The 71,684-nt window shown below is 46.1% G+C and overlaps 14 non-coding genes and 3 pseudogenes across 14 annotated transcripts; 3 read left to right on the forward strand and 14 right to left on the reverse strand.

The window, feature by feature from the left end:
• The first annotated feature begins 14,746 nt into the window (after positions 1-14,746).
• On the forward strand, positions 14,747-14,909 carry LOC135015557 (U1 spliceosomal RNA). The gene has a single exon (XR_010213784.1). It is a non-coding gene; the product is annotated as a U1 spliceosomal RNA (small nuclear RNA).
• Positions 14,910-15,579: 670 nt separating this feature from the next.
• Positions 15,580-15,743, forward strand: LOC135015539 (U1 spliceosomal RNA). The gene has a single exon (XR_010213766.1). It is a non-coding gene; the product is annotated as a U1 spliceosomal RNA (small nuclear RNA).
• Positions 15,744-15,895: 152 nt separating this feature from the next.
• LOC135015574 (U1 spliceosomal RNA) lies at positions 15,896-16,058 on the forward strand. Its single transcript, XR_010213796.1, has one exon. It is a non-coding gene; the product is annotated as a U1 spliceosomal RNA (small nuclear RNA).
• A 23,711-nt stretch (positions 16,059-39,769) lies between these two features.
• On the reverse strand, positions 39,770-39,932 carry LOC135015558 (U1 spliceosomal RNA). Its single transcript, XR_010213785.1, has one exon. It is a non-coding gene; the product is annotated as a U1 spliceosomal RNA (small nuclear RNA).
• A 152-nt stretch (positions 39,933-40,084) lies between these two features.
• Positions 40,085-40,248, reverse strand: LOC135015580 (U1 spliceosomal RNA). Its single transcript, XR_010213801.1, has one exon. It is a non-coding gene; the product is annotated as a U1 spliceosomal RNA (small nuclear RNA).
• A 692-nt stretch (positions 40,249-40,940) lies between these two features.
• On the reverse strand, positions 40,941-41,082 carry LOC135015572 (U1 spliceosomal RNA; annotated as a pseudogene).
• A 151-nt stretch (positions 41,083-41,233) lies between these two features.
• LOC135015595 (U1 spliceosomal RNA) lies at positions 41,234-41,397 on the reverse strand. Its single transcript, XR_010213815.1, has one exon. It is a non-coding gene; the product is annotated as a U1 spliceosomal RNA (small nuclear RNA).
• Positions 41,398-42,068: 671 nt separating this feature from the next.
• On the reverse strand, positions 42,069-42,231 carry LOC135015571 (U1 spliceosomal RNA). The gene has a single exon (XR_010213794.1). It is a non-coding gene; the product is annotated as a U1 spliceosomal RNA (small nuclear RNA).
• A 152-nt stretch (positions 42,232-42,383) lies between these two features.
• LOC135015582 (U1 spliceosomal RNA) lies at positions 42,384-42,547 on the reverse strand. The gene has a single exon (XR_010213802.1). It is a non-coding gene; the product is annotated as a U1 spliceosomal RNA (small nuclear RNA).
• Positions 42,548-43,218: 671 nt separating this feature from the next.
• On the reverse strand, positions 43,219-43,381 carry LOC135015554 (U1 spliceosomal RNA). Its single transcript, XR_010213781.1, has one exon. It is a non-coding gene; the product is annotated as a U1 spliceosomal RNA (small nuclear RNA).
• Positions 43,382-43,533: 152 nt separating this feature from the next.
• On the reverse strand, positions 43,534-43,697 carry LOC135015591 (U1 spliceosomal RNA). The gene has a single exon (XR_010213812.1). It is a non-coding gene; the product is annotated as a U1 spliceosomal RNA (small nuclear RNA).
• A 671-nt stretch (positions 43,698-44,368) lies between these two features.
• Positions 44,369-44,531, reverse strand: LOC135015577 (U1 spliceosomal RNA). Its single transcript, XR_010213798.1, has one exon. It is a non-coding gene; the product is annotated as a U1 spliceosomal RNA (small nuclear RNA).
• A 152-nt stretch (positions 44,532-44,683) lies between these two features.
• LOC135015589 (U1 spliceosomal RNA) lies at positions 44,684-44,847 on the reverse strand. The gene has a single exon (XR_010213810.1). It is a non-coding gene; the product is annotated as a U1 spliceosomal RNA (small nuclear RNA).
• Positions 44,848-45,528: 681 nt separating this feature from the next.
• On the reverse strand, positions 45,529-45,680 carry LOC135015565 (U1 spliceosomal RNA; annotated as a pseudogene).
• Positions 45,681-45,832: 152 nt separating this feature from the next.
• On the reverse strand, positions 45,833-45,996 carry LOC135015587 (U1 spliceosomal RNA). Its single transcript, XR_010213808.1, has one exon. It is a non-coding gene; the product is annotated as a U1 spliceosomal RNA (small nuclear RNA).
• Positions 45,997-46,689: 693 nt separating this feature from the next.
• On the reverse strand, positions 46,690-46,831 carry LOC135015576 (U1 spliceosomal RNA; annotated as a pseudogene).
• Positions 46,832-46,983: 152 nt separating this feature from the next.
• Positions 46,984-47,147, reverse strand: LOC135015596 (U1 spliceosomal RNA). The gene has a single exon (XR_010213816.1). It is a non-coding gene; the product is annotated as a U1 spliceosomal RNA (small nuclear RNA).
• Between the last annotated feature and the right edge of the window lie 24,537 nt (positions 47,148-71,684).

The following is a 71,684-nucleotide window of genomic DNA, read 5'->3' on the forward strand; positions in this document are numbered from 1 at the left end:
CCATTGAAAGAATGGTGGAGGATTATATGAGTGACCGCATCCAAGTAGGCACGTCAGACAGTCCGTACTTATACTGGCAGGAAAAAGAGGCAATTTGGAGGCCCTTGCACAAACTGGCTTTATTCTACCTAAGTTGCCCTCCCACAAGTGTGTACTCCGAAAGAGTGTTTAGTGCCGCCGCTCACCTTGTCAGCAATCGGCGTACGAGGTTACTTCCAGAAAATGTGGAGAAGATGATGTTCATTAAAATGAATTATAATCAATTCCTCCGTGGAGACATTGACCAGCAGCAATTGCCTCCACAAAGTACACAGGGAGCTGAGATGGTGGATTCCAGTGGGGACGAATTGATAATCTGTGAGGAGGGGGATGTACACGGTGATATATCGGAGGATGATGATGAGGTGGACATCTTGCCTCTGTAGAGCCAGTTTGTGCAAGGAGAGATTAATTGCTTCTTTTTTGGTGGGGGTCCAAACCAACCCGTCATTTCAGTCACAGTCGTGTGGCAGACCCTGTCACTGAAATGATGGGTTGGTTACAGTGTGCATGTCCTGTTTATACAACATAAGGGTGGGTGGGAGGGCCCCAAGGACAATTCCATCTTGCACCTCTTTTTTCTTTAATTTTTCTTTGCGTCATGTGCTGTTTGGGGAGTATTGTTTTGAAGGGCCATCCTGCGTGACACTGCAGTGCCACTCCTAGATGGGCCAGGTGTTTGTGTCGGCCACTAGGGTCGCTTAGCTTACTCACACAGCTACCTCATTGCGCCTCTTTTTTTTCTTATTTGCGTCATGTGCTGTTTGGGGAGTGTGTTTTGAAGGGCCATCCTGCGTGACACTGCAGTGCCACTCCTAGATGGGCCAGGTGTTTGTGTCGGCTACTAGGGTCGCTTAGCTTACTCACACAGCTACCTCATTGCGCCTCTTTTTTTCTTTGCGTCATGTGCTGTTTGGGGAGTAGTTTTTTTAAGGGCCAGCCTGCGTGACACTGCAGTGCCACTCCTAGATGGGCCAGGTGTTTGTGTCGGCCACTAGGGTCGCTTAGCTTACTCACACAGCTACTTCATTGCGCCTCTTTTTTTCTTTGCGTCATGTGCTGTTTGGGGGGTGTTTTTTGGAAGGGCCATCCTGCGTGACACTGCAGTGCCACTCCTAGATGGGCCAGGTGTTTGTGTCGGCCACTTGGGTCGTTGAGCTTAGTCACACAGCTACCTCATTGCGCCTCTTTTTTTCTTTGCATCATGTGCTGTTTGGGGAGTGTTTTTTAGAAGGGCCATCCTGCGTGACACTGCAGTGACACTCCTAGATGGGCCAGGTGTTTGTGTCGGCCACTTGGGTCGCTGAGTTTAGTCACACAGCTACCTCATTGCGCCTCTTTTTTTCTTTGCGTCATGTGCTGTTTGGGGAGTGTTTTTTGGAAGGGCCATCCTGCGTGACACTGCAGTGCCACTCCTAGATGGGCCAGGTGTTTGTGTCGGCCACTTGGGTCGCTGAGCTTAGTCACACAGCTACCTCATTGCGCCTCTTTTTTTCTTTGCGTCATGTGCTGTTTGGGGAGTGTTTTTTGGAAGGGCCATCCTGCGTGACACTGCAGTGCCACTCCTAGATGGGCCAGGTGTTTGTGTCGGCCACTTGGGTCGTTGAGCTTAGTCACACAGCTACCTCATTGCGTCTCTTTTTTTCTTTGCGTCATGTGCTGTTTGGGGAGTGTTTTTTGGAAGGGCCATCCTGCGTGACACTGCAGTGCCACTCCTAGATGGGCCAGGTGTTTGTGTCGGCTACTAGGGTCGCTTAGCTTACTCACACAGCTACCTCATTGCGCCTCTTTTTTTTCTTCTTTGCGTCATGTGCTGTTTGGGGAGTGTTTTTTGAAGGGCCATCCTGCGTGACACTGCAGTGCCACTCCTAGATGGGCCAGGTGTTTGTGTCGGCTACTAGGGTCGCTTAGCTTACTCACACAGCTACCTCATTGCGCCTCTTTTTTTCTTTGCGTCATGTGCTGTTTGGGGAGTGTTTTTTGGAAGGGCCATCCTGCGTGACACTGCAGTGACACTCCTAGATGGGCCAGGTGTTTGTGTCGGCCACTTGGGTCGCTTAGCTTTGTCATCCAGCGACCTCGGTGCAAATTTTAGGACTAAAAATAATATTGTGAGGTGTGAGGTGTTCAGAATAGACTGAAAATGAGTGGAAATTATGGTTTTTGAGGTTAATAATACTTTGGGATCAAAATGACCCCCAAATTCTATGATTTAAGCTGTTTTTTATGGTTTTTTGAAAAAAACACCGAATCCAAAACACACCCGAATCCGACAAAAAAAATTCGGTGAGGTTTTGCCAAAACGCGTTCGAACCCAAAACACGGCCGCGGAACCGAACCCAAAACCAAAACACAAAATCCGAAAAATTTCAAGTGCACATCCCTAGTGTAAACTCATTGCACAAAAGATTAGACAAGGCTGAAGCTTCGGGACAGTCAGGGTCTCAACCCATGCCTGATCCTATGTCGCAGGGACTGTCAGGGTCTCATAAGCGCCCACTATCCCAGATTGTTGACACAGATACTGACACGGATTCTGACTCCAGTGTCGATTACGATGATGCAAAGTTACAGCCAAAATTGGCAAAATCCATTCGATATATGATTATGGCAATAAAAGATTGTTTGCACATCACAGAGGAACCCCCTGTCCCTGACAAGAGGGTACATATGTACAAGGGAAAGAAGCCTGAGGTAACCATTCCCCCCTCACACGAGCTGAACGAGTTATGTGAAAAAGCTTGGGAATCTCCAGATAAAAGACTGCAGATTTCCGAAAGGATTCTTATGGCGTATCCTATCCCATCAATGGATAGGTTAAGATGGGAATCCTCCCCTAGGGTGGACAAAGCATTAACACGCTTATCCAAGAAGGTAGCCCTCCCGTCCCAGGATACGGCTACCCTCAAAGAGTCTGCTGACCGCAAACAGGAGATAACCCTGAAGTCCATTTATACACATTCGGGTACCTTACTCAGACCGGCAATTGCGTCGGCCTGGGTGTGTAGTGCTGTAGCAGCATGGACGGATACCTTATCTGAGGGGATTGATACCCTAGATAAGGATACTATTTTATTGACCCTGGGGCATATAAGAGATGCTGTCCTATATATGTGTGTATGCAAAGTACAGGTGGTGCTGCAGGGCTCACACCCTTTTACTTGTCTTGTAGAGCAACTCTGGAGCTGTTACTGGATCCATCTGCTGCAGGCCTTCCCCCAGGAATGCTTGCACTAGTTGTTGCATTTGGTTTGTTGTTTGGGGGTGCTTCAGTATTAGGCAGCCTTCTGCCCTCCCACATTCATCTGAAAATGTGTTCTCCCTGCAGTTGTTGTCCCCAGATGAGAGTTCAAGGGTGCTTCCTCAGTTGAATCTCCTTAACTTGACGGGGGTGTGCCCGAGCAGCCGCCCTCCACAGCCCTATCCCAACACATACTTATCTTGCATATGAGATCTCTTGATCATGAAGATAGTTCTCACAGGGTGAGGTTCATCCATTACATTTTCAAGTAGGAAGGTACAAATTACATTTTCGAATTACATATATGTGCTGGATTCAAATGTTTTCTCCCCTTCCTTTCTCAATTGTGCCCATCAGCATCTATTCTAATGTTGCTGCCAATGGTTGTGACACATTTTTTTCTTCTGTGGGGTACACTGGACTCCTCAAGGATTCACATTGGGGTGTAGAGTAGGATCTTGATCTGAGGCACCAACAAGCTCAAAGCTTTTGACTGTTCCCAAGATACTCAGCGCCCCCTCCTCTATAACCTCGCTTCCATGAACAGGGAGCTCAGTTTGTAGTTGGTGCCTTCAGTAGCAGGCCACTTAACAGGGGGCTGCCTCAGGCATCCTATTCTTAGCTATTAGTTTTGACAAGAAAATAAGAACTTTTTTAATAAGAATCTACAAGGGCTGCAGCAGGCTAGGTCTAATAGACATATTTACTGCAGCTCCATCACTCCCAGCGGCACAGTATACTCCCGTGCCCCGGTTGCTGGGTCACTGCAGCGGAGGCTCCGGTTTCTTCCTAAGGTCAGTCACACACACACCGCCCTCCGGGATCACGAGGCCGCTTATGAAAGGGTGGTAAGGGGCTTCTGTGCCCACACTATACCGTGATCCAGCGTGGCTGTAGGGGGTGGGCCGTGTGCGCACTGGCGTGGACACTGATTACTGGGCAGCTGCTCCACTAGCCACCAGGGACAGTTAAGGAGCACAGCTCTGGGGGGTTTTCTCCTATATTAACCCCATTTTGTACTACCCGCAGTGCGTTGTGATAGGTAATAGGACCTGATTCAGGTTGGATTGCAATCGCAATAAGCAATCCAACTGCAAAAATTGCTAAGAGCATACGCATCCGCTGCAGATAATGCGATCGCCTCTGCCTGTCAATCGGTGCAGGGGGGGGGGGCGAGGGGGGTCAACAACACTCCATTTCCAAGTCGGAGATGGAGCGGTGCGGGGGCAGGGTTTCAATATTGGGTCGGCAACGGAGAAACAGGAGGCGTGGTCAGAGCGGCTGCATGACATCACATGGGCCGGACTCCGCCAGTGGAGCCCCAGCGTCATGCAGTAGATTTTGTAGAGGCCGGGGAGGACTTCTGTTCCTGGGAGCTAGCTGTGTTGTGCAGCTTTTTTCCTCTTCCCCTACCTCTGGCAAGAAAGGACGCACCTCGCACTTTCTTGTTTCTTTGTGACCGAAAGGACTGCATTTGATAATGCGGAGCTTTCTTATGCTGTGAGGGAACATAAGGTAAAAAATTTGATTTTCCAGCTGTAGCTGTGCGTGTTAATGCTTTGTCCATCCTAGGGGAGGATTCCCATCGTAACCTATCCGTTGATGGGAAAGGATACGCCATAAGAATCTTTTTGGAAATCTGCAGTCTTTTATCTGGAGATTCCCAAGCTTTTTCACATAACTCGTTCAGCTCGTGTGAGGGGGGAAAGGTTACCTCAGGCTTCTTTCCCTTGTACATATGTACCCTCTTGTCAGGGACAGGGGGTTCCTCTGTGATGTGCAAAACATCTTTTATTGCCATAATCCTATATCGAATGGATTTTGCCAATTTTGGCTGTAACTTTGCATCAACGTAATCGACACTAGAGTCAGAATCCGTGTCGGTATCTGTGTCAACAATCTGGGATAGTGGGCGCTTATGAGACCCTGACAGTCCCTGCGACATAGGATCAGGCATGGGTTGAGACCCTGACTGTCCCAAAGCTTCAGCCTTGTCTAATCTTTTGTGCAATGAGTTTACACTAGCATTTAAAACATTCCACATATCCATCCAATCAGGTGTCGGCGGAGACACCACATTCATTTGCTCCTGCTCCTCTCTAATATAGCCTTCTTCCTCAGACATGTCGACACACGTGTACCGACACACCACACACAGGGAATGCTTTTTCTGAAGACAGTTTCCCCACAAGGCCCATTGGAGAGACAGAGAGAGAGAGTATGCCAGCACACACCCCAGCGCTATATAACCCAGGAATAACACAGTAACTTAATGTTTGTCCAGTAGCGCTGCTGTATGTAATTTGCGCCTAATTATGTGCCCCCCCTCTCTTTTCAACCCTCTTGTCTACCGTGGTATAAGCAGGGGTGAGTCCGGGCAGCTTCCTCTCAGCGGTGCTGTGGAGAAAAAATGGCGCTGGTGAGTGCTGAGGGAGAAGCCCCGCCCCCTCGGTTGCGGGCTTCTGTCCCGCTTAAACTGTAAAATTGGCAGGGGCTCATACATATACAGTGCCCAGCTGTATATATGTTATATTTTTGCCAAAAAGAGGTTTATATTGCTGCCCAGGGCGCCCCCCCTGCGCCCTGCACCCTTACAGTGACCGGAGTATGTGAGGTGTATGGGATCAATGGTGCACAGCTGCAGTGCTGTGCATAATCTCAGTGAAGATCATGAACTCTTCTGCCGCCTCTGAAGTCTTCTTTTCTTCTCATACTCACCCGGCTTCTATCTTCTGAATCTGCGAGGGGGACGGCGGCGCGGCTCTGGGATGGACGGCGAGGGTGAGATCCTGCGTACCAATCCCTCTGGAGCTAATGGTGTCCAGTAGCCTAAGAAGCAGGACCTTGCAACTCAGAGAGTAGGGCTGCTTCTCTCCCCTCAGTCCCTCGATGCAGGGAGTCTGTTGCCAGCAGTGCTCCCTGAAAATTAAAAACTTAACAAAATACTTTCTGTCAGAAAGCTCAGGAGAGCTACTGAAAAGCACCCAGTCTCCACTGGGCACAGTATCAAACTGAGGTATGGAGGAGGGGCATAGAGGGAGGAGCCAGTGCACACCTAGAACTAAAGTCTTTCTTAAAGTGCTCATGTCTCCTGCTATCCCCATGGTCCTTACGGAGTCCCAAGCATACTCTAGGACATTAGAGAAACTAGAATTTTAATACCTACCGGTAAATCCTTTTCTCTTAGTCCGTAGAGGATGCTGGGCACCCGTCCCAGTGTGTACTGTGTCTGCTGTTATTAAATGGCCCTTAACTCCAGAATATTTATGTGGAGACAACTTTCCTGACTTGACCATCTTCCTTGGACGTTTTCCCCCTGTGTGACTGCTCCCCACCTCGAAAGGGTTGCATCCGTGGTCCCTAGGATCCAGTCCTGGATCCCGAACCATCGCCCCTCTAGGAGGTGAGAACTGTGCAGCCACCAATGGAGTGAGATTCTGGTCTTGGAAGACAGGATTATCCTCCGGTGCATGTGTAGGTGGGATCCGGACCACTTGTCCAACAGGTCCCACTGGAACACTCTGGCATGGAACCTGCCAAACTGAATGGCCTCGTAGGCCAAAACCATTTTCCCCAGCAACCGAATGCATTGATGGATTAACACTCTTGCTGGTTTCAGAATTTGTTTGACCAGACTCTGGATCTCCATAGCCTTTCCACTGGAGGAAAACCTCTTCTGTGTCCAGTATAACTCCCAAAAACAACAACCGCGTCATTGGGACCAACTGCGATTTTGGCAAGTTTAGGAGCCAACCATGTTGTTGAAGAACTGTCAGGGAGAGTGCAATGTTTTTGCACCAACTGGTCCCTGGATCTCGCCTTTATCAGGAGAACATCCAAGTACGGGATAATTGTGACTCCTTGTTTGCGAAGGAGAACCATCATTTCCGCCATCACCCTGGTGAAAATCCTCGGAGCCGTGGACAGACCAAATGGCAACGTCTGAAATTAGTAATGACAATCCTGAATTGCAAACCTCAGGTAGCTTGATGCAGTGGCTAAATGGGAACATGTAAGTAGGCATCCTTTAAGTTTACCAAAACCATGAAATCTCCTTCCTCCAGACTGGAGATCACTACCGTGAGAGATTCCATCTTGAAATTGAATTTCTTTAGGTAGAAATTGAGGGATTTCAGATTGGTCTGACTGAGCCGTCCGGCTTCGGGACCACGAAGAGGCTTGAATAAAAACCTTCTCCCTGCTGACTAAGGCTGATTTGAACAATCGTGAGGGGGAACGTCTTGAAACCCCAGTTTGTACCCTTGGGACACTATTTGTAAAACCCATGAGTCCTGGTACGAATGAATCCAGAACTGACTGAAGAGTTTTAGACGTGCCCCCACTGGTGCGGGCACCTGCAAGAAAGCCCTAGCGTCATGCAGTGGATTTGGCAGAAGCAGAGGACAATCTCTGCTCCTGCAATCTTGAAGAGGCTACAGACCTCTTCCCTCTTCTCCTTCCTCTACCTGCAAAGAAAGGGGAATCTTAACTTCTTGCATATCTATTGTGCCGAAATGACTGCATCAGATAATGATGCGTCTTTATCCGTTGAGAGGGAACATAGTGCAAGAAGGTTGACTTACCTGCGGGAGCTGCCGAGATCAAATTAACTAGGCCGGCGCCAAACAAGGCTTCACCTTCATAGGGAAGAGACTCCCTTTCTTCTTGGAGTCAGCATCAGCATTTCCTTGGTGAATCCAGATATACAGGTAATGGGGGGAAGGGGATGTGTTCTGCACCAGCTATTAAATTCTAAATATTTGTATGAAGAGGCCCCAATAAATGTCCATCAGTTATATTAAATATTAATTGTAGGACGTTCGGGGGTGCTACCAGAGACAAGTAATGTTATGCAGGAAAGGAGAAGAGAAAAGAATGTCTCTTTTGCTGGCGCACAAATGATGATTTAAAAATTAACTTTTAATAAATTCGTTAAAATTGTCTAAACACGAAATAAAGTACAATAAGTTTGTATAATGTAATTATCATATACAATAAATGGAAATACATTTATTAATATCAAGGTTCGCTACCTGTGTTGTGTCTTTATTATTGATCCAAATTGACTATATCAATTAGTCTGATACTGAATTACTGGACACTATGTAATATTAGTTGAATGTATATTAGTAATTCACTTGACAAATGTCAGAACTTGGCAATAGTTCTACATATCATACACTTACAGCACTCTTTCCACAATATTTTCCCTTTATTCCAGATCAAATGGTATAATCCCCCACAGTAATTATTCCTGTTATAGTATAGTACAGTATGGTTGCTGGGGACGTCTTTAATGAAAAGAGAGGGAACATCTAATGTGTCTCCTTATGGGTAAAATACTTGCAAGCTAAGTGCTATGAATAGCATCAGCATGTAGATAAATGCTGAGTGTTAGGTGAGTAATGCAGATAAATAGGGATATCTAATAATTCTATAGAATAGTGGGTGAATTATTAGATATCCCTATTTATCTGCACCTCTAAGCACACTATTTGACTGTCCACACCCTGCTGTGCCTATTACCCATCTCCTCCACCACCCTCAACACTGACCCACACATCATTCACCCACAAAGATACAATAAAGGTAGTTTGGATAAATTAGCTAAATGAAATGGATTTAATCAATTTTTCTAAATGACCATTTTTGGATGTTTTCCAGTGTTTGGGAGCAAATGGTCAATTGTCATTTGCTGCCACATATTAGCATAATTTTGCTTCAACTAGAAAAAATAAATGGACAGATAATCTAAGTGTGGATCCAGTTTAATGCTGATTTCAGAGCCAACTATAGACTTGATTGAGGTACTGTGTCCTCGGTACCAAATACCAATTAAAATAATATTGTGAGGTGTGAGGTGTTCAAAAAAGACTGAAAATGAGTGGAAATTATGGTTATTGAGGTTAATAATACTATGGGATCAAAATGACCCCCAAATTCTATGATTTAAGCTGTTTTTTAGGGTTTTTTGAAAAAAACACCCGAATCCAAAACACACCCGAATCCGACAAAAAAATTTCGGTGAGGTTTTGCCAAAACGCGTCCGAACCCAAAACACGGCCGCGGAACCGAACCCAAAACCAAAACACAAAACCCGAAAAATTTCCTGTGCACATCACTACTTAATTAGAACTTCGGTCAATGTGAATTAACCATTGGACTCAACCATGGTTATCCTTAAAACCGAGGGGTCTATTTAAGATCGATCTTAATCGATGTTAGGCTTCCAGGTTGAAAAAAACACACACATTTACTAACATTTTAAAATTTATATAAAAAATCATCTGTTCGTAAATGCAGTGCACATGGTTTTGCCCAACTGCTAACAAAAATCCTGCTGCGATCAACTCAGAATTACCCCCCATGTGCACTGCAGGGAAGGCAGATTTAACATGTGCAGAGAGAGGCCCTCATTCCGAGTTGATCGCTCGCAAGCTGCTTTTAGCATCATTGCACACGCTAAGCCGCCGCCTACTGGGAGTGAATCTTAGCATCTTAAAATTGCGAACGAAAGATTCGCAATATTGCGAAAAGACATCTCTGTGCAGTTTCTGAATAGCTCGAGACTTACTCTGCCAGTGCGATCAGTTCAGTGCTTGTCGTTCCTGGTTTGACGTCACAAACACACCCAGCGTTCGCCCAGACACTCCTCCGTTTCTCCAGCCACTCCCGCGTTTTTCCCAGAAACGGTAGCGTTTTTTCCCACACGCCCATAAAATGACCAGTTTCCGCCCAGAAACACCCACTTCCTGTCAATCACACTCCGATCACCAGAACGAAGAAAAAACCTCGTAATGCCGTGAGTAAAATTCCTAACTGTATAGCAAATTTACTTGGCGCAGTCGCAGTGCGAACATTGCGCATGCGCAATAATCGGAAAATCGCTGCGATGCGAAGAAAATTACCGAGCGAACAACTCGGAATGACCACCAGAGTTAGATTTGGGTGTGGTTTGTTCAATCTGCAATCTGATTTGCAGTGTAAAAATAAAGCAGTCAGTATTTACCGTGCACAGAAACAAATTAACTCACCCAAATCTAACTCTTTCAGATCATGTTATATCTGCCTCCCCTGCAGTACACATGGTTTTGCCCAACTGCTAACAAAATTCCTGCTGCGATCAACTTGGAATTACCCCCATCGATTGATGTTTTCACACTGCTCGTTCCAACCGCAAAAACTATGAAGAGGATGGGGGCATATACGCAGGGTCCATCCTGTGCATGTGCCTACATTTTCTCCGGGTGCCCCGCAGAAAATGCGAATGCCTCTGCCTGTCAATCAGTAGAGGGCGTACCTTCGCAGGTATATCGCGATCATGAGCCATGTCTCCCATTTTTGTCATTATAGGTGCTCTGTGAGCTGCTGACCATGCCCCAGCCCCTCTGTCTCCCGTGAATAGACATTGTGGCTTATTCAGACCAGATCGCTTCAATTTATTTTCACCCAGCGGGCAATCAGGTCTGCACTGCACATGCGTATGCGCCACAATGCGTAGGTGCGACGGTCCGGAGATCACAAGAAGATTGAGAAGAAGAGGGTGTTTGTGTGGGTGGCAACTGAATGTTTCTAGGGAGTGTCCGGAAAAACACTGGAGGGACCCGGCGTTTTGTGGGAGGATTTGTGACGTCACCTCAATGGCTGAGTAAGTGCTGAGCTGTGCAGCTCTTGTGCACATGTGATCACACACCTGCACAGCAAATTTTCCCTTCCGCTGTAGGCGTCAACTACCTGAGCACAGGGATGCAAAAATCACACCCTAGCGATCTGGTCTGAATTACCCACAATGTGCATATTTGCAGAGCAACAAGCTACAGGGAGCCTTCCACCCCCCCCCCCCCTTCCCCATGACTATGGGACACCGTTTGGGTTAGCTGGACATTCCCCAAAAAAGTGACTGTCCTGCAAAAATTGGGTTAGTTGGGAGGTATGTGCTAATACATTTATTGTTTTGCATGCAGGGTAAATACTGGCTTCTTTGACATTTAGCCACAAATGCTGCACAGTTGAATTACAGTATTACACTGCAATTAACAGTTATGCTAGGACATTCCTTCTCCCAAAATCTACCTCTCTCTGCATGTTACATCTGTCCCACAGTGGCGTGCGGTGAGGTCAGTGGCTAGTGAGGCACTACAGCCATAATGTCCGCTGAATCCTGCCGATGACCCTTAGCCAATGCCCGCTACTGCCTCTGAGCCGATACCCACTGCCACCGCCAATGGCTTACAAACTCTCCCACAATCAACTGACCCAGCCCTCCACCACTAATTTCTATCTCAGTCCGATGCCGCCAATGCCCTGCTCATTGTTCTTGTGATATATTATAAATTTTTAAAGAAAAAAAAAATGAGTGTTTGGGACTGGGAAGGGTGAGGGAGGAGGACATGAATGCAATTTTGTTGTCCAGGGCTTCCATTAACTTAAAGGAGAAGGGTCTGAATGGGTTAAAAAAAAATGTGTGAGGTCCCCCCTCCTTAGTATAACCAGCCTCTTTGAGCCGGTCCTGGTTATTTAAATACTGGGGGAAAAAATGGACAGAGGTTCACCGTATTTAGACAACCAGCACCGGGCTCTTAGACGGGTCCTGGTTCCAAAAATACGTGGGACAAAAGATATAGGGGTCCCCCATATTTTTAAAACCAGCACCGGGCTCCACTAGCCAGAGAGATAATGCCACAGCCGGGGGACACTTTTATGTAGGTCCCTGCGGCCCTGGCATTACCCCTCCAACTAGTCACCCCTGGCCGGGGTTCCCTGGAGGAGTGGGGACCCCTTAAATCAAGAGGTTCCTCCCCTCGAGGCACCCAAGGGCCAGGGGTGAAGCCCGAGGCTGTCCCAGCACCCCTGGGTGGTGGGTGCCGGGCTGATAGCCATAAGTGTAAAAAAAGAATATTGTTTTTTTGTTGTGGAAGTACAAGGCCCAGCAAGCCTCCCCCACTTGCTGGTACTTGGAGAACCTCAAGTACCAGCAGGCGGGGAAATAACGGGCTCGCTGGTACCTGTAGTTCTACAACAACAAAAAAATACCCAAATAAAAACACAAACACACACACCGTGACAGTAAAATTATTGAGACAGGCTGTAGCATGTGGATGCATGTAACCCTATAAAAGTGATGGATTGGGTGACTATTACAATACCCACTGTTGCTGTCTGAAAAATGATGGATTTATAGATTGCTCTGCCGAGATATGTTTTTTTTCTAAAATGCACCACAGGTATGGATGGAAAGTATACTTGACGACACAGAGGTAGGTAGAGCAGTGGCCTACTGTACCGTACTGCTATATATTATATTATTTATTATTATTATTATTATTATTATTATCCTTTATTTATATGGCGCCACAAGGGTTCCGCAGCACCCAATTACAGAGTACATAAACAAATAATCAAACAGGAAAACAGCAACTTACAGTTGATGACAATATAGGACAAGTACAGGGTAAATAAACATAGCTACATCAGCAGATGACACTGGAATAAGTATCAGGTGGCAGAAGACTGCTGGATTTGGTGCAGCTGAAGATTATTAAAGTAAGAAAAGAGTAAGCACATGAGGGAAGAGGGCCCTGCTCGTGAGAGCTTACATTCTAAAGGGGAGGGGTAGACAGACAGGGGTGAGACAGATGGGGTACATAGAGAGCGTGGAACAGAGGTTTAGGATGAGATTTGGCTGGGTTTGGTGAAGAAGTGGGTCTTGAGAGCCCATTTGAAGTTTTGTAGAGAGGTGGAGAGTCTGAGGGGGAGAGGTAGGGAATTCCAGAGAAGTGGTGCAGCACGTGAAAAATCTTGGAGGTAGGAGTGGGAGGAAGTAATCCGTAGGCAGGAGAGTCGGCGTGCATTAGCAGAGCGAAGAGGACGGGTGGGAGTGTAAAGCGAGATAAGATCAGAGATGTAGATGGGAGAGGAGTGGTTAAGGGCTTTGTAAGCAAGTGTGAGAAGCTTGAAATGGATTCTGAAAGGGAAGGGGAGCCAGGGAAGGACTAGTAAGAGAGGAGAGGTGGACGTAGTGCATTTGGTGAGGAAAATGAGCCGGGCAGCAGCATTGACGATAGATTGGAGTGGAGAGAGGTATTTGTCAGGAATGCCAGTCAGGAGGAGATTACAGTAGTCCAGTCTGGAGATGACCAGTGAGTGGATAAGAGTCTTAGTAGCATCCTGGGTCAGAAAGGGTCTGATCCTGGAAATATTTTTTAGATGAAAACGGCAGGTTTGTAAGAGGTGCTGAATGTGTGGTTTGAAGGAGAGGGAGGAGTCAAGGATTACTCCAAGACAGCGCACTTGGGGGGTAGAGGAGATAGTAGTGCCATCAATAGATAATGAGATTGTAGGAGGTGAGGTTATGCGGGAGGGAGGGAAGATGATCAGCTCGGTCTTAGACATGTTAAGTTTAAGAAAGCGCTGGGACATCCAGGAAGAGATAGCAGAGAGACAGTTGGAGATACGAGTGAGGAGAGTAGGGGAGAGGTCTGGAGAGGAAAGATAGATTTGAGTGTCATCAGCATAGAGATGATATTGGAAACCAAAAGAACTAATGAGCTTACCTAGTGAGGACGTATAGAGAGAGAAGAGGACCAAGGACAGAACCTTGGGGTACCCCTACAGTTAGTGGAAGTGAGGGGGAGGTGGAGTCATGAGAGGAGACAGAGAATGAACGGTCAGAAAGGTAGGACGACAACAAAGAGAGGGCAGTGTTACGCAGACCAATGGAGTGAAGGATTTGCAGTAGGAGAGGATGGTCCACAGTGTCAAAAGCAGCAGAGAGATCAAGTAGAATAAGTAGAGAGTAGTGTCCCTTAGATTTAGCAGCATGGAGGTCATTGCATACTTTTGTAAGGGCAGTTTCAGTGGAGTGGAGAGGACGGAAGCCAGACTGGAATGGGTCAAGCAGTGAGTGTGAGGAAAGAAAGGAAGTAAGGCGGTTGTAGACAATACGCTCAAGGAGTTTGGAGGCAAAAGGGAGAAGAGAGATGGGTCGGTAGTTGGAGAGAGTGTTTGGATCAAGGGTAGGTTTTTTAAGAATAGGAGAGATGAGAGCGTGGTTGAAGGCAGAGGGGACAGTGCCTGATGAGAGGGAGAGATTGAGAAGGTGGGAAAGATGGGAACAAGCAGAAGAAGAGATGTGGCAGAGGAGGCGGGAGGGGATAGGGTCAAGTGGGGAGGTGGTGAGGGGACAGGAACGAATGAGGGCCATGACTTCCTCTCCAGATGCATGGGAGAAAGATGACAGAGTTGGTGCGAGGGATGGGGAGGGTTGGTAAGGGATGGGAGAAGGCTGGTTACTGATAGTCTGGTGTGATGTGATGTCAGCTCTGGTAAAAGTCAGATTTCTTTGTCTCAGATCTTCCTCTAGCCTTGTTCTTATTTCGAGAGTTCCCTTGTGCTGCCTCAGTTGGATCTCCTTCACTTGACAGGGGGGTGCCCGAGCAGCGACCCTCCCCAGCTCTAGCCCAACTCCTACTAACCTGCCAGGTGAGATACTATGATCATGAAGGTGCTTCTCCCAGGGCAAGGCTCACCCATTGCACTCTGGGTGTGCTGCTCCTGCGATTTCCCCAAATGTGGGAAACTTGACTGCATAATTTGTGTTTCCCCTGGTCGGCTCTCGTATAATTCAGATCTCTTTGTCTCAGGTCTCTCTCCAGCCTAGTTTGCTGTCTGTTTCCACATCTCTTTTCTTGAGCTGCTCCCTTCTATGCCCTTGCGCACTATCCTGACTTCTCCCGTCTGCTTACTTTGTGCCTTCCAACGCACAATGCAAACTACAGGTAGTGCTGCAGGTCCCACACCCTTTTATTTGCCTTACAGAGCAGCTCTGGAGCTGTTACAGTGCCCAGCTGCTGCAAGAAATCAGCTTGAATGCTTCGGGGCTGGGGCATAGCCAACATGAGCCCCACACCGAAGGAGGGTGGAGGTGTTTAATGCGAACTAGGGGTCATCCAAGCGCCGAAAAATGCTGCCATGCCCTGCACGCCCCTTTTCTCTTTTCATATGCAGACGAGGGTTGAAGCCAACTTTGACCCACTGCTTGGATGACATCACCATATGCAAATCCATCTGCTGCAGGCCTTCCCCCAGGAATGCTTGCACTAGTTGTTGCATTTGGTTTGTTGTTTGGGGGTGCTTCAGTATTAGGTAGCCTTCTGCCCTCCCATGTTCATCTGAAAATATGTGTTCTCCCTGCAGTTGTTGTCCCCAGATGAGAGTTCCCTTGTGCTGCCTCAGTTGAATCTCCTTTACTTGACAGAGATGTGCCTGAGCAGCGGCCCTCCCCAGCCCTATCCCAAATCATACTTATTTTGCATAGGAGATACCATGGTCATGAAGATTGTTCTCCCAGGGTGAGGTTCATTCATTGCATTCTGGGTATGCTGACCCGTATGATTTCCCCAAATGTGGGAAACTCGACTGCATTATTTGTGGTAGTGGGGGACTGTGTTTGTTCTTTCCTCTGGTCAGCTCTGGTAAAAGTCAGATTTATTTGTCTCAGATCTTCCTCTAGCCTTGTTCTTCTTTCGAGAGATTCCTTGTGCTGCCTCAGTTGGATCTCCTTCACTTGACAGGGGGGTGCCCGAGCAGCGACCCTCCCCAGCTCTAGCCCAACTCCTACTTACCTGCCAGGTGATATACTATGATCATGAAGGTGCTTCTCCCAGGGCAAGGCTCACTCATTGCACTCTGGGTGTGCTGCTCCTGTGATTTTTCCAAATGTGGGAAACTTGACTGCATAATTTGTGTTTCCCCTGGTCGGCTCTCGTATAATTCAGATCTCTTTGTCTCAGGTCTCTCTCCAGCCTAGTTTGCTGTCTGTTTCCACTTCTCTTTTCTTGAGCCGCTCCCTTCTATGCCCTTGCGCACTATCCTGACTTCTCCCGTCTGCTTAATTTGACTACAACCACCAATATATTCTGCTGCACTATATATATGCAAAGCTAATTCTGCTGGGTAATTACAACTGACTAAAACCACCAATATATTCTGCTGCACTATATCTATATTTGCAAAGCTAATTCTGCTGGGTAATTACAATTGACTACAACCACCAATATATTCTGCTGCACTATATCTATATATGCAAAGCTAATTCTGCTGAGTAATTACAATTGACTACAACCACCAATATATTCTGCTGCACTATATCTATATATGCAAAGCTAATTCTGCTGGGTAATGCAAATTGAAACATTATTGCATAGTATGTGATTTTGAAGTACTTTTTTAAAGTTTTGAATTATATAGACCCAGTTTAATCTTTGTGGAATGCCTGGTTGTTGTTTTTAAGGTAATTTATTGCCTGGCATTTGAGGGGGTGGGGTGTGGTTACAGATTTCAATTATTGGTTTCACTTGTAATAGTCTTCTACTTAAGTCCAATGGTGTAGGCTGTGCAAAGCCGGTTGGCTGTGCATTTATTGATCTAAGCGTGCATTTTTATCAAAGCGTGATAAAATTGACACATAACAGCAGCGTTCAATCAGCGTTAATTTATCTTCAGCTGATATTGATTGTGAATTGACGTTTCTTCTCTTCTTGTCACCTACAGGTAATTACAATTGACTACAACCACCAATATATTCTGCTGCACTATATCTATATATGCAAAGCTAATTCTGCTGGGTTATGCAAATTGAAACATTATTGCATAGTATGTGATTTTGAAGTACTTTTTTAAAGTTTTGAATGATATAGACCCAGTTTAATCTTTGTGGAATGCCTGGTTGTTGTTTTTAAGGTAATTTATTGCCTGGCATTTGAGGGGGTGGGGTGTGGTTACAGATTTCAATTATTGGTTTCACTTGTAATAGTCTTCTACTTAAGTCCAATGGTGTAGGCTGTGCAAAGCCGTTTGGCTGTGCATTTATTGATCTAAGCGTGCATTTTTATCAAAGCGTGATAAAATTGACACATAACAGCAGTGTTCAATCAGCATTAATTTATCTTCAGCTGATATCGATTGTGAATTGACGTTTCTTCTCTTCTTGTCACCTACAGGTAATTACAATTGACTACAACCACCAATATATTCTGCTGCACTATATCTATATATGCAAAGCTAATTCTGCTGGGTAATGCAAATTGAAACATTATTGCATAGTATGTGATTTTGAAGTACTTTTTTAAAGTTTTGAATGATACAGACCCAGTTTAATCTTTGTGGAATGCCTGGTTGTTGTTTTTAAGGTAATTTATTGCCTGGCATTTGAGGGGGTGGGGTGTGGTTACAGATTTCAATTATTGGTTTCACTTGGTATAGTCTTCTACTTAAGTCCAATGGTGTAGGCTGTGCAAAGCCGTTTGGCTGTGCATTTATTGATCTAAGCATGCATTTTTATCAAAGCGTGATAAAATTGACACATAACAGCAGTGTTCAATCAGCATTAATTTATCTTCAGCTGATATCGATTGTGAATTGACGTTTCTTCTCTTCTTGTCACCTACAGGTAATTACAATTGACTACAACCACCAATATATTCTGCTGCACTATATCTATATATGCAAAGCTAATTCTGCTGGGTAATGCAAATTGAAACATTATTGCATAGTATGTGATTTTGAAGTACTTTTTTAAAGTTTTGAATGATATAGACCCAGTTTAATCTTTGTGGAATGCCTGGTTGTTGTTTTTAAGGTAATTTATTGCCTGGCATTTGAGGGGGTGGGGTGTGGTTACAGATTTCAATTATTGGTTTCACTTGTAATAGTCTTCGACTTAAGTCCAATGGTGTAGGCTGTGCAAAGCCATTTGGCTGTGCATTTATTGATCTAAGCGTGCATTTTTATCAAAGCGTGATAAAATTGACACATAACAGCAGTGTTCAATCAGCGTTCAATCGAAGTGAAAAAAAAGGAAAACAGAAGCACACCAATCTAACAAAACAAAGAAAACTGAAGAACTAATAACAAATGTGAGTCACTTACTCCTCAGATCACTCACCTCCTGATTGTTGCATCTGATTACATAGCACAGAACTACCTTACTTGGACATTTCATAAACCATCCATTTCACCTACAAATGCCTGTATCTGTATTATTGTAATTTTGTTTTTTAAGCACAGCTGCACCAATGCAATTTTACCTGCAAACACTTAAAACATCTAACATAATTACCATTGCTTCTTAAACCTCTCACAATCCTTTCATTTCTTACACTCCAAATACATTTCTGCACCCACTTTATCTACGATTTTGACTCATTTCATACTAAATCTACACCCCTTGAGCCTACACTGCTTTTCTCACCTGCATTTCTGCAATTCTTCTGCTCGGATTGCCTTACAGTCTCCTCTCCTACTTCCACTTTCCCTCAACCTATTTACCTACTTAACACTATGTCAAGGTTTTCTTATACTCCCCACATCACTCAGTGTCTACCTAATAATGTATCTTTAGCCTTCCCCCCTAGTCTCCTCCACCTCCTCCTCTCTCCCCTCCTCTGTCTCCCCTCCATCCCTCTGTTTCCTTCCCCCACCTTTCCTGTTACCCCACTTTCATTCACCTCTGCCCCATGGTCCTGCTACCCCACAACTCAGCCCTGCTCCCTCTCTCCCTTCCCTGTCACCTCCCCACACCCCCATCCACATCACACTGACCTCCCTCCCTGCCCACCTCCTGCAGTTTCCCCTCCTAGCTCAGGCACCCGTACCATCACTACTCTCTCATCATCCCTGCCCTCAAAGTTAATCCCACCTCATCGCTACAGCAACCCTGAAAATCTAATTCACATCTCTCCCACAAACTCATATCCCCTATCCTGTGCCCTCTGGAATGCCAGATCTGTTTATAACAAACTGGTCCCCACTCATGACCTTTTCATTTCCAACTCCCTACACCTACTAGCCATTACTGAAACTTGGATTACGCCCTCTGACACTACTTCTGCTGCTGCTCTCTCTGCTGGGGGCCTTACATTCACACACACACCCCGACCTGGGGGTCGCCATGGGGGTGGTGTTGGGGTCCTTTTACCTTCTAGTTACTCCTACCAACTCATACCACCAGAACCATCCCTTATATTCTTTACATTTGAGGTCCACGCCATATGCCTCTTCCAACCAGTCCATCTTAGAGTAGCTGTCATTTACCGCCCCCCTGGCACTGCTTCCAAATTAATCGACAACTTTGCTTCCTGGCTTCCTCACTTCCTCTCTTCTGACATTCCCACCATTATCCTAGGCGATTTTAACATCCCTATTGAAATCCCCACACAATCCCCTGCCTCTAAACTCCTTAACCTCACCTCTTCACTTGGTCTCTCCCAGTGGACCTCCTCACCCTCCCATGTGAATGGGAGCTCACTGGATCTGGTCTTCACTCACCGCTGTGATATTTCTGATTTTTCCAACTCCCCATTTCCCCTCTCTGACCACCACCTGCTCTCCTTCAACCTATCTCTCTCGACTTCCCCATCTCTACCTCCTAAGGCTACCATCACTAAGCGTAACATTGAAGCTATTGACACCACATTCCTTTCCTCCCTGTTTGACTCACTTCTCTCTCCTATTCTCTCTCTCTCATGCCCTGAACAAGCCACTTCCACATACAATGCTTCCCTTACTTCTGCTCTTGACTCTGTTGCTCCACCAACCACTATTCACCCTCACAAATTAACACCTCAACCCTGGCACACCAAATGCACCAGATATCTGCAAAAATGCTCACGTACGGCTGAGCGACACTGGAGGAAATCACGCTCTAAGGCAGACTTCCTCCATTTCAAACTTATGCTCTCATCCTTCAGTGCTGCCCTTTCTCTTGCTAAACAGTCATACTTCAAGAACCTCATCTCCTCCCAGTCTTCCAACCCCCGGCGCCTCTTTGCCACTCTCAACTCACTCCTCTGCCCACCTCCACCTCGTCTCCCTTCCTCACTCTCTGCTCTTGACTTTGCCACTTACTTCACATCCAAAATTGACTCCATACGTCAGGACATCACATCACACCAGACTATCAGTAACCAGCCTTCTCCCAACCCTTACCAACCCTCCCCATCCCTCGCACCAACTCTGTCATCTTTCTCCCATGCATCTGGAGAGGAAGTCATGGCCCTCATTCGTTCCTGTCCCCTCACCACCTCCCCACTTGACCCAATCCCCTCCCGCCTCCTTTGCCACCTCTCTTCTTCTGCTTTTTCCCATCTTTCCCACCTTCTCAATCTCTCCCTCTCATCAGGCACTGTCCCCTCTGCCTTCAAGCACGCTCTCATCTCTCCTATTCTTAAAAAACCTACCCTTGATCCAAACACTCTCTCCAACTACCGACCCATCTCTCTCCTCCCTTTTGCCTCCAAACTCCTTGAGCGTATTGTCTACAACCGCCTTACTTCCTTTCTTTCCTCACACTCACTGCTTGACCCATTCCAGTCTGGCTTCCGTCCTCTCCACTCCACTGAAACTGCCCTTACAAAAGTATGCAATGACCTCCATGCTGCTAAATCTAAGGGACACTACTCTCTACTTATTCTACTTGATCTCTCTGCTGCTTTTGACACTGTGGACCATCCTCTCCTACTGCAAATCCTTCACTCCATTGGTCTGCGTAACACAGCCCTCTCTTGGTTGTCGTCCTACCTTTCTGACCGTTCATTCTCTGTCTCCTCTCATGACTCCACCTCCCCCTCACTTCCACTAACTGTAGGGGTACCCCAAGGTTCTGTCCTTGGTCCTCTTCTCTCTCTATACGTCCTCACTAGGTAAGCTCATTAGTTCTTTTGGTTTCCAATATCATCTCTATGCTGATGACTCTCAAATCTATCTTTCCTCTCCAGACCTCTCCCCTACTCTCCTCACTCGTATCTCCAACTGTCTCTCTGCTATCTCTTCCTGGGTGTCCCAGCTCTTTCTTAAACTTAACATGTCTAAGACCGAGCTGATCATCTTCCCTCCCTCCCGCATAACCTCACCTCCTACAATCTCATTATCTATTGATGGCACTACTATCTCCTCTACCCCCCAAGTGCGCTGTCTTGGAGTAATCCTTGACTCCTCCCTCTCCTTCAAACAACACATTCAGCACCTCTCACAAACCTGCCGTTTTCATCTAAAAAATATTTCCAGGATCAGACCCTTTCTGACCCAGGATGCTACTAAGACTCTTATCCACTCACTGGTCATCTCCAGACTGGACTGCTGTAATCTCTTCCTGACTGGCATTCCTGACAAATACCTCTCTCCACTCCAATCTATCCTCAATGCTGCTTCCCGGCTCATTTTCCTCACCAAACGCACTACGTCCACCTCTCCTCTCTTACTAGTTCTTCACTGGCTCCCCTTCCCTTTCAGAATCCATTTCAAGCTTCTCACACTTGCTTACAAAGCCCTCACACACTCCTCTCCCATCTACATCTCTGATCTTATCTCGCTTTACACTCCCACCCGTCCTCTTCGCTCTGCTAATGCACACCGACTCCTGCCTACGGATTACTTCCTCCCACTCCTACCTCCAAGATTTTTCACGTGCTGCACCACTTCTCTGGAATTCCCTATCTCTCCCCCTCAGACTCTCCACCTCTCTACAAAACTTCAAACGGGCTCTCAAGACCCACTTCTTCACCAAACCCAGCCAAATCTCATCCTAAACCTCTGTTCCACGCTCTCTATGTACCCCATCTGTCTCACCCCTGTCTGTCTACCCCTCCCTTTTAGAATGTAAGCTCTCACGAGCAGGGCCCTCTTCCCTCATGTGCTTACTCTTTTCTTACTTTAATAATCTTCAGCTGCACCAAATCCAGCAGTCTTCTGCCACCTGATACTTATTCCAGTGTCATCTGCTGATGTAGCTATGTTTATTTACCCTGTACTTGTCCTATATTGTCGTCAACTGTAAATTGCTGTTTTCCTGTTTGATTATTTGTTTATGTACTCTGTAATTGGGCACTGCGGAACCCTTGTGGCGCCATATAAATAAAGGATAATAATAATAATAATAAATAATATAATATATAGCAGTACGGTACAGTAGGCCACTGCTCTACCTACCTCTGTGTCGTCAAGTATACTATCCATCCATACCTGTGGTGCATTTTAGAAAAAAACATGTCTCGGCAGAGCAATCTATAAATCCATAATTTTTCAGACAGCAACAGTGGGTATTGTAATAGTCACCCAATCCATCACTTTTATAGGGTTACATGCACCCACATGCTACAGCCTGTCTCAATAATTTTACTGTCACGCTGTGTGTGTTTGTGTTTTTTATTTGGGTATTTTTTGTTGTTGTAGAACTACAGGTACCAGCAAGCCCGTTATTTCCCCGCCTGCTGGTACTTGAGGTTCTCCAAGTACCAGCAAGCGGGGGAGGCTTGCTGGGCCTTGTAGTTCCACAACAAAAAAAACAATATTCTTTTTTTACACACATGGCTATCAGCCCGGCACCCACCACCCAGGGGTGCTGGGGACAGCCTCGGGCTTCACCTCTGGCCCTTGGGTGCCTCGAGGGGAGGAACCTCTTGATTTAAGGGGTCCCCACTCCTCCAGGGAACCCCGGCCAGGGGTGACTAGTTGGAGGGGTAATGCCAGGGCCGCAGGGACCTACATAAAAGTGTCCCCCGTCTGTGGCATTATCTCTCTGGCTAGTGGAGCCCGGTGCTGGTTTTAAAAATATGGGGGACCCCTACATCTTTTGTCCCACGTATTTTTGGAACCTGGACCGTTCTAAGAGCCCGGTGCTGGTTGTCTAAATACGGGGAACCCCTGTCCAATTTTTCCCCCAGTATTTAAATAACCAGGACCAGCTCAAAGAGCCCGAGGCTGGTTATACTAAGGAGGGGGGACCTCACGCATTTTTTTTTAACCCATTCAGACCCTTCTCCTTTAAGTTAATGGAAGCCCTGGACAACAAAATTGCATTCATGTCCTCCTCCCTCACCCTTCCCAGTCCCAAACACTCATTTTTTTTTCTTTAAAAATGTATAATATATAACAAGAACAATGAGCAGGCAGGCAGCGGGCATTGGCGGCATCGGACTGAGATAGAAATTAGTGGTGGAGGGCTGGGTCAGTTGATTGTGGGAGAGTTTGTAAGCCATTGGCGGTGGCAGCGGGTATCGGCTCAGAGGCAGTAGCGGGCATTGGCTAAGGGTCATCGGCAGGATTCGGCGGAAATTATGGCTGTAGTGCCTCACTAGCCACTGACCTCACCGCACGCCACTGTGGGACAGATGTAACATGCAGAGAGAGGTAGATTTGGGAGGGGGAATGTCCTAGCATAACTGTTAATTGCAGTGTAATACTGTAATTCAGCTGTGCAGCATTTGTGGCTAAATGTCAAAGAAGCCAGTATTTACCCTGCATGCAAAACAATAAATGTATTTGAACATACTTCCCAACTATACCAATTTTTGCAGGACAGTCACTTTTTTTGGGAATGTCCAGCTAACCCAAACAACCCCCCCCCTGTGGGGGCCGCAGTGTCCCATAGTCATGGGGAAGGGGGGGGGGGTGGAAGGCTCCCTGTAGCTTGTTGCTCTGCAAATATGCACATTGTGGGTAATTCAGACCTGATCGCTAGGGTGTGTTTTTTGCATCCCTGTAATCAGGTAGTTGCCGCCTACAGCGGAAGGGAAAATTTGCTGTGCAGGTGTGTGATCACATGTGCACAAGAGCTGCACAGCTCAGCACTTACTCAGCCATTGAGGTGACGTCACAAATCCTCCCACAAAACGCCGGTTCCCTCCAGTGTTTTTCCGGACACTCCCTAGAAACATTCAGTTGCAACCCACACAAACACCCTCTTCTTGTCAATCTTCTTGTGATCTCCGGACCGTCGCACTTACGCATTGTGGCGCATACGCTTGTGCAGTGCAGACCTGATTGCCCGCTGGGTGAAAATAAATTGAAGCGATCTGGTCTGAATAAGCCTCAATGTCTATTCACGGGAGACAGAGGGGCTGGGGCATGGCCAGCAGCTCACAGAGCACCTATAATGACAAAAATGGGAGACATGGCTCATGATCGCGATATACCTGCGAAGGTGCGCCCTCTACTGATTGACAGGCAGAGGCATTCGCATTTTCTGCGGGGCACCCGGAGAAAATGTAGGCACACGCACAGGATGGACCCTGCGTATATGCCCCAATCCTCTTCATAGTTTTTGCGGTTGGAACGCGTATTACGATCCAAACTGAATTAGGCCCTATGTCTTATATACACGAGCAGTGTGAAAATGGGGGTAATTCGATGGGGGTAATTCCAAGTTGATCGCAGCAGGAATTTTGTTAGCAGTTGGGCAAAACCATGTGTACTGCAGGGGAGGCAGATATAACATGTGCAGAAAGAGTTAGATTTGGGTGAGTTATTTTGTTTCTGTGCAGGGTAAATACTGACTGCTTTATTTTTACACTGCAAATTAGATTGCAGATTGAACACACCACACCCAAATCTAACTCTCTCTGCACATGTTAAATCTGCCTTCCCTGCAGTGCACATAGGTGGTCATTCCGAGTTGTTCGCTCGGTAATTTTCTTCGCATCGCAGCGATTTTCAGCTTAATGCGCATGCGCAATGTTCGCACTGCGACTGCGCCAAGTAAATTTGCTATGCAGTTAGGAATATTACTCACGGTTTTTTCATCGTTCTGGTGATCGTAATGTGATTGACAGGAAGTGGGTGTTTCTGGGCGGAAACAGACCGTTTTAGGGGCGTGTGGGAAAAAATGCTACCGTTTCTGGGAAAAACGCGGTAATGGCTGGAGAAACGGAGGAGTGTCTGGGCGAACGCTGGGTGTGTTTGTGACGTCAAACCAGGAACGACAAGCACTGAACTGATCGCACTGGCAGAGTAAGTCTCGAGCTACTCAGAAACTGCACAGAGATGTCTTATCGCAATATTGCAAATCTTTCGTTCGCAATTTTAAGATGCTAAGATTCACTCCCAGTAGGCGGCGGCTTAGCGTGTGCAATGCTGCTTAAAGAAGCTTGCGAGCGAACAACTCGGAATGAGGGCCATGGGGGGTAATTCTGAGTTGATCGCAGCAGGATTTTTGTTAGCAGTTGGGCAAAACCATGTGCACTGCATTTACGAACAGATTATTTTTTATATAAATTTTAAAATGTTAGTAAATGTGTGTTTTTTTTTCAACCTGGAAGCCCAACATCGATTAAGATCGATCTTAAATAGACCCCTGGGTTTTAAGGATAACCATGGTTGAGTCCAATGGTTAATTCACATTGACCGAAGTTCTAATTAAGTCACCCGTGCTCAAGCATGATATCCTTAAAATCTGGATTGCAATGACAGCATTTGGGAACTATGCCTAAGGGTTTAATTTTTACATTTATCCACTGACAATAAATCTACCTACAATATCCCTGTAACTGTTATGATTACAGTATTTCACTAAATAATTTAATTTGCTGAACCCTCTGTAAAAAGAAATATTAAGATGCTGTAATTCCCAGATGCAGCAAATTTGTTAGCTAGTGGGCAAAACCATGTGCACTGCAGGGATGGGGGGGGGGGGGGGCAGATATAACATTTGCAGAGAGATTTAGGTGGGTTATATTGTTTGTGTGCAGGGTAAATACTGGCTGTTTTGTTTTTACACTGCAATGTAGATTTCAGTTTGAACACACCGCACCAAAATCTAACTCTCTCTGCACATATTATACACCCCCCCCCCCTGCAGTGTACATGGTTTTAGCTAATAAATTTGCTGCTGTGATCAGATCTGAGTTAAGCCCTATGTATTTGGCACTGGCAAAGGGTTAGAGGCCTTGCTGTAGAGCTCACACCTTTCTTATCATGTATTGTAATATTTCCTATGTCCTGATGTTGTGCCCTCTGCTCCATCCAAGTAAACAGTAATGTAGCGTGGCTATCAAAGAGCGTGAAGATTGCAGATTTCCTGGGATTAATGCTAAAGAATGCTATTATAGAGGCTGCTGCTTTAATTCAAGTGTCACTGGGGTTAAATGGTGTTTTTACCTTAAAAACACAGGTAGAGTATACAGTACAGTGGTAGAGTGGGAGCATGTAGTGCTATTGATTACAGATTTGATGGAGCTTAAACATGGATAAGGTCCATAGCTATAAGAGTTTATCTTGTGTATCCTTTATTCTTAGTCATGGTCAGATAAGATTAGAAAATACCATTTAAGTGGAAATTTCCTGTTAGCTGTTTTTCAGTTTGCTCAACTGTCTTATTAACTGGTCCTAAAAATGGACCAAAGGAGCTAAATTGCCCTGTGATCTAGCTAAATTGCACCAGTTAAAAAAAAAAAACTAAGCTGCTGTAATTCCTGGATGTTTCCTTACTGCATCAACAGGAAGTGACAAGAAACAATGTAATGTGGAACCGTACAGCAGAAGGGATTGCGGCTACCCCACAATAAGTGCAGCGGAATGTAAGAAGAGGAATTGTTGCTTTGACTGCAGCATTCCCGGGGTTAACTGGTGTTTCTTCAAGTCACAAGGTATGGAGCTGCTGTATAGTTACTCGCAAGTCAGTAGTTGTATGATGCTCACACCTGTTAAGCTGGATACACACAGAATGCCCTACACAGGGGGTGAAATGAGCGCCCCCCCACCCCCCGTACGCTCAGCACACATCACGCTGTGCTGAGCGGGGGGAGAGATGTGTGCTGAGCAGTTCGCTCAGCACACATCTCTCCCCAAAATCGGGCCGTGAATACGGACCTTTAAACTGGATCCACACTTAGATTATCTGTCCAATTTTTTTTTCTAGTTGAAACAAAATTATGCTAATATGTGGCAGCAAATGACAATTGACCATTTGCTCACAAACACTGGAAAACATCCAAAAATGGTCATTTAGATAAATTGGTTAAATCCATTTCATTTAGCTAATTTATCCAAATTACCTTTATTGTATCTTTGTGGGTGAATGATGTGTGGGTCAGTGTTGAGGGTGGTGGAGGAGATGGGTAATAGGCACAGCAGGGTGTGGACAGTCAAATAGTGTGCTTAGAGGTTCAGAGTCATTGTATGAGACTCTGGCAACAGTGACTTGATGAGTCTGGTGTCCATAGGGTGGGACGCACTAACCTTTTTATGCTATTGAAATAGTTCTCCTCCTGACCGACGCAGTTCCTTGCTCCGAGGTTGGTGTATTGTCCTGTTGCAGCGCCTCTCCACTGTGGTCACAGTGAGCTGTGTGGTGTTGCTGGCGCATGCCAATCTCCCCCCAACCTCCCTCTGGCATTTCAGACCTACGTACGCATGATGGGATCTTGTATGATATGCGCGTGTGCTGTAGAGATGAAAGTGGCGGTGAGGAGGCAGATCGTGAGATGGGGAAACTTTGTGGACTGTTAGCGAAGGGGAGCACTGGGCAATCTGAGTTGCAAAGAGGGCAGCAGAAGAGGTTATTGCATGTGCACTGGTGACAGGTCCATCCTTGGTGGCTAGCCTCAGTGGTAAAGGGGTACATGAGCTAGTGTCCCTTGGTCAGCCATGTACCATGGCCACCTCCCTACCTCCTATATATTCTCCCAAATCTGTCACTTTGTTACGGTCTGCTGCTGGCACTGGTGTATCTTCCTGCAGATGCCGTCTCCGCCCATTGCTGTGACTTCTGTGAAAATATATAGGAGATCATTACTTTCACTTGCAGCCTACCTTATTTTTTGCAGCCTAGCATGCTCCTGACCCCTTCTCTCACTAATACTTATACAACATTCATGAACTCATCTTAAGGTTTCTTTATTATTAAGTCACACTGTCTTGGATCCAAACCATTTCCTGTGGCATTGCAGTCAAACAATTGAGCTATTTACCCTTGCATAGAAAGGTATAATCTAAGCTAGAGAATTCTATTTGGAGCTCACCTTGTACTTTGTGAAGAAATAATCAGCATTGTGGCTGAGCAGATATATGGAGTGTGTGGCTGCACACTGCATTGATCTGCTGAGTTGCAATGCTAATAATTTTTTTTTTGCAAAGTACCAATAGCTTCATATAATGTTCACAATTTTTATGCAGGATCAAGTAGCTCAATGGGTAGGGTGTTTGATTAGAATTCAACAGGTTATAGGTTTGAATCCTGGGTATGGTAGTTTGAGGTGTTATTTAATAAAGTGTGTTTATATATTAGTCACACATGGCTTACTTGTACAAATGGCATGTCACCAGTTAGTGCTGACTGCTGATATGCCATTTGCTGATATGCCATGTGTGACTGTATATGCATTTAAGGAGGGCCCCCCGGCAATACCACAAACCATTGAGTGTCAAGTATACTAGATATATCTTCATATCTCATGTGCTTTCTCTGAGACCAATCTTGTTATGCCCCTTCCCCACGAGGCATGCACCTTTTGTCCATATTGCAAAAATAGTGGGGGGGGGGGGGGCATATAATTCTCTGTCACAGGGCACTAAAAAGTCTAGTTATGGCTCTGGTATGCATTATGTAATCTGGCAGACCATCTCTCCAACACTGGCTGATTGGAATAGAAATCCGGTTATCTATGTGAGCAAATGACCATCAACGATTTACTCTCAAACACTAGAAAATGGACAAAAATGGTCCCCTAAACAAATTGGTTAAATTTGGGGTTTAACCAATTTGTGTAATGACCATTTTTGACCACTTTTCTAGTGTTTGGGAGCAAATGGTTAATTGACATTTGCTCCTATACATTACCAGATTTTTATTCCATCCATCCAGACTGGATAGATAGCCTGACAGATAATTGTGTAGTGTACGCCCAGGATAACTGTCAGTTATGCTTTCTTTTATGATGGCACACAAATGGGTGCGCAGATCCAGGGCAAGCACTGCCCACTCATGCATAGTTGTCAACTGATGTGAAGTTCCAGGGGGCAATCTCAGTTATAAATAAAAGTATCTGGAAATTGTCCCTAGTTTAATTAAAAAAAAAAAAATTGATCAACTCCATTTATTTAGTATGATATCCCAGGTGATAGGATGCCGGCAGTCAGAATAACATGCTTTATTAAATAAAACATCTCAAACTACAATACCAAGGATTCAAACCTATAACCTGTTGAATTCTAATCAAACACCCTACCCATTGAGCTATTTGATCCTGCATAAAAATTGTGAACATTATATGAAGCTATTGGTACTTTGAAAAAAAAAGTATCAGCATTGCAACGCAGCAGATCCATGCAGTTTGCAGCCACACACTACATGTATCTGCTCAGCCACAATGCTGATTATTTCTTCACAAAGTACAAGGTGAGCTCCAAATAGAATTCTCTATCTTAGAATTATACCTTTCTATGCCAAACTTAGAAGTCGGGCCCCCCACCCTGGGATCCCCCAGAGGGAGGCCCGCCCCGTCATGCGGCAGGCTTGTCCGTTTTGGAAGCAGGCTGACGGGCAGCCCAGGCTTGCTTCAGTCTGGGCTTGGCAGGTCTGGAAGCATGAGCTTGCTTTGGGTATGCCTGACCATGGGTACGCTTTACCTGGAGGATGAAAGGGCCAAGGAAAAGTACTTTTAGCCTTCTGCGTGGTAGGAGTCATACTAGGTAGGCAAGTTGTTTTAGCAGTAGCCAGATCAGCTACAATCTTATTGAGGTCTTCTCCAAAGAGAGTGTCTCCCTTGAAAGGAAGCACCTCCAGGGTTTTCTTGGAATCCATATCCACCGACCAGGATCTCAACCAGCTGTATAAAGTATTACCTTGGAACTGGCTCTCCACTCCCCATTATCTGGTTATCATGACTTCCTCCGCCAGTTTCCAGACTCGCTTGCTGAAGCTCGGCCACTTCTTCCTAGCAGCAGGCTCCTGGATCACTGGGCAGCAGAGGTGCTTGGGAGCCGGATGGGGGAGGAGCAATAAGGCAGGCAGCCTTTGGCACCCACACACACACACACACACACACACACACACCAAAAAAGAACATATCCCAGTTTAACATAACGCTATGTGGTGCAAGGTATGGAGCTGGTCACTTGTATCAGACCTCTGACATTTGCCTTTTTACCCATATTGCATACTTTTTCTTGCAGGTTGTGTCTTAATTCAAGAAGTGTTCTAAGTACTTCAGCTTAGTATCTTTACTGACCCCTCTTTACCCCACACTACATAACTGACCCCTCTATACCCTACACTACATCACTGACCTTTCTATAACCATCACTGCATTACTGACCCCTCTTTACAGTACACTGACCTCTATATACCTGCTAGTACATCCCTGATGCCTATATTCCCTACGCTACATCCCTGACACCTATATTCCCTACGCCACATCCCTGATGCCTCTATTCCCTACGCCACATCCCTGACGCCTCTATTCCCTACGCCACATCCCTGACGCCTCTATTCCCTACGCCACATCCCTGACGCCTCTATTCCCTACGTCACATCCCTGACGCCTCTATTTCCTACGCTACATCCATGACGCCTCTATTTCCTACGCCACATCCATGACGCCTCTATTCCCTACGCCACATCCCTGACGCCTCTATTCCCTACGCCACATCCCTGACGCCTCTATTCCCTACGCTACATCCCTGACACCTCTATTCCCTACGCTACATCCCTGACGCCTCTATACAGTACAATGCATTACTGATCCCTCTAGACCATACATCCTCATTACATCAGAGAGTTAGTGAAACACTGGAAAAAATAAGGGTATAAGTGGACTACAGAAACTGATGCTCTAAACAAAGGAGAGAGAGAGAGAGAGAGAGAGAGAGAGTAAAGCACAAGGGAAAGTGGGCAATTGGAACACCATAGAGAGAGGAGAGATAGAAATGCCTGAAAAAGTAAAGGGGGTTGGGTATGGCATCCGGCGCTCGGGATTCCAGAGGTCACATGATCCCCAATCCTAATACTAACCCTCTGGGGGGGTGGCGGATAGGGCTAACCCTCAGGGGGTGGCAGCTAGGGCTACCCCCCCCCCCTCCTAGTGCCTTCCCTTACACCACCTCCCCTGGTCCGACTCCTAACCCTCCCTCCAATACTCACCTTCGGGATGTTGGCTGTCTGTGTGCCGGCACCAGTCTCCCAAGTGGTGTAAGGATTCCAACATCGGTCAAATGACCGCCGGTATACCGTCTGCCGGGATGGTAAATGTATCCTGAGGACAGGTAGTGAGTGTGGAGGGATAGGTGGTTCAGTAAAATGTAACGGCTCAAACTGCGATCATTCACTGATAAATTGATTTATAGCTCTCCCTTTTTAACCATTGCAATTATAAAAGCAATGTTTTTTTAAACTTTTAAATAAAGCTTGTTAGCATCCCCAGCACACTGTATATGCTGGGAGATGTAGTTCTCAATATGAAAACATTTAATTACTGTATGAACTCTAATCCCCCAACTGAAACCTGGATGGTGCTCCTGGCAAGTGACATCCTGGCCAAGGGGTAGATACGCCCCTGAGGGTCAGGGCCAGCAACAGAAATCTTGGGCCCCAGTACATTGATATCTCTGGGGCCCCCTTAACTTGGCAGAGGGATCTTTAAAAAAAAATGGAGCCTTTGACTCGGACCGTCAGTGAGGCCGGCAGGTGGTTTTCATACTGGGCTATCCAGCTCTTCGGTGGCGGTGGCAGGGACATTCAGAAAAGGGTCAGCACAGCAACATGCATAATAATGGCAATACAGTATGGACAACAGGGACTGGACAAAGTGATGGGGTAAAAGGAGGGGGGAGGGTTTAGTTGGCCTGTTGACACTGCAGCATACTTACGACTGCAAGGGATATAGGACTCTTGAGTTCACGGGCCAATTTCATGGCAGTCTCGGATAGGAGGGCATTGTGGATTCACCAAGGGAATGCTGATGCTGACTCCAAGAAGAAAGGGAGTCTCTTCCCTATGAAGGTGAAGCCTTGTTTGGCGACGGCCTAGTTAATTTGATCTCGGCAGCTCCCGCAGGTAAGCCAACCTTCTTGCCCTATGTTCCCTCTCAACGGATGAAGACGCATCATTATCTACCGCAGTCATTTTGGCCCAATAGATATGCAAGAAGTTAAGATTCCCCTTTCTTTGCAGGTAGAGGAAGGAGAAGGAAGAGGTCTGTAGCCTCTTCAAGATCGCAGGAGCAGAGATTGTCCTCTGCTTCTGCCAAATCCACTGCATGATGCTGGGGCTTTCTTGCAGGAGCCCACACCAGTGGGGGCACGTCTAAAACTCTTCAGTCAGTTCTGGATTCATTCGGACCTGGACTCGTGGGTTTTACAAATAGTGTCCCAAGGGTACAAATTGGGGTTTCAAGACGTTCCCCCTCACCGATTGTTCAAATTGGCCTTAGTCAGCAGGGAGAAGGTTTTTATTCAAGCCTCTTCGTGGTCCCGAAGCCGGACGGCTCAGTCAGACCAATCTAAATTCTGAAATCCCTCAATTTCTTCCTAAAGAAATTCAATTTCAAGATGGAATCTCTCAGGGTAGTGATCTCCAGTCCGGAGGAAAGAGATTTCATGGTTTTGGTAGACATAAAGGATGCCTACTTACATGTTCCCATTTAGCCACTGCATCAAGCTACCTAAGGTTTGCAATTCAGGATTGTCATTACCAATTTCAGACATTGCCGTTTGGTCTGTCCACGGCTCCGAGGATTTTCACCAGGGTGATGGCGGAAATGATGGTTCTCCTTCGCAAGCAAGGAGTCACAATTATCCCGTACTTGGATGATCTCCTGATAAAGGTGAGATCCAGGGACCAGTTGGTGCAAAACATTGCACTCTCCCTGACAGTTCTTCAACAACATGGTTGGCTCCTACACTTGCCAAAATCGCAGTTGGTCCCAATGACGCGGTAGTTGTTTTTGGGAGTCATACTGGACACAGAAGAGGTTTTCTTCCAGGGGAAAGGCTATGGAGATCCAGAGTCTGGTCAAACAAATTCTGAAACCAGCAAGAGTGTTAATCCATCAATGCATTCGGTTGCTGGGGAAGATGGTTTTGGCCTACGAGGCCATTCAGTTTGGCAGGTTCCATGCTAGAGTGTTCCAGTGGGACCTGTTGGACAAGTGGTCCGGATCCCACCTACACATGCACCGGAGGATAATCCTGTCTTCCAAGACCAGAATCTCACTCCATTGGTGGCTGCACAGTTCTCACCTCCTAGAGGGGCGATGGTTCGGGATCCAGCACTGGATCCTACGGACCACAGATGCAACCCTCCGAGGCTGGGGAGCAGTCACACAGGGGGAAAACGTCCAAGGAAGATGGTCAAGTCAGGAAAGTTGTCTCCACATAAATGTTCTGGAGTTAAGGGCCATTTAATAACTGCAGACACAGTACACACTGGGACGGGTGCCCAGCATCCTCTACAGACTAAGAGAAAAGGATTTACCGGTAGGTATTAAAATCCTAGTTTCTCTAACGTCCTAGAGGATGCTGGGGACTCCGTAAGGACCATGGGGATAGACGGGCTCCGCAGAGTTCATGATCTTCACTGAGGTAACGCACAGCACTGCAGCTGTGCGCCATTGCTCCCATACACCTCACATACTCCGGTCACTGTAAGGGTGCAGGGCGCAGGGGGGGCACCCTGGGCAGCAATATAAACCTCTTTTTGGCAAAAATATAACATATATACAGCTGGGCACTGTATATATGTATGAGCCCCCGCCAATTTTACAGTTTAAGCGGGACAGAAGCCCGCTGCCGAGGGGGCGGGGCTTCTCCCTCAGCACTCACCAGAGCCATTTTTTCTCCACAGCACCGCTGAGAGGAAGCTCCCCGGACTCTCCCCTGCTTATACCACGGTAGAGAAGAGGGTTGAAAAGAGGGGGGGGGGGGGGCACAAAATTCGGCGCAAATTACATACAGCAGCGCTACTGGACAAACATTAAGTTATTGTGTTATTCCTGGGTTATATAGCGCTGGGGTGTGTGCTGGCATACTCTCTCTCTGTCTCTCCAAAGGGCCTTGTGGGGAAACTGTCTTCAGAAAAAGCATTCCCTGTGTGTGTGGTGTGTCAGTACAAGTGTGTTGACATGTCTGAGGAAGAAGGCTATACTAGAGAGGAGCGGGAGCAAATGAATGTGGTGTCTCCGCTGACACCTGATTGGATGGATATGTGGAATGCTTTAAATGCTAGTGTAAACTCATTGTACAAAATATTAGACAAGGCTGAAGCTTTGGGACAGTCAGGGTCTCAACCCATGCCTGATCCTATGTTGCAGGGACTGTAAGGGTCTCATAAGCGCCCACTATTCCCAGATTGTTGACACAGATACCGACATGGATTCTGACTCCAGTGTCGATTACGATGATGCAAAGTTACAGCCAAAATTGGCAAAATCCATTCGATATATGATTATGGCAATAAAAGATGTTTTGCACATCACAGAGGAACCCCCTGTCCCTGACAAGAGGGTACATATGTACAAGGGAAAGAAGCCTGAGGTAACCTTTGAGGGGGTCACACGAGCTGAACGAGTTATGTGAAAAAGCTTGGGAATCTCCAGATAAAAGACTGCAGATTTCCAAAAAGATTCTTATGGCGTATCCTTTCCCATCAACGGATAGGTTACGATGGGAATCCTCCCCTAGGATGGACAAAGCATTAACACGCACAGCTACAGTTGGAAAATCAAATTTTTTACCTTATGTTCCCTCAAAGCATAAGAAAGCTCCGCATTATCAAATGCAGTCCTTTCGGTCACAAAGAAACAAGAAAGTGTGAGGTGCGTCCTTTCTTGCCAGAGGTAGGGGCAGAGGAATAAAGCTGCACAACACAGCTAGTTCCCAGGAACAGAAGTCCTCCCCGGCCTCTACAAAATCTACCTCATGACGCTGGGGCTCCACTGGCAAAGTCCGGCCCATGTGATGTCATGCTGCTGCTCTGACCACACCTCCTGTTTCTCCGTTGCCGACCCCATTTTGAAACCGTGCCCCCGCACCGCTCCATCTCCGACTTGGAAATGGAGTGTTGTTGACCCTCCTCCCCCCCCCCTTCACCGATTCACAGACAGAGGCGATCGCATTATCTGCGGGGTGCCGCAGAAAATGCAGGCGGATGCGTATGCTCTTAGCAGTTTTTGCAGTTGGATTGCGATCCAACTTGAATCAGGCCCCATTACCTATCACAATGCACTGCGGGTAGTACAAAATGGGGTTAATAATGGAGAAAAAACCCCAACCTTAACTGTCCCTGGTGGCTAGTGGAGCGGCTGCCCAGTAATCAGTGTCCACGCCAGTGCGCACACGGCCCGCCCCCATCAGCGGCCTCGTGATCCCGGAGGGCGGTGTGTGTGTGACTGACCTTAGGAAGAAACCGGAGCCTCCGCTGCAGTGACCCAGCAACCGGGGCACGGGAGTATACTGCGCCATTGGGAGTGATGGAGCTGCAGTAAAGAAGTCTATTAGACCTAGCCTGCTGCAGCCCTTGTAGATTCTTATAAAAAAAGTTCTTCTTTTCTTGCCAAAATTAATAGCTAAGAATAGGCTGCCTGAGGCCTGCTACTGAAGGCACCAACTACAAACTGAGCTCCCTGTTCATGGAAGCGAGGTTATAGAGGAGGGGGCGCTGAGCATCTTGGGAACAGTCAAAAGCTTTGAGCCTGTTGGTGCCTCAGATCAAGATCCTACTCTACACCCCAATGTGAATCCTTGTGGAGTCCAGTGTACCCCACAGAAGAAATTAATGTGTCACACCCATTGGCAGCAACATTAGAATAGCTGCTGATGGGCACAATTGAGAAAGGAAGGGGGGAAAACATTTGAATCCAGCACATATATGTAATTTGAATATGTAATTTGTACCTTCCTACTTTAAAATGTAATGGATGAACCTCACCCTGTGAGAACTATCTTCATGATCAAGAGACCTCATATGCAAGATAAGTATGTGTTGGGATAGGGCTGTGGAGGGCGGCTGCTCGGGCACACCCCTGTCAAGTTAAGGAGATTCAACTGAGGCAGCACAAGGGAACTCTCATCTGGGGACAACAACTGCAGGGAGAACACATTTTCAGACGAATGTGGGAGGGCAGAAGGCTGCCTAATACTGAAGCACCCCCAAACAACAAACCAAATGCAGCAACTAGTGCAAGCATTCCTGGGGGAAGGCCTGCAGCAGATGGATTTGAATATGGTGATGTCATCCAAGCAGTGGGCATAGTTGGCTGCAACCCTCGTCTGCATATGAAAAGAGAAAAGGATCACGCAGGGCATGGCGGCCTTTGTGGGGTTGCGCTTGGATGACGCCTAAATCGCTTTATACACCCCCACCCCCCATCAGTGTGGGCTCATGTTGGCCATGCCCCAGCCCCTGAAGCATTCAAGCTGATTTCTTGCAGCAGCTGGACCCAGTAACAGCTCCAGAGTTGCTCTACAAGACAAGTAAAAGGGTGTGAGCCCTGCAGCACCACCTGTAGTTTGCATACACACATATATAGGACAGCATCTCTTATATGCCCCAGGGTCAATAAAATAGTATCCTTATCTAGGGTATCCATCCCCTCAGATAAGGTATCCGTCCATGCCGCTACAGCACTACACACCCAGGCCGACGCAATTGCCGGTCTGAGTAAGGTACCTGAATGTGTATAAATGGACTTCAGGGTTATCTCCTGTTTGCGGTCAGCAGACTCTTTGAGGGTAGCCGTATACTGGGACGGGAGGGCTACCTTCTTGGATAAGCGTGTTAATGCTTTGTCCACCCTAGGGGAGGATTCCCATCGTAACCTATTCATTGATGGGAAAGGATACGCCATAAGAATCCTTTTGGAAATCTGCAGTCTTTTATCTGGAGATTCCCAAGCTTTTTCACATAACTCGTTCAGCTCGTGTGACCCCCTCAAAGGTTACCTCAGGCTTTTTTCCCTTGTACATATGTACCCTCTTGTCAGGGACAGGGGATTCCTCTCTGATGTGCAAAACATCTTTTATTGCCATAATCATATATCGAATGGATTTTGCCAATTTTGGCTGTAACTTTGCATCATCGTAATCGACACTGGAGTCAGAATCCGTGTCGGTATCTGTGTCAACAATCTGGGATAGTGGGTGCTTATGAGACCCTGACAGTCCCTGCAACATAGGATCAGGCATGGGTTGAGACCCTGACTGTCCCAAAGCTTCAGCCTTGTCTAATCTTTTGTGCAATGAGTTTACACTAGCATTTAAAACATTCCACATATCCATCCAATCAGCTGTCGGTGGAGACACCACATTCATTTGCTCCTGCTCCTCTCTAATATAGCCTTCTTCCTCAGACATGTCGACACACATGTACCGACACACCACACACACAGGGAATGCTTTTTCTGAAGACAGTTTCCCCACAAGGCCCTTTGGAGAGACAGAGAGAGAGTATGCCAGCACACACCCCAGCGCTATATAACCCAGGAATACACAGTAACTTAATGTTTGCCCAGTAGTACTGCTGTATGTAATTTGCGCCGAATTATGTGCCCCCCCCCCTCTTTTCAACTCTCTTGTCTACTATGGTATAAGCAGGGGAGAGTCCGGGGAGCTTCCTCTCAGCGGTGCTGTGAAGAAAAAATGGCGCTGGTGAGTGCTGAGGGAGAAGCCCCGCACCCTCGGCGGTGGGCTTCTGTCCCGCTTAAACTGTAAAATTGGTGGGGGCTCATACATATATATAGTGCCCAGCTGTATATGTGTTATATTTTTGCCAAAAAGAGGTTTATATTGCTGCCCAGGTGCCCCCCCCCCCCCCCCCCCCCCCCTGCGCCCTGCACCCTGCAGTGACTGGAGTGTGTGAGCTGTATGGGAGCAATGGCGCACAGCTGCAGTGCTGTGCGTTACTTCAGTGAAGATCATGAAGTCTTCTGCCACCTCTGAAGTCTTCTTTTCTTCTCATACTCACCCGGCTTCTATCCTCCGGCTCTGCAAGGGGGACGGAGGCGCGGCTCTGGGACGGACGGCGATGGTGAGATCCTGCGTACCAATCCCTCTGGAGCTAATGGTGTCCAGTAGCCTAAGAAGCAGGACCTTGCAACTCAGAGTAGGGCTGCTTCTCTCCCCTCAGTCCCTCGATGAGGGAATCTGTTGCCAGCAGTGCTCCCTGAAAATTAAAAACCTAACAAAATACTTTCTGTCAGAAAGCTCAGGAGAGCTCCTGAAAAGCACCCAGTCTCCACTGGGCACAGTATCAAACTGAGGTCTGGAGGAGGGGCATAGAGGGAGGTGCCAGTGTACACCAAGAACTAAAGTCTTTCTTAAAGTACCCATGTCTCCTGCGGAGCCTGTCTATCCCCATGGTCCTTACGGAGTCCCCAGCATCCTCTAGGACGTTAGAGAAAATAGGATTTTAATACCTACCAGTATATCCTTTTCTCTTAGTCCGTAGAGGATGCTGGGCACCCGTCCCAGTGCGTACTGTGTCTGCAGTTATTAAATGGCCCTTAACTCCAGAATATTTATGTGGAGACAACTTTCCTGACTTGACCATCTTCCTTGGATGTTTTCCCCCTGTGTGACTGCTCCCCAGCCTCGGAGGGTTGCATCCGTGGTCCCTAGGATCCAGTCCTGGATCCCGAACCATCGCCCCTCTAGGAGGTGAGAACTGTGCAGCCACCAATGGAGTGAGATTCTGGTCTTGGAAGACAGGATTATCCTCCGGTGCATGTGTAGGTGGGATCCGGACCACTTGTCCAACAGGTCCCACTGGAACACTCTGGCATGGAACCTGCCAAACTGAATGGCCTCGTAGGCCGCAACCATCTTTCCCAGCAACAGAATGCATTGATGGATTAACACTCTTGCTGGTTTTAGAATTTGTTTGACCAGACTCTGGATCTCCATAGCCTTTCCACTGGAAGAAAGCCTCTTCTGTGTCCAGTATGACTCCCAAAAACAACAACCGCGTCATTGGGACCAACTGCGATTTTGAATAGAACCTCACCCTGGGAGAACAATCTTCATGACCATGGTATCTCCTATGCAAAATAAGTATGATTTGGGATAGGGCTGGGGAGGGCCGCTGCTCAGGCACATCTCTGTCAAGTAAAGGAGATTCAACTGAGGCAGCACAAGGGAACTCACATCTGGGGACAACAACTGCAGGGAGAACACATATTTTCAGATGAACATGGGAGGGCAGAAGGCTGCCTAATACTGAAGCACCCCCAAACAACAAACCAAATGCAACAACTAGTGCAAGCATTCCTGGGGGAAGGCCTGCAGCAGATGGATTTGCATATGGTTATGTCATCCAAGTAGTGGGTCAAAGTTGGCTTCAACCCTCATCTGCATATGAAAAGAGAAAAGGGGCGTGAAGGGCATGGCGGCCTTTTGCGGCGCTTGGATGACCCCTAGTTCCCATTAAATACCCCCACCCTCCTTCGGTGTGGGGCTCATGTTGGCAATGCCCCAGCCCCTGAAGCATTCAAGCTGATTTCTTGCAGCAGCTTGGCACTGTAACAGCTCCAGAGCTGCTCTGTAAGGCAAGTAAAAGGGTGTGGGCCCTGCAGCACTACCTGTAGTTCGCATTGTGCGTTGGAAGGCACAAAGTAAGCAGACAGGAGGAGAAGTCAGGATAGTGCACAAGGGTATAGAAGGGAGGGGCTCAAAAAAAAAGAAGTGGAAACAGACAGCAAACTAGGCTGGAGAGAGACCTGAGACAAAGAGATCTGAATTATATGAAAGCTGACCAGTGGAAACACAAATTATGCAGTCAAGTGTCCCACATTTGGGGAAATCGCAGGAGCAGCACACCCAGAGTGCAATGGGTGAGCCTTGCCCTGGGAGAAGCACCTTCCTGATCATAGTATCTCACCTGGCAGGTAAGTAGGAGTTGGGCTAGAGCTGGGGAGGGTCGCTGCTCGGGCACCCCCCTGTCAAGTGAAGGAGATCCAACTGAGGCAGCACAAGGGAACTCTCGAAAGAAGAACAAGGCTAGAGGAAGATCTGAGACAAAGAAATCTGACTTTTACCAGAGCTGACCAGAGGAAAGCACAAACACAGTCCCCCACTACCACAAATAATGCAGTCGAGTTTCCCACATTTGGGGAAATCACAGGGGTCAGCATACCCAGAATGCAATGAATGAACCTCACCCTGGGAGAACAATCTTCATGACCATGGTATCTCCTATGCAAAATAAGTATGATTTGGGATAGGGCTGGGGAGGGCCGCTGCTCAGGCATATCTCTGTCAAGTAAATGAGATTCAACTGAGGCAGCACAAGGGAACTCTCATCTGGGGACAACAACTGCAGGGAGAACACATATTTTCAAATGAACATGGGAGGGCAGAAGGCTGCCTAATACTGAAGCACCCCAAAACAACAAACCAAATGCAACAACTAGTACAAGCATTCCTGGGGGAAGGTCTGCAGAAGACGGATTTGCATACAGTGATGTCATCCAAGCAGTGGGCCAAAGTTGGCTGGAACCCTCATCTGCATATGAAAAGAGAAAAGGGGTATGCAGGGCATGGCGGCCTTTTGCGGCGCTTGGATGACCCCTAGTTCGCATTAAACACCTCCACCCTCCTTCGGTGTGGGGCTCATGTTGGCTATGCCCCAGCCCCTGACGCATTCAAGCTGATTTCTTGCAGCAGCTGGGCACTGTAACAGCTCCAGAGCTGCTCTGTATGGCAAGTAAAAGGGTGTGGGCCCTGCAGCACTACCTGTAGTTCGCATTGTGTGTTGGAAGGCACAAAGTAAGCAGACAGGAGAAGTCAGGATAGTGCGCAAGGGCATAGAAGGGAGCGGCTCATGAAAAGAGAAGTGGAAACAGACAGCAAACTAGGCTGGAGAGAGACCTGAGACAAAGAGATCTGAATTATATGAGAGATGACCAGGGGAAACACAAATTATGCAGTCAAGTGTCCCACATTTGGGGAAATCGCAGGAGCAGCACACCCAGAGAGCAATGGGTGAGCCTTGCCCTGGGAGAAGCACCTTCATAATCATAGTATCTCACCTGGCAGGTAAGTAGGAGTTGGGCTAGAGCTGGGGAGGGTCACTGCTCAAGCACCCCCCTGTCAAGTGAAGGAGATCCAACTGAGGCAGCACAAGGGAACTCTCGAAAGAAGAATAAGGCTAGAGGAAGAAATGAGACAAAGAAATCTACTTTTACCAGAGCTGACCAGAGGAAAGCACAAACACAGTTCCCCACTACCACAAATAATGCAGTCGAGTTTCCCACATTTGGGGAAATCACAGGGGTCAGCATACCTAGAATGCAATGAATGAACCTCACCCTGGGAGAACAATCTTCATGACCATGGTATCTCCTATGCAAAATAAGTATGATTTGGGATAGGGCTGGGGAGGGCCGCTGCTCAGGCACATCTCTGTCAAGTAAAGGAGATTCAACTGAGGCAGCACAAGGGAACTCTCATCTGGGGACAACAACTGCAGGGAGAACACATATTTTCAGATGAACATGGGAGGGCAGAAGGCTGCCTAATACTGAAGCACCCCCAAACAACAAACCAAATGCAACAACTAGTGCAAGCATTCCTGGGGGAAGGCCTGCAGCAGATTGATTTGCATATGGTGATGTCATCCAAGCAGTGGGTCAAAGTTGGCTTCAACCCTCGTCTGCATATGAAAAGAGAAAAGGGGCGTGCAGGGCATGGCGGCCTTTTGCGGCACTTGGATGACCCCTAGTTCGCATTAAACACCTCCACCCTCCTTCGGTGTGGGGCTCATGTTGGCTATGCCACAGCCCCTTAAGCATTCAAGCTGATTTCTTGCAGCAGCTGGGCACTGTAACAGCTCCAGAGCTGCTCTGTAAGGCAAGTAAAAGGGTGTGGGCCCTGCAGCACTACCTGTAGTTCACATTGTGCATTGGAATGCACAAAGTAAGCAGACGGAAGAAGTCAGGATAGTGCGCAAGGGCATAGAAGGGAGCGGCTCAAGAAAAGAGAAGTGGAAACAGACAGCAAACTAGGCTGGAGAGAGACCTGAGACAAAGAGATCTGAATTATACGAGAGCCGACCAGGGGAAACACAAATTATGCAGTCAAGAGTCCCACATTTGGGGAAATCGCAGGAGCAATACACCCAGAGTGCAATGGGTGAGCCTTGCCCTGGGAGAAGCACCTTCATGATCATAGTATCTCACCTGGCAGGTAAGTAGGAGTTGGGCTAGAGCTGGGGAGGGTCGCTGCTCGTGCACCCCCCTATCAAGTGAAGGAGATCCAACTGAGGCAGAACAAGAGAACTCTCAAAAGAAGAACAAAGCTAGAGGAAGATCTGAGACAAAGAAATCTGACTTTTACCAGAGCTGACCAGAGGAAAGCACAAACACAGTCCCCCACTACCACAAATAATGCAGTCGAGTTTCCCACATTTGGGGAAATCACAGGGGTCAGCATACCCAGAATGCAATGAATGAACCTCACCCTGGGAGAACAATCTTCATGACCATGGTATCTCCTATGCAAAATAAGTATGATTTGGTATAGGGCTGGGGAGGGCCGCTGCTCAGGCACATCTCTGTCAAGTAAAAGAGATTCAACTGAGGCAGCACAAGGGAACTCTCATCTGGGGACAACAACTGCAGGGAGAACACATATTTTCAGATGAACATGGGAGGGCAGAAGGCTTCCTAATACTGAAGCACCCCCAAACAACAAACCAAATGCAACAACTAGTACAAGCATTCCTGGGGGAAGGTTTGCAGAAGACGCATTTGCATACAGTGATGTCATCCAAGCAGTGGGCCAAAGTTGGCTGGAACCCTCATCTGCATATGAAAAGAGAAAAGGGGTATGCAGGGCATGGCGGCCTTTTGCGGCGCTTGGATGACCCTTAGTTCGCATTAAACACCCCCACCCTCCTTCGGTGTGGGGCTCATGTTGGCAATGCCCCTGCCCCTGAAGCATTCAAGCTGATTTCTTGCAGCAGCTTGGCACTGTAACAGCTCCAGAGCTGCTCTGTAAGGCAAGTAAAAGGGTGTGGGCCCTGCAGCACTACCTGTAGTTCGCATTGTGTGTTGGAAGGCACAAAGTAAGCAGACGGGAGAAGTCAGGATAGTGCGCAAGGGCATAGAAGGGAGCGGCTCAAGAAAAGAGAAGTGGAAACAGACAGCAAACTAGGCTGGAGAGAGACCTGAGACAAAGAGATCTGAATTATACGAGAGCCGACCAAGGGAAACAAAAATTATGCAGTCAAGTTTCCCACATTTGGGGAAATCGCAGGAGCAGCACACCCAGAGTGCAATGGGTGAGCCTTGCCCTGGGAGAAGCACCTTCATGATCATAGTATCTCACCTGGCAGGTAAGAATGAGTTGGGCTAGAGCTGGGGAGGGTCGCTGCTCGGGCACCCCCCTGTCAAGTGAAGGAGATCCAACTGAGGCAGCGCAAGGGAACTCTCGAAAGAAGAACAAGGCTAGAGGAAGATCTGAGACAAAGAAATCTGACTTTTACCAGAGCTGACCAGAGGAAAGCACAAACACAGTCCCCCACTACCACAAATAATGCAGTCGAGTTTCCCACATTTGGGGAAATCACAGGGGTCAGCATACATAGAATGCAATGAATGAACCTCACCCTGGGAGAACAATCTTCATGACCATGGTATCTCCTATGCAAAATAAGTATGATTTGGGATAGGGCTGGGGAGGGCCGCTGCTCAGGCACATCTCTGTCAAGTAAAAGAGATTCAACTGAGGCAGCACAAGGGAACTCTCATCTGGGGACAACAACTGCAGGGAGAACACATATTTTCAGATGAACATGGGAGGGCAGAAGGCTGCCTAATACTGAAGCACCCCCAAACAACAAACCAAATGCAACAACTAGTGCAAGCATTCCTGGGGGAAGGCCTGCAGCAGATGGATTTGCATATGGTTATGTCATCCAAGCAGTGGGTCAAAGTTGGCTTCAACCCTCGTCTGCATATGAAAAGAGAAAAGGGGCGTGCAGGGCATGGCGGCCTTTTGCGAAGCTTGGATGACCCCTAGTTCGCATTAAACACCTCCACCCTCCTTCGGTGTGGGGCTCATGTTGGCTATGCCCCAGCCCCTTAAGCATTCAAGCTGATTTCTTGCAGCAGCTGGGCACTGTAACAGCTCCAGAGCTGCTCTGTAAGGCAAGTAAAAGGGTGTGGGCCCTGCAGCACTACCTGTAGTTCGCATTGTGCGTTGGAATGCACAAAGTAAGCAGACGGGAGAAGTCAGGATAGTGCGCAAGGGCATAGAAGGGAGCGGCTCAAGAAAAGAGAAGTGGAAACAGACAGCAAACTAGGCTGGAGAGAGACCTGAGACAAAGAGATCTGAATTATACGAGAGCCGACCAGGGGAAACACAAATTATGCAGTCAAGTGTCCCACATTTGGGGAAATCGCAGGAGCAACACACCCAGAGAGCAATGGGTGAGCCTTGCCCTGGGAGAAGCACCTTCATGATCATAGTATTTAACCTGGCAGGTAAGTAGGAGTTGGGCTAGAGCTGGGGAGGGTCGCTGCTCGGGCACCCCCCTGTCAAGTGAAGGAGATCCAACTGAGACAGCACAAGAGAACTCTCAAAAGAAGAACAAGGCTAGAGGAATATCTGAGACAAAGAAATCTGACTTTTACCAGAGCTGACCAGAGGAAAGCACAAACACAGTCCCCCACTACCACAAATAATGCAGTCGAGTTTCCCACATTTGGGGAATTCACAGGGGTCAGCATACCCAGAATGCAATGAATGAACCTCACCCTGGGAGAACAATCTTCATGACCATGGTATCTCCTATGCAAAATAAGTATGATTTGGGATAGGGCTGGGGAGGGCCGCTGCTCAGGCACATCTCTGTCAAGTAAAGGAGATTCAACTGAGGCAGCACAAGGGAACTCTCATCTGGGGACAACAACTGCAGGGAGAACACATATTTTCAGATGAACATGGGAGGGCAGAAGGCTGCCTAATACTGAAGCACCCCCAAACAACAAACCAAATGCAACAACTAGTACAAGCATTCCTGGGGGAAGGTCTGCAGAAGACGCATTTGCATACAGTGATGTCATCCAAGCAGTGGGCCAAAGTTGGCTGGAACCCTCATCTGCATATGAAAAGAGAAAAGGGGTATGCAGGGCATGGCGGCCTTTTGCGGCGCTTGGATGACCCTTAGTTCGCATTAAACACCCCCACCCTCCTTCGGTGTGGGGCTCATGTTGGCTATACCCAGCCCCTTAAGCATTCAAGCTGATTTCTTGCAGCAGCTGGGCACTGTAACAGCTCCAGAGCTGCTTTGTAAGGCAAGTAAAAGGGTGTGGGCCCTGCAGCACTACCTGTAGTTTGCATTGTGCATTGGAAGGCACAAAGTAAGCAGACGGGAGAAGTCAGGATAGTGCGCAAGGGCATAGAAGGGAGCGGCTCAAGAAAAGAGAAGTGGAAACAGACAGCAAACTAGGCTGGAGAGAGACCTGAGACAAAGAGATCTGAATTATACAAGAGCCGACCAAGGGAAACAAAAATTATGCAGTCATGTTTCCCACATTTGGGGAAATCGCAGGAGCAGCACACCCAGAGTGCAATGGGTGAGCCTTGCCCTGGGAGAAGCACCTTCATGATCATAGTATCTCACCTGGCAGGTAAGTAGGAGTTGGGCTAGAGCTGGGGAGGGTCGCTGCTCGGGCACCCCCATGTCAAGTGAAGGAGATCCAACTGAGGCAGCGCAAGGGAACTCTCGAAAGAAGAACAAGGCTAGAGGAAGATCCGAGACAAAGAAATCTGACTTTTACCAGAGCTGACCAGAGGAAAGCACAAACACAGTCCCCCACTACCACAAATAATGCAGTCGAGTTTCCCACATTTGGGGAAATCACAGGGGTCAGCATACCCAGAATGCAATGAATGAACCTCACCCTGGGAGAACAATCTTTATGACCATGGTATCTCCTATGCAAAATAAGTATGATTTGGGATAGGGCTGGGGAGGGCCGCTGCTCAGGCACATCTCTGTCAAGTAAAGGAGATTCAACTGAGGCAGCACAAGGGAACTCTCATCTGGGGACAACAACTGCAGGGAGAACACATATTTTCAGATGAACATGGGAGGGTTGAAAGGCTGCCTAATACTGAAGCACCCCCAAACAACAAACCAAATGCAACAACTAGTACAAGCATTCCTGGGGGAAGGCCTGCAGCAGATGGATTTGCATATGGTGATGTCATCCAAGCTGTGGGTCAAAGTTGGCTTCAACCCTCGTCTGCATATGAAAAGAGAAAAGGGGTGTGCAGGGCATGGCGGCCTTTTGCGGCGCTTGGATGACCCCTAGTTCGCATTAAACACCTCCACCCTCCTTCGGTGTGGGGCTCATGAGTGCTATGCCCCAGCCCCTTAAGCATTCAAGATGATTTCTTGCAGCAGCTGGGCACTGTAACAGCTCCAGAGCTCCTCTGTAAGGCAAGTAAAAGGGTGTGGGCCCTGCAGCACTACCTGTAGTTCGCATTGTGCGTTGGAATGCACAAAGTAAGCAGACGGGAGAAGTCAGGACAGTGCGCAAGGGCATAGAAGGGAGCGGCTCAAGAAAAGAGAAGTGGAAACAGACAGCAAACTAGGCTGGAGAGAGACCTGAGACAAAGAGATCTAAATTATACGAGAGCCGACCAGGGGAAACACAAATTATGCAGTCAAGTGTCCCACATTTGGGGAAATCGCAGGAGCAACACACCCAGAGTGCAATGGGTAAGCCTTGCCCTGGGAGAAGCACCTTCATGATCATAGTATCTCACTTAGCAGGTAAGTAGGAGTTGGGCTAGAGCTGGGGAGGGTCGCTGCTCGGGCACCCCCCTGTCAAGTGAAGGAGATCCAACTGAGACAGCACAAGAGAACTCTCAAAAGAAGAACAAGGCTAGAGGAAGATCTGAGGCAAAGAAATCTGACTTTTACCAGAGCTAACCAGAGGAAAGCACAAACACAGTCCCCCACTACCACAAATAATGCAGTCGAGTTTCCCACATTTGGGGAAATCACAGGGGAAAGCATACCCAGAATGCAATGAATGAACCTCACCCTGGTAGAACAATCTTCATGACCATGGTATCTCCTATGCAAAATAAGTATGATTTTGGATAGGGCTGGGGAGGGCCGCTGCTCAGGCACATCTCTGTCAAGTAAAGGAGATTCAACTGAGGCAGCACAAGGGAACTCTCATCTGGGGACAACAACTGCAGGGAGAACACATATTTTCAGATGAACATGGGAGGGCAGAAGGCTGCCTAATACTGAAGCACCCCCAAACAACAAACCAAATGCAACAACTAGTACAAGCATTCCTGGGGGAAGGCCTGCAGCAGATGGATTTGCATATGGTGATGTCATCCAAGCAGTGGGTCAAAGTTGGCTTCAACCCTCGTCTGCATATGAAAAGAGAAAAGGGGTGTGCAGGGCATGGCGGCCTTTTGCGGCGCTTGGATGACCCCTAGTTCGCATTAAACACCTCCACCCTCCTTCGGTGTGGGGCTCATGAGTGCTATGCCCCAGCCCCTTAAGCATTCAAGATGATTTCTTGCAGCAGCTGGGCACTGTAACAGCTCCAGAGCTCCTCTGTAAGGCAAGTAAAAGGGTGTGGGCCCTGCAGCACTACCTGTAGTTCCCATTGTGCGTTGGAATGCACAAAGTAAGCAGACGGGAGAAGTCAGGATAGTGCGCAAGGGCAAAGAAGGGAGCGGCTCAAGAAAAGAGAAGTGGAAACAGACAGCAAACTAGGCTGGAGAGAGACCTGAGACAAAGAGATCTGAATTATACGAGAGCCGACCAAGTTCAATCCCACCCAGGGACGTAATTGACCTTGTTATCAGATTTTGGTGGGAAAGTACCAATGTGTTTCTTCGTTGGTGGATGGAAGAAACATCTTACAAAAACTCTCCTGATTATTGACTTTTTAAAGTTTTTCTAGGAAACGTTCTAGATAAATGCTTATTAGCCTTTGTCAGTATGTACTTTTTGCAAAGTGTCTCTGTGGCGCAATCGGTTAGTGTGTTCGGCTATTAACCAAAAGGTTGGTGGTTCAATCCCACCCAGGGACGTAATTGACCTTGTTATCAGATTTTGGTGATCTTTAAGTAGACAAGTCAAAATTTCAAACCCCCTCTTATGGTGTAGGGTACCTGGCCTTCTCTGATGTAATCAGAGTTAGATTTGTTTCAGTGATTTTATAAAAACAGCTAGGAAGCACAATTTAGCAGTGGGTTGCAAAGAAAAAGAAATATAGCTGGCAAAAAAATCCAATTGAGTGATTAAACAGCTCTTCATTTTCTGGCTTTATTTTTATGCTAACAAATTTGTTCTCCTGAAAAGTGTCCACAAAGCCAAGTCTCTGATTAACACCTTTGTAAGGATGGTTTTTCACCTATTACTAAATTAAACTTGCTTCATTGGAAAGGCAGCAAGATGCATCCTCATTTCAATGTCTACTGAAATAATACGGGTTGACACCAGGAAACATTAACGCCACTGCATCCTTGCTGCTTTCTCATGTGGAAGTCTGTTTAATGTGAAAACAAGGTGATATCTAATTAGCACACAGGTAAGGAATTAAGAAAATCTTTATTTAAGGGTGAAGATGTTGCTAACAAAATCGTTGCCCCAATGCATCATTGAAATTCAAGCTGAAAAGATGATTTTAATATATCACTTGTACATTTTGTATTGCTCTTCTGGTGACAATGTAGTTTGTTTTTGTCAATTACCATTTTAATAATAGGGTAAAGAAAATTAAGTGGATTTTTGAAAGAAAACAATACTGTCAATATACTATTAAAACAAATTAAAATGGTAAAAGTTATTGTACTTTAAGTAAAAATAAAAGAACCAAAATATCAATCCCAGTTTTGGATTACTTTAATTAACAAAAAAAAAATGCATATAGCAGAGGATAGTTTCAATCTGCCTACCTCTGGGTTATGGGTAGAGATGAGCGCCGGAAATTTTTCGGGTTTTGTGTTTTGGTTTTGGGTTCGGTTCCGCGGCCGTGTTTTGGGTTCGACCGCGTTTTGGCAAAACCTCACCGAATTTTTTTTGTCGGATTCGGGTGTGTTTTGGATTCGGGTGTTTTTTTCCAAAAAACCTAAAAAACAGCTTAAATCATAGAATTTGGGGGTCATTTTGATCCCAAAGTATTATTAACCTCAAAAACCATAATTTCCACTCATTTTCAGTCTATTCTGAATACCTCACACCTCACAATATTATTTTTAGTCCTAAAATTTGCACCGAGGTCGCTGGATGACTAAGCTAAGCGACCCTAGTGGCCGACACAAACACCTGGCCCATCTAGGAGTGGCACTGCAGTGTCACGCAGGATGGCCCTTCCAAAAAACACTCCCCAAACAGCACATGACGCAAAGAAAAAAAGAGGCGCAATGAGGTAGCTGTGTGAGTAAGATAAGCGACCCTAGTGGCCGACACAAACACCGGGCCCATCTAGGAGTGGCACTGCAGTGTCACGCAGGATGGCCCTTCCAAAAAACACTCCCCAAACAGCACATGACGCAAAGAAAAAAAGAGGCGCAATGAGGTAGCTGTGTGAGTAAGATAAGCGACCCTAGTGGCCGACACAAACACCGGGCCCATCTAGGAGTGGCACTGCAGTGTCACGCAGGATGGCCCTTCCAAAAAACACTCCCCAAACAGCACATGACGCAAAGAAAAAAAGAGGCGCAATGAGGTAGCTGTGTGAGTAAGATAAGCGACCCTAGTGGCCGACACAAACACCGGGCCCATCTAGGAGTGGCACTGCAGTGTCACGCAGGATGGCCCTTCCAAAAAACACTCCCCAAACAGCACATGACGCAAAGAAAAAAAGAGGCGCAATGAGGTAGCTGTGTGAGTAAGATAAGCGACCCTAGTGGCCGACACAAACACCGGGCCCATCTAGGAGTGGCACTGCAGTGTCACGCAGGATGGCCCTTCCAAAAAACACTCCCCAAACAGCACATGACGCAAAGAAAAAAAGAGGCGCAATGAGGTAGCTGTGTGAGTAAGATAAGCGACCCTAGTGGCCGACACAAACACCGGGCCCATCTAGGAGTGGCACTGCAGTGTCACGCAGGATGGCCCTTCCAAAAAACACTCCCCAAACAGCACATGACGCAAAGAAAAAAAGAGGTGCAATGAGGTAGCTGTGTGAGTAAGATAAGCGACCCTAGTGGCCGACACAAACACCTGGCCCATCTAGGAGTGTCACTGCAGTGTCACGCAGGATGGCCCTTCCAAAAAACACTCCCCAAACAGCACATGACGCAAAGAAAAAAAGAGGCGCAATGAGGTAGCTGTGTGAGTAAGATAAGCGACCCTAGTGGCCGACACAAACACCGGGCCCATCTAGGAGTGGCACTGCAGTGTCACGCAGGATGGCCCTTCCAAAAAACACTCCCCAAACAGCACATGGCGCAAAGAAAAAAAGAGGCGCAATGAGGTAGCTGTGTGAGTAAGATAAGCGACCCTAGTGGCCGACACAAACACCGGGCCCATCTAGGAGTGGCACTGCAGTGTCACGCAGGATGGCCCTTCCAAAAAACACTCCACAAACAGCACATGACGCAAAGAAAAATTAAAGAAAAAAGAGGTGCAAGATGGAATTGTCCTTGGGCCCTCCCACCCACCCTTATGTTGTATAAACAGGACATGCACACTTTAACCAACCCATCATTTTAGTGACAGGGTCTGCCACACGACTGTGACTGAAATGACGGGATGGTTTGGACCCCCACCAAAAAAGAAGTAATTAATCTCTCCTTGCACAAACTGGCTCTACAGAGGCAAGATGTCCACCTCATCATCATCCTCCGATATATCACCGTGTACATCCCCCTCCTCACAGATTATCAATTCGTCCCCACTGGAATCCACCATCTCAGCTCCCTGTGTACTTTGTGGAGGCAATTGCTGCTGGTCAATGTCTCCACGGAGGAATTGATTATAATTCATTTTAATGAACATCATCTTCTCCACATTTTCTGGATGTAACCTCGTACGCCGATTGCTGACAAGGTGAGCGGCGGCACTAAACACTCTTTCGGAGTACACACTTGTGGGAGGGCAACTTAGGTAGAATAAAGCCAGTTTGTGCAAGGGCCTCCAAATTGCCTCTTTTTCCTGCCAGTATAAGTACGGACTGTGTGACGTGCCTACTTGGATGCGGTCACTCATATAATCCTCCACCATTCTTTCAATGGGGAGAGAATCATATGCAGTGACAGTAGACGACATGTCCGTAATCGTTGTCAGGTCCTTCAGTCCGGACCAGATGTCAGCATCAGCAGTCGCTCCAGACTGCCCTGCATCACCGCCAGCGGGTGGGCTCGGAATTCTGAGCCTTTTCCTCGCACCCCCAGTTGCGGGAGAATGTGAAGTAGGAGATGTTGACAGGTCGCGTTCCGCTTGACTTGACAATTTTCTCACCAGCAGGTCTTTCAACCCCAGCAGACTTGTGTCTGCCGGAAAGAGAGATCCAAGGTAGGCTTTAAATCTAGGATCGAGCACGGTGGCCAAAATGTAGTGCTCTGATTTCAACAGATTGACCACCCGTGAATCCTTGTTAAGCGAATTAAGGGCTCCATCCACAAGTCCCACATGCCTAGCGGAATCGCTCCGTGTTAGCTCCTCCTTCAATGTCTCCAGCTTCTTCTGCAAAAGCCTGATGAGGGGAATGACCTGACTCAGGCTGGCAGTGTCTGAACTGACTTCACGTGTGGCAAGTTCAAAGGGCAGCAGAACCTTGCACAACGTTGAAATCATTCTCCACTGCGCTTGAGACAGGTGCATTCCACCTCCTATATCGTGCTGAATTGTATAGGCTTGAATGGCCTTTTGCTGCTCCTCCAACCTCTGAAGCATATAGAGGGTTGAATTCCACCTCGTTACCACTTCTTGCTTCAGATGATGGCAGGGCAGATTCAGTTGTTTTTGGTGGTGCTCCAGTCTTCTGTACGTGGTGCCTGTACGCCGAAAGTGTCCCGCAATTCTTCTGGCCACCGACAGCATCTCTTGCACGCCCCTGTCGTTTTTTAAAAAATTCTGCACCACCAAATTCAAGGTATGTGCAAAACATGGGACGTGCTGGAATTTGCCCATATTTAATGCACACACAATATTGCTGGCGTTGTCCGATGCCACAAATCCACAGGAGAGTCCAATTGGGGTAAGCCATTCCGCGATGATCTTCCTCAGTTGCCGTAAGAGGTTTTCAGCTGTGTGCGTATTCTGGAAACCGGTGATACAAAGCGTAGCCTGCCTAGGAAAGAGTTGGCGTTTGCGAGATGCTGCTACTGGTGCCGCCGCTGCTGTTCTTGCGGCGGGAGTCCATACATCTACCCAGTGGGCTGTCACAGTCATATAGTCCTGACCCTGCCCTGCTCCACTTGTCCACATGTCCGTGGTTAAGTGGACATTGGGTACAGCTGCATTTTTTAGGACACTGGTGACTCTTTTTCTGAGGTCTGTGTACATTTTCGGTATCGCCTGCCTAGAGAAATGGAACCTAGATGGTATTTGGTACCGGGGACACAGTACCTCCAACAAGTCTCTAGTTGGCTCTGCAGTAATGATGGATACCGGAACCACGTTTCTCACCACCCAGGATGCCAAGGCCTCAGTTATCCGCTTTGCAGTAGGATGACTGCTGTGATATTTCATCTTCCTCGCAAAGGACTGTTGGACAGTCAATTGCTTGGTGGAAGTAGTAAAAGTGGTCTTACGACTTCCCCTCTGGGATGACCATCGACTCCCAGCAGCAACAACAGCAGCGCCAGCAGCAGTAGGCGTTACACGCAAGGATGCATCGGAGGAATCCCAGGCAGGAGAGGAATCGTCAGAATTGCCAGTGACATGGCCTGCAGGACTATTGGCATTCCTGGGGAAGGAGGAAATTGACACTAGGGAGTTGGTGGGGTGGTTTGCGTGAGCTTGGTTACAAGAGGAAGGTATTTACTGGTCAGTGGACTGCTTCCGCTGTCACCCAAAGTTTTTGAACTTGTCACTGACTTATTATGAATGCGCTGCAGGTGACGTATAAGGGAGGATGTTCCGAGGTGGTTAACGTCCTTACCCCTACTTATTACAGCTTGACAAAGGCAACACACGGCTTGACACCTGTTGTCCGCATTTCTGTTGAAATACTTCCACACCGAAGAGCTGATTTTTTTGGTATTTTCACCAGGCATGTCAGTGGCCATATTCCTCCCACGGACAACAGGTGTCTCCCCGGGTGCCTGACTTAAACAAACCACCTCACCATCAGATTCCTCCTGGTCAATTTTCTCCCCAGCGCCAGCAACACCCATAACCTCCTCATTCTGGTGTACTTCAACACTGACATCTTCAATCTGACTATCAGGAACTGGACTGCGGGTGCTCCTTCCAGCACTTGCAGGGGGCATGCAAATGGTGGAAGGCGCATGCTCTTCACGTCCAGTGTTGGGAAGGTCAGGCATCGCAACCGACACAATTGGAGTCGGACTCTCCTTGTGGATTTGGGATTTCGAAGAACGCACAGTTCTTTGCGGTGCTACTGCTTTTGCCAGCTTGAGTCTTTTCATTTTTCTAGCGAGAGGCTGAGTGCTTCCATCCTCATGTGAAGCTGAACCACTAGCCATGAACATAGGCCAGGGCCTCAGCCGTTCCTTGCCACTCCGTGTGGTAAATGGCATATTAGCAAGTTTACGCTTCTCCTCCGACAATTTTATTTTAGGTTTTGGAGTCCTTTTTTTACTGATATTTGGTGTTTTGGATTTGACATGCTCTGTACTATGACATTGGGCATCGGCCTTGGCAGACGACGTTGCTGGCATTTCATCGTCTCGGCCATGACTAGTGGCAGCAGCTTCAGCACGAGGTGGAAGTGGATCTTGATCTTTCCCTAATTTTGGAACCTCAACATTTTTGTTCTCCATATTTTAATAGGCACAACTAAAAGGCACCTCAGGTAAACAATGGAGATGGATGGATACTAGTATACTTATGGATGGACTGCCGAGTGCCGACACAGAGGTAGCTACAGCCGTGGACTACCGTACTGTGTCTGCTGCTAATATAGACTGGATGATAATGATATGAAATCAATATATATATGTATATATAATATCACTAGTACTGCAGCCGGACAGGTAGGTATATATTTATTAGGTAATGATGACTGATGACGGACCTGCTGGACACTGTCAGCTCAGCAGCACTGCATACTGCTACAGTAAGCTACTATAGTAGTATGTATCAAGAAGAAAGAAAAAAAAAACCACGGGTAGGTGGTATACAATTATGGATGGACTGCCGAGTGCCGACACAGAGGTAGCTACAGCCGTGGACTAACGTACTGTGTCTGCTGCTAATATAGACTGGATGATAATGATATGAAATCAATATATATATGTATATATAATATCACTAGTACTGCAGCCGGACAAGTAGATATATATTTATTAGGTAATGATGACTGATGACGGACCTGCTGGACACTGTCAGCTCAGCAGCACCGCAGACTGCTACAGTAAGCTACTATAGTAGTATGTATCAAGAAGAAAGAAAAAAAAAAACCACGGGTAGGTGGTATACAATTATGGATGGACTGCCGAGTGCCGACAAAGAGGTAGCTACAGCCGTGGACTAACGTACTGTGTCTGCTGCTAATATAGACTGGATGATAATGATATGAAATCAATATATATATGTATATATAATATCACTAGTACTGCAGCCGGACAGGTAGATATATATTTATTAGGTAATGATGACTGATGACGGACCTGCTGGACACTGTCAGCTCAGCAGCACCGCAGACTGCTACAGTAAGCTACTATAGTAGTATGTATCAAGAAGAAAGAAAAAAAAAACCACGGGTAGGTGGTATACAATTATGGATGGACTGCCGAGTGCCGACACTGAGGTAGCTACAGCCGTGGACTAACGTACTGTGTCTGCTGCTAATATAGACTGGATGATAATGATATGAAATCAATATATATATGTATATATAATATCACTAGTACTGCAGCCGGACAGGTAGATATATATTTATTAGGTAATGATGACTGATGACGGACCTGCTGGACACTGTCAGCTCAGCAGCACCGCAGACTGCTACAGTAAGCTACTATAGTAGTATGTATCAAGAAGAAAGAAAAAAAAAATCCACGGGTAGGTGGTATACAATTATGGATGGACTGCCGAGTGCCGACACAGAGGTAGCTACAGCCGTGGACTAACGTACTGTGTCTGCTGCTAATATAGACTGGATGATAATGATATGAAATCAATATATATATGTATATATAATATCACTAGTACTGCAGCCGGACAGGTAGATATATATTTATTAGGTAATGATGACTGATGACGGACCTGCTGGACACTGTCAGCTCAGCAGCACCGCAGACTGCTACAGTAAGCTACTATAGTAGTATGTATCAAGAAGAAAGAAAAAAAAAAACCACGGGTAGGTGGTATACAATTATGGATGGACTGCCGAGTGCCGACACAGAGGTAGCTACAGCCGTGGACTAACGTACTGTGTCTGCTGCTAATATAGACTGGATGATAATGATATGAAATCAATATATATATGTATATATAATATCACTAGTACTGCAGCCGGACAGGTAGATATATATTTATTAGGTAATGATGACTGATGACGGACCTGCTGGACACTGTCAGCTCAGCAGCACCGCAGACTGCTACAGTAAGCTACTATAGTAGTATGTATCAAGAAGAAAGAAAAAAAAAAAACCACGGGTAGGTGGTATACAATTATGGATGGACTGCCGAGTGCCGACACAGAGGTAGCTACAGCCGTGGACTAACGTACTGTGTCTGCTGCTAATATAGACTGGATGATAATGATATGAAATCAATATATATATGTATATATAATATCACTAGTACTGCAGCCGGACAGGTAGATATATATTTAATAGGTAATGATGACTGATGACGGACCTGCTGGACACTGTCAGCTCAGCAGCACCGCAGACTGCTACAGTAAGCTACTATAGTAGTATGTATCAAGAAGAAAGAAAAAAAAAACCACGGGTAGGTGGTATACAATTATGGATGGACTGCCGAGTGCCGACACAGAGGTAGCTACAGCCGTGGACTAACGTACTGTGTCTGCTGCTAATATAGACTGGATGATAATGATATGAAATCAATATATATATGTATATATAATATCACTAGTACTGCAGCCGGACAGGTAGATATATATTTATTAGGTAATGATGACTGATGACGGACCTGCTGGACACTGTCAGCTCAGCAGCACCGCAGACTGCTACAGTAAGCTACTATAGTAGTATGTATCAAGAAGAAAGAAAAAAAAAAAAACCACGGGTAGGTGGTATACAATTATGGATGGACTGCCGAGTGCCGACACAGAGGTAGCTACAGCCGTGGACTAACGTACTGTGTCTGCTGCTAATATAGACTGGATGATAATGATATGAAATCAATATATATATGTATATATAATATCACTAGTACTGCAGCCGGACAGGTAGATATATATTTATTAGGTAATGATGACTGATGACGGACCTGCTGGACACTGTCAGCTCAGCAGCACCGCAGACTGCTACAGTAAGCTACTATAGTAGTATGTATCAAGAAGAAAGAAAAACAAAAAAACCACGGGTACGTGGTATACAATTATGGATGGACTGCCGAGTGCCGACACAGAGGTAGCTACAGCCGTGGACTAACGTACTGTGTCTGCTGCTAATATAGACTGGATGATAATGATATGAAATCAATATATATATGTATATATAATATCACTAGTACTGCAGCCGGACAGGTAGATATATATTTATTAGGTAATGATGACTGATGACGGACCTGCTGGACACTGTCAGCTCAGCAGCACCGCAGACTGCTACAGTAAGCTACTATAGTAGTATGTATCAAGAAGAAAGAAAAAAAAAACCACGGGTAGGTGGTATACAATTATGGATGGACTGCCGAGTGCCGACACAGAGGTAGCTACAGCCGTGGACTAACGTACTGTGTCTGCTGCTAATATAGACTGGATGATAATGATATGAAATCAATATATATATGTATATATAATATCACTAGTACTGCAGCCGGACAGGTAGATATATATTTATTAGGTAATGATGACTGATGACGGACCTGCTGGACACTGTCAGCTCAGCAGCACCGCAGACTGCTACAGTAAGCTACTATAGTAGTATGTATCAAGAAGAAAGAAAAAAAAAAAACCACGGGTAGGTGGTATACAATTATGGATGGACTGCCGAGTGCCGACACAGAGGTAGCTACAGCTGTGGACTAACGTACTGTGTCTGCTGCTAATATAGACTGGATGATAATGATATGAAATCAATATATATATGTATATATAATATCACTAGTACTGCAGCCGGACAGGTAGATATATATTTATTAGGTAATGATGACTGATGACGGACCTGCTGGACACTGTCAGCTCAGCAGCACCGCAGACTGCTACAGTAAGCTACTATAGTAGTATGTATCAAGAAGAAAGAAAAAAAAAAAACCACGGGTAGGTGGTATACAATTATGGATGGACTGCCGAGTGCCGACACAGAGGTAGCTACAGCCGTGGACTAACGTACTGTGTCTGCTGCTAATATAGACTGGATGATAATGATATGAAATCAATATATATATGTATATATAATATCACTAGTACTGCAGCCGGACAGGTAGATATATATTTATTAGGTAATGATGACTGATGACGGACCTGCTGGACACTGTCAGCTCAGCAGCACCGCAGACTGCTACAGTAAGCTACTATAGTAGTATGTATCAAGAAGAAAGAAAAACAAAAAAACCACGGGTACGTGGTATACAATTATGGATGGACTGCCGAGTGCCGACACAGAGGTAGCTACAGCCGTGGACTAACGTACTGTGTCTGCTGCTAATATAGACTGGATGATAATGATATGAAATCAATATATATATGTATATATAATATCACTAGTACTGCAGCCGGACAGGTAGATATATATTTATTAGGTAATGATGACTGATGACGGACCTGCTGGACACTGTCAGCTCAGCAGCACCGCAGACTGCTACAGTAAGCTACTATAGTAGTATGTATCAAGAAGAAAGAAAAAAAAAACCACGGGTAGGTGGTATACAATTATGGATGGACTGCCGAGTGCCGACACAGAGGTAGCTACAGCCGTGGACTAACGTACTGTGTCTGCTGCTAATATAGACTGGATGATAATGATATGAAATCAATATATATATGTATATATAATATCACTAGTACTGCAGCCGGACAGGTAGATATATATTTATTAGGTAATGATGACTGATGACGGACCTGCTGGACACTGTCAGCTCAGCAGCACCGCAGACTGCTACAGTAAGCTACTATAGTAGTATGTATCAAGAAGAAAGAAAAAAAAACCACGGGTAGGTGGTATACAATTATGGATGGACTGCCGAGTGCCGACACAGAGGTAGCTACAGCCGTGGACTAACGTACTGTGTCTGCTGCTAATATAGACTGGATGATAATGATATGAAATCAATATATATATGTATATATAATATCACTAGTACTGCAGCCGGACAGGTAGATATATATTTATTAGGTAATGATGACTGATGACGGACCTGCTGGACACTGTCAGCTCAGCAGCACCGCAGACTGCTACAGTAAGCTACTATAGTAGTATGTATCAAGAAGAAAGAAAAACAAAAAAACCACGGGTACGTGGTATACAATTATGGATGGACTGCCGAGTGCCGACACAGAGGTAGCTACAGCCGTGGACTAACGTACTGTGTCTGCTGCTAATATAGACTGGATGATAATGATATGAAATCAATATATATATGTATATATAATATCACTAGTACTGCAGCCGGACAGGTAGATATATATTTATTAGGTAATGATGACTGATGACGGACCTGCTGGACACTGTCAGCTCAGCAGCACCGCAGACTGCTACAGTAAGCTACTATAGTAGTATGTATCAAGAAGAAAGAAAAAAAAAACCACGGGTAGGTGGTATACAATTATGGATGGACTGCCGAGTGCCGACACAGAGGTAGCTACAGCCGTGGACTAACGTACTGTGTCTGCTGCTAATATAGACTGGATGATAATGATATGAAATCAATATATATATGTATATATAATATCACTAGTACTGCAGCCGGACAGGTAGATATATATTTATTAGGTAATGATGACTGATGACGGACCTGCTGGACACTGTCAGCTCAGCAGCACCGCAGACTGCTACAGTAAGCTACTATAGTAGTATGTATCAAGAAGAAAGAAAAAAAAAACACGGGTAGGTGGTATACAATTATGGATGGACTGCCGAGTGCCGACACAGAGGTAGCTACAGCCGTGGACTAACGTACTGTGTCTGCTGCTAATATAGACTGGATGATAATGATATGAAATCAATATATATATATGTATATATAATATCACTAGTACTGCAGCCGGACAGGTAGATATATATTTATTAGGTAATGATGACTGATGACGGACCTGCTGGACACTGTCAGCTCAGCAGCACCGCAAACTGCTACAGTAAGCTACTATAGTAGTATGTATCAAGAAGAAAGAAAAGAAAAAAAAAACACGGGTAGGTGGTATACAATTATGGATGGACTGCCGAGTGCCGACACAGAGGTAGCTACAGCCGTGGACTAACGTACTGTGTCTGCTGCTAATATAGACTGGATGATAATGATATGAAATCAATATATATATGTATATATAATATCACTAGTACTGCAGCCGGACAGGTAGATATATATTTATTAGGTAATGATGACTGATGACGGACCTGCTGGACACTGTCAGCTCAGCAGCACCGCAGACTGCTACAGTAAGCTACTATAGTAGTATGTATCAAGAAGAAAGAAAAAAAAAAACCACGGGTAGGTGGTATACAATTATGGATGGACTGCCGAGTGCCGACACAGAGGTAGCTACAGCCGTGGACTAACGTACTGTGTCTGCTGCTAATATAGACTGGATGATAATGATATGAAATCAATATATATATGTATATATAATATCACTAGTACTGCAGCCGGACAGGTAGATATATATTTATTAGGTAATGATGACTGATGACGGACCTGCTGGACACTGTCAGCTCAGCAGCACCGCAGACTGCTACAGTAAGCTACTATAGTAGTATGTATCAAGAAGAAAGAAAAAAAAAAAAACCACGGGTAGGTGGTATACAATTATGGATGGACTGCCGAGTGCCGACACAGAGGTAGCTACAGCCGTGGACTAACGTACTGTGTCTGCTGCTAATATAGACTGGATGATAATGATATGAAATCAATATATATATGTATATATAATATCACTAGTACTGCAGCCGGACAGGTAGATATATATTTATTAGGTAATGATGACTGATGACGGACCTGCTGGACACTGTCAGCTCAGCAGCACCGCAGACTGCTACAGTAAGCTACTATAGTAGTATGTATCAAGAAGAAAGAAAAACAAAAAAACCACGGGTACGTGGTATACAATTATGGATGGACTGCCGAGTGCCGACACAGAGGTAGCTACAGCCGTGGACTAACGTACTGTGTCTGCTGCTAATATAGACTGGATGATAATGATATGAAATCAATATATATATGTATATATAATATCACTAGTACTGCAGCCGGACAGGTAGATATATATTTATTAGGTAATGATGACTGATGACGGACCTGCTGGACACTGTCAGCTCAGCAGCACCGCAGACTGCTACAGTAAGCTACTATAGTAGTATGTATCAAGAAGAAAGAAAAAAAAAACCACGGGTAGGTGGTATACAATTATGGATGGACTGCCGAGTGCCGACACAGAGGTAGCTACAGCCGTGGACTAACGTACTGTGTCTGCTGCTAATATAGACTGGATGATAATGATATGAAATCAATATATATATGTATATATAATATCACTAGTACTGCAGCCGGACAGGTAGATATATATTTATTAGGTAATGATGACTGATGACGGACCTGCTGGACACTGTCAGCTCAGCAGCACCGCAGACTGCTACAGTAAGCTACTATAGTAGTATGTATCAAGAAGAAAGAAAAAAAAAAAACCATGGGTAGGTGGTATACAATTATGGATGGACTGCCGAGTGCCGACACAGAGGTAGCTACAGCCGTGGACTAACGTACTGTGTCTGCTGCTAATATAGACTGGATGATAATGATATGAAATCAATATATATATGTATATATAATATCACTAGTACTGCAGCCGGACAGGTAGATATATATTTATTAGGTAATGATGACTGATGACGGACCTGCTGGACACTGTCAGCTCAGCAGCACCGCAGACTGCTACAGTAAGCTACTATAGTAGTATGTATCAAGAAGAAAGAAAAAAAAAAAACCACGGGTAGGTGGTATACAATTATGGATGGACTGCCGAGTGCCGACACAGAGGTAGCTACAGCCGTGGACTAACGTACTGTGTCTGCTGCTAATATAGACTGGATGATAATGATATGAAATCAATATATATATGTATATATAATATCACTAGTACTGCAGCCGGACAGGTAGATATATATTTATTAGGTAATGATGACTGATGACGGACCTGCTGGACACTGTCAGCTCAGCAGCACCGCAGACTGCTACAGTAAGCTACTATAGTAGTATGTATCAAGAAGAAAGAAAAACAAAAATACCACGGGTACGTGGTATACAATTATGGATGGACTGCCGAGTGCCGACACAGAGGTAGCTACAGCCGTGGACTAACGTACTGTGTCTGCTGCTAATATAGACTGGATGATAATGATATGAAATCAATATATATATGTATATATAATATCACTAGTACTGCAGCCGGACAGGTAGATATATATTTATTAGGTAATGATGACTGATGACGGACCTGCTGGACACTGTCAGCTCAGCAGCACCGCAGACTGCTACAGTAAGCTACTATAGTAGTATGTATCAAGAAGAAAGAAAAGAAAAACCACGGGTAGGTGGTATACAATTATGGATGGACTGCCGAGTGCCGACACAGAGGTAGCTACAGCCGTGGACTAACGTACTGTGTCTGCTGCTAATATAGACTGGATGATAATGATATGAAATCAATATATATATGTATATATAATATCACTAGTACTGCAGCCGGACAGGTAGATATATATTTATTAGGTAATGATGACTGATGACGGACCTGCTGGACACTGTCAGCTCAGCAGCACCGCAGACTGCTACAGTAAGCTACTATAGTAGTATGTATCAAGAAGAAAGAAAAAAAAAACCACGGGTAGGTGGTATACAATTATGGATGGACTGCCGAGTGCCGACACAGAGGTAGCTACAGCCGTGGACTAACGTACTGTGTCTGCTGCTAATATAGACTGGATGATAATGATATGAAATCAATATATATATGTATATATAATATCACTAGTACTGCAGCCGGACAGGTAGATATATATTTATTAGGTAATGATGACTGATGACGGACCTGCTGGACACTGTCAGCTCAGCAGCACCGCAGACTGCTACAGTAAGCTACTATAGTAGTATGTATCAAGAAGAAAGAAAAAAAAAAAACCACGGGTAGGTGGTATACAATTATGGATGGACTGCCGAGTGCCGACACAGAGGTAGCTACAGCCGTGGACTAACGTACTGTGTCTGCTGCTAATATAGACTGGATGATAATGATATGAAATCAATATATATATGTATATATAATATCACTAGTACTGCAGCCGGACAGGTAGATATATATTTATTAGGTAATGATGACTGATGACGGACCTGCTGGACACTGTCAGCTCAGCAGCACCGCAGACTGCTACAGTAAGCTACTATAGTAGTATGTATCAAGAAGAAAGAAAAACAAAAAAACCACGGGTACGTGGTATACAATTATGGATGGACTGCCGAGTGCCGACACAGAGGTAGCTACAGCCGTGGACTAACGTACTGTGTCTGCTGCTAATATAGACTGGATGATAATGATATGAAATCAATATATATATGTATATATAATATCACTAGTACTGCAGCCGGACAGGTAGATATATATTTATTAGGTAATGATGACTGATGACGGACCTGCTGGACACTGTCAGCTCAGCAGCACCGCAGACTGCTACAGTAAGCTACTATAGTAGTATGTATCAAGAAGAAAGAAAAAAAAAACCACGGGTAGGTGGTATACAATTATGGATGGACTGCCGAGTGCCGACACAGAGGTAGCTACAGCCGTGGACTAACGTACTGTGTCTGCTGCTAATATAGACTGGATGATAATGATATGAAATCAATATATATATGTATATATAATATCACTAGTACTGCAGCCGGACAGGTAGATATATATTTATTAGGTAATGATGACTGATGACGGGCCTGCTGGACACTGTCAGCTCAGCAGCACCGCAGACTGCTACAGTAAGCTACTATAGTAGTATGTATCAAGAAGAAAGAAAAAAAAAAAACCACGGGTAGGTGGTATACAATTATGGATGGACTGCCGAGTGCCGACACAGAGGTAGCTACAGCCGTGGACTAACGTACTGTGTCTGCTGCTAATATAGACTGGATGATAATGATATGAAATCAATATATATATGTATATATAATATCACTAGTACTGCAGCCGGACAGGTAGATATATATTTATTAGGTAATGATGACTGATGATGGACCTGCTGGACACTGTCAGCTCAGCAGCACCGCAGACTGCTACAGTAAGCTACTATAGTAGTATGTATCAAGAAGAAAGAAAAAAAAAACACGGGTAGGTGGTATACAATTATGGATGGACTGCCGAGTGCCGACACAGAGGTAGCTACAGCCGTGGACTAACGTACTGTGTCTGCTGCTAATATAGACTGGATGATAATGATATGAAATCAATATATATATATGTATATATAATATCACTAGTACTGCAGCCGGACAGGTAGATATATATTTATTAGGTAATGATGACTGATGACGGACCTGCTGGACACTGTCAGCTCAGCAGCACCGCAAACTGCTACAGTAAGCTACTATAGTAGTATGTATCAAGAAGAAAGAAAAGAAAAAAAAAAACACGGGTAGGTGGTATACAATTATGGATGGACTGCCGAGTGCCGACACAGAGGTAGCTACAGCCGTGGACTAACGTACTGTGTCTGCTGCTAATATAGACTGGATGATAATGATATGAAATCAATATATATATGTATATATAATATCACTAGTACTGCAGCCGGACAGGTAGATATATATTTATTAGGTAATGATGACTGATGACGGACCTGCTGGACACTGTCAGCTCAGCAGCACCGCAGACTGCTACAGTAAGCTACTATAGTAGTATGTATCAAGAAGAAAGAAAAAAAAAAACCACGGGTAGGTGGTATACAATTATGGATGGACTGCCGAGTGCCGACACAGAGGTAGCTACAGCCGTGGACTAACGTACTGTGTCTGCTGCTAATATAGACTGGATAATAATGATATGAAATCAATATATATATGTATATATAATATCACTAGTACTGCAGCCGGACAGGTAGATATATATTTATTAGGTAATGATGACTGATGACGGACCTGCTGGACACTGTCAGCTCAGCAGCACCGCAGACTGCTACAGTAAGCTACTATAGTAGTATGTATCAAGAAGAAAGAAAAAAAAAAACCACGGGTAGGTGGTATACAATTATGGATGGACTGCCGAGTGCCGACACAGAGGTAGCTACAGCCGTGGACTAACGTACTGTGTCTGCTGCTAATATAGACTGGATGATAATGATATGAAATCAATATATATATGTATATATAATATCACTAGTACTGCAGCCGGACAGGTAGATATATATTTATTAGGTAATGATGACTGATGACGGACCTGCTGGACACTGTCAGCTCAGCAGCACCGCAGACTGCTACAGTAAGCTACTATAGTAGTATGTATAAAGAAGAAAGAAAAGAAAAAAAAACACGGGTAGGTGGTATACAATTATAATATTATATATATATTAATTATATACAATTATATATATATATATATATATATTAATTAAACTGGTGGTGATTATTAAACTGGTGGTCAGGTCACTGGTCACACTATCAGCAACTTGCAAGTAGTACTCCTAAGCATGCAATCACAATATATATTATACTGGTGTGGCACTCTGGCAGCAAAAGTGTGCACTGTACGTTATATGTAGTATGTACTCCTGAGTCCTGAGTCCTGCTCTCAGACTCTAACTGCTCCCCACTGTCAGTGTCTCCCCCACAAGTCAGATAATACAATACAGTCACACTATCTATCACTTCACTTCAGCAAGTACTAGTAGTAGTAGTACTCCTCCTAATGCTCCCCAAAATTACTACTGTCTCTCTCTAGTGAGACTGTCTCACTCTCTTCTCGAATCTCTATAAACGGAGAGGACGCCAGCCACGTCCTCTCCCTATGAATCTCAATGCACGTGTGAAAAATGGCGGCGACGCGCGGCTCCTTATATAGAATCCGAGCCTCGCGAGAATCCGACAGCGTGATGATGACGTTCGGGCGCGCTCGGGTTAACCAAGCAAGGCGGGAGGATCCGAGCCTGCTCGGCCCCGTGTAAAAAACCCTGAAGTTCGGGCGGGTTCGGATTCCGAGGAACCGAACCCGCTCATCTCTAGTTATGGGCCCAGCATGCTTCCATTGCAGTACTCTGCTGCACATGTAAGTGCAAGAGAACCTGAAGCACTCACTCATCATGGAAAAGTACCAATGTGTTTCTTCGTTGGTGGATGGAAGAAACATCTTACAAAAACTCTCCAGATTATTGACTTTTTAAAGTTTTTCTAGGAAACGTTCTAGATAAATGCTTATTAGCCTTTGTCAGTATGTACTTTTTGCAAAGTGTCTCTGTGGCGCAATCGGTTAGTGTGTTCGGCTATTAACCAAAAGGTTGGTGGTTCAATCCCACCCAGGGACGTAATTGACCTTGTGATCAGATTTTGGTGATCTTTAAGTAGACAAGTCAAAATTTCAAACCCCCTGTTATGGTGTAGGGTACCTGTCCTTCTCTGATGTAATCAGAGTTAGATTTGATTCAGTGGGGTTTATTTACTAAGATTCGTAATTTCCGAAAAAAGGTCAAAGTTCAATCACGAATGACATCGACAGTGTAAAACTGCAACTTTTTGAATGGATTACGACTAATTTACTAAGCTGTCGTATTCGTGTTTTTCTTTGCTTCCGATGTCGATGTCATTCGTGTTTTTTTACCTAATTTAACGGCAGTGATTAGCAAAACACTGCCGTTTTTTTTTACAATCAATCTCGGCCGGATTTGTGTGATCCGTGCTGGGGTTTTTTTTTTTTTTTAAAGTAAACAATGTAATTTTTTAAAAAAAAATGCGTGGGGTCCCCCCTCCTAAGCATAACCAGCCTCGGGCTCTTTGAGCCGATCCTGGTTGCAGAAATATGTGGAAAAAAATGACAGGGGTTCCCCCATATTTAAGCAACCAGCATCGGGCTCTGCGCCTGGTCCTGGTCCCAAAAATACGGGGGACAAAAAGAGTAGGGGTCCCCCGTATTTTTAAAACCAGCACCGGGCTCCACTAGCTGGACAGATAATGCCACAGCGGGGGGTCACTTTTATATAGTGCCCTGCGGCCGTGGCATCAAAAATCCAACTAGTCACCCCTGGCCGGGGTACCCTGGGGGAGTGGGGACCCCCTCAATCAAGGGGTCGTCCCCCCCCCCCAGCCACCCAAGGGCCAGGGGTGAAGCCCGAGGCTGTCCCCCCCCATCCAATGGGCTGCGGATGGGAGGGCTGATAGCCTTTGTTGTAAAATAAAAGATATTGTTTTTAGTAGCAGTACTACAAGTCCCAGCAAGCCTCCCCCGCATGCTGGTACTTGGAGAACCACAAGTACCAGCATGCGGCGGAAAAACTGGCCCGCTGGTACCTGTAGTACTATTACTAAAAAAATACCCAAAAAAACACAAGACACACACACCGTGAAAGTATAATTTTATTAAATACATACACACATACATACATACTTACCTTAAGTTCCCACGCAGGTCGGTCCTCTTCTCCAGTAGAATCCAAGGGGTACCTGTTGAAAAAATTATACTCACGAGATCCAGTGGTCCAGGCTCCTCGGCAAATCCAGGGTTAATCCACGTACTTGAATAAAATAAAAAAAACGCTGTCACGATCACGAACTGAAAGGTGACCCATGTTTGCACATGGGTCACCTTGCCCCGAATGCCAGAAACCCACTTTGCCTTCTGGCTAAGTGGGTTTCTTCAGCCAATCAGGGAGTGCCACGTTGTAGCACTCTCCTGATCAGCTGTGTGCTCCTGTCTTCACTGACAGGCAGCACACGGCAGTGTTACAATGTAGCGCCTATGCGCTACATTGTAACCAATGATGGGAACTTTCTGCCCTGCGGTTGACCTAAAGTGACGTCACCGCTGAGCAGAAAGTTCCCATCATTGGTTACAATGTAGCGCATAGGCGCTACATTGTAACACTGCCGCGTGCTGCCTGTCAGTGAAGACAGGAGCACACAGCTGATCAGGAGAGTGCTACAACGTGGCACTCCCTGATTGGCTGAAGAAACCCACTTAGCCAGAAGGCAAAGTGGGTTTCTGGCATTCGGGGCAAGGTGACCCATGTGCAAACATGGGTCACCTTTCAGTTCGTGGTCGTGACAGCGTTTTTTTTATTTTATTCAAGTACGTGGATTAACCCTGGATTTGCCGAGGAGCCTGGACCACTGGATCTCGTGAGTATAATTTTTTCAACAGGTACCCCTTGGATTCTACTGGAGAAGAGGACCGACCTGCGTGGGAACTTAAGGTAAGTATGTATGTATGTGTGTATGTAATAAAATTATACTTTCACGGTGTGTGTGTCTTGTGTTTTTTTGGGTATTTTTTTAGTAATAGTACTACAGGTACCAGCGGGCCAGTTTTTCGGCCGCATGCTGGTACTTGTGGTTCTCCAAGTACCAGCATGCGGGGGAGGCTTGCTGGGACTTATAGTACTGCTACTAAAAACAATATCTTTTATTTTTCAACAAAGGCTATCAGCCCTCCCATCCGCAGCCCATTGGATGGGGGGGGACAGCCTCGGGCTTCACCCCTGGCCCTTGGGTGGCTGGGGGGGGGGACCCCTTGATTGAAGGGGTCCTCACTCCCCCAGGGTACCCCGGCCAGGGGTGACTAGTTGGATTTTTGATGCCACGGCCGCAGGGCGCAGTATAAAAGTGACCCCCGGCTGTGGCATTATCTGTCCAGCTAGTGGAGCCCGGTGCTGGTTTTAAAAATACGGGGGACCCCTACTCTTTTTGTCCCCCGTATTTTTGGGACCAGGACCAGGCGCAGAGCCCGATGCTGGTTGCTTAAATATGGGGGAACCCCTGTCATTTTTTTCCCCATATTTCTGCAACCAGGATCGGCTCAAAGAGCCCGAGGCTGGTTATGCTTAGGAGGGGGGACCCCACGCAATTTTTTTTAACAACAAAAAACACTTTCCCACCCCTTCCCATTGATATACATGCACGGATCTCATGGATCCCTGCATGCATCTCAAATCACGAATAAAAAAAGCAGGTCTGTTTTTTTTTAGGACTTTTTTGCGAATTGTAATTTTTCACGGCAGTGTTTTGTGTTTTTTTGCTTAGTAAATGACCGAGATTCGTATCTAAACAGGCGTAATTTGACCGATGGTGTATTCATTCGTAATTTTTTACCTGAACTAGCAAAAAATTACGAATGCCCTCATCACTGCCGTGATTAGTGTTTAGTAAATGACCGAGATTGACCGAGATGACACTTTGATGAAAAAACGGCATCTCGGTCAAAATCGGGAGCTTAGTAAATATACCCCAGTGATTTTATAAAAACAGCTAGGAAGCACAATTTAGCAGTGGGTTGCAGAGAAAAAGAAATATGCTGGCAAAAAAATCCAATTGAGTGATTAAACAGCTCTTCATTTTCTGGCTTTACTTTTATGCTAACAAAGTTGTTCTCTGAAAAGTGTCCACAAAGCCAAGTCTCTGATTAACACCTTTGTAGGGATGGTTTTTCACCTATTACTAAATTAAACTTGCTTCATTGGAAAGGCAGCAAGAAACACTAGACTAATTGGAGGTGCGCCCTAAAGCAAATTACAATGTTAGGATTAGGGGGTTCGGAAAGACCTCTAGTGTATACTGTCACGATCCGGGTATCTGGACGCCATAACTTACCTTTCAGATGCCTCCTAAGGCTGGCTCAGCGCTCCAGGACCGGATCCCATCTGTTATTCTGATGTCCCCATTCCTGCCTCCTCTCCTGTCACTCTGAGACGCTGTCACAGCGGCGCCATGTTACATCTTGAATGGCATCTCCCGCGGCCTCCGCCGCCGTCCCTGAGTTTCTGCATGCAGGATGTCAGAGTGGCGCTTATGTCAGCCGCGGCCTCCGCTGTTGCCCGCGTGGTTCAAATGTGCACTCATCAGTCTGGCGTCTCATGTTTATTGTGGCCGGCGCCGCCATTGCTGTTAAAGTTCCCACATGGATTATCAAACCAATCTTCCCTCCAAGTGTCTGCATGGGCGCAGCCATGTTGGATTCTGTCACCTGTTCATTTCCACCAATCCGCTGTTTCCATTGTAATCTGCATAATTGCCTAGCCAATCCCTTCCTTGCTGCAGGTATAAGTATTCTGTGCCTGAGCAAGGAAGGCGTCAGTGATTTGGTTGTCAAACCTAGTTCCAGTTTGTCTCTCTCCCGTGGTTGTTTTCCAGGTTCCAGTTACCATCTCCAAACCTCCACTAAAGAGACCCGCTCTAGTCTACCACCTGCGGTGCAGCCTGACTCTCCAGTCCTCTGGGACTCATCTGTTTCCAGTTACAGATTTACCTGCTTCCAGCCTAGCTTCCAGCAGAGATCAGCTCTTCTTAAAGTGCCGGTATCATTTCCGCAGATTACCACTCACCACCGGCACTATTATTTCACCGCTCTCAAACTCCATATTTCAATCATATTTCATCGCTCTCAAGCTTCATTTATTATTTGGCTGGTTCCATCCAGCAATCCACTCCGTGCTTACATCAGTCTGGTTTCAGCCAGTACCCACAGCAGCCATTTTATCCACAGCAGCCCAGCTTTTCCTGGAACACCAGCTAGTATGATCCTGGGCTATCTCCATTGCTACAGTCGGGCCTAGTAAGGACTTTCCAACTAGAAGATAATAAGAACTGTCTCATACTACCAGAGCCCTGTGGTCCTTGCCCTCCTGTAGTACCCAGGAACTGTATTATTTCTCTGCTGATTTTATGTTTCTCTTTTATTACTGCTGTGATGCATGGAGTTTGTCAAAATAAACATCATTGACTTTTATCCTGGTTGTCGTGGGCACGCCTTCGGGCAATTCTTCTACATTTAACTTACATGTCCAGGGGTCTGATACAACCTCCCAGGTTCCACTACACCTCAGCCCCTACAACTGAGGCTGCCTCCAGTCAGCTCAGGCCCTCAGTTGTGACATATACACTGTATATACATTTTAAGATAGGAAGGTACAAATTACATATTCACATTGCATCTATGGGCTGGATTCAAATGTCCCTTTCCTCCCTCAATCGTGCCCGTCAGCAGCTATTCTATTCTATATAAGGAGCCATGCGTCGCCGCCATTTTCACTTGTGCATTGGAGATGATAGGGAGAGGACGTGCAGCGTTTTCTCAGTTTCTGTGTTCAGTGTGCTGCAAATATCTGTGCTCAGTGTGCTTGCAAATATCTGTGCTCAGTGTGCTTGCAAATATCTGTGCTCAGTGTGCTGAAAATATCTACGTTCTCTGCCTGAAAAATGCTCCATATCTGTGCTGCATTGTATTATATAGTATGAGGACAGGGCAGAATTTTGCTGACCACCAGTATATAATAATTAGCAGTACGGTACAGTAGGCCACTGCTCTACCTAACTCTGTGTCGTCAAGTATACTATCCATCCATACCTGTGGTGTATTTTAGTAGTTGTGCGCAGTATATATAGGAGGAGGACAGGGCAGAATTTTGCTGACCACCAGTATATAATATATAGCAATACGGTACAGTAGGCCACTGCTCTACCTACCTCTGTGTCGTCAAGTATACTATCCATCCATACCTGTGGTGTATTTTAGTAGTTGTGCGCACTATATATAGTAGGAGGACAGTGCAAAATTTTGCTGACCACCAGACTTCTACTTAAGTCCAATGGTGTAGGATGTGCAAAGCTGTTTGGCTGTGCATTTATTGATCTAAGCATGCATTTTTATCAAAGCGTGATAAAATTGACACATAACGCAGCGTTCAATCAGCGTTAATTTATCTTCAGCTGATATCGATTGTGAATTGACGTTTCTTCTCTTCTTGTCACCTACAGGTAATTACAATTGACTACAACCACCAATCTATTCTGCTGCACTATATCTATATATGCAAAGCTAATTCTGCTGGGTAATTACAATTGACTACAACCACCAATCTATTCTGCTGCACTATATCTATATATGCAAAGCTAATTCTGCTGGGTAATGCAAATTGAAACATTATTGCATAGTATGTGATTTTG

The sequence above is a fragment of the Pseudophryne corroboree genome, unplaced genomic scaffold (assembly GCF_028390025.1).
Source record: "Pseudophryne corroboree isolate aPseCor3 unplaced genomic scaffold, aPseCor3.hap2 scaffold_296, whole genome shotgun sequence".
NCBI lineage: Eukaryota > Metazoa > Chordata > Amphibia > Anura > Myobatrachidae > Pseudophryne > Pseudophryne corroboree.